The sequence below is a fragment of the Homo sapiens genome, chromosome 6 (genome assembly GCF_000001405.40).
Source record: "Homo sapiens chromosome 6, GRCh38.p14 Primary Assembly".
Classification (NCBI taxonomy): Eukaryota; Metazoa; Chordata; class Mammalia; order Primates; family Hominidae; genus Homo; species Homo sapiens.
In genome coordinates this window covers 67435473-67507561 of record NC_000006.12, presented here as the reverse complement: position 1 = coordinate 67507561, position 72089 = coordinate 67435473, and the positions used below count along the sequence as shown (strand labels likewise).

General features: G+C 33.8%; 2 pseudogenes, besides 1 other annotated feature; both read left to right on the top strand.

Annotated features, from left to right (window-relative positions):
• Nucleotides 38955-39124: an enhancer, noted in NCBI's record as "experimental_94210 CRE fragment used in MPRA reporter constructs". NCBI's record gives its function as "activates a minimal promoter by MPRAs in K562 erythroleukemia cells, with activity observed for the introgressed 6:68178416 variant allele {active_cell/tissue: K562}" and the evidence as "EXISTENCE:reporter gene assay evidence [ECO:0000049][PMID:34662402]".
• On the top strand, nt 40254-40331 carry RNA5SP208 (RNA, 5S ribosomal pseudogene 208; annotated as a pseudogene).
• LOC100420211 (SH3 domain binding protein 4 pseudogene) lies at nt 50302-51212 on the top strand (annotated as a pseudogene).

Below are 72089 nucleotides of genomic sequence, written 5' to 3'. Positions count from 1 at the left end.
TTGAATTGTAGCTCCCATAATTCCCATCTTTTAGGGGAAGGACCTGGTGGTGGGTAATCGAATCATGGGGGTGTATCTTTCCCATGCTGTTCCCATGATAGTGAATAAGCCTCACTAGATCTGATGGTTTTATAAAGGGGAGTTCCCCTACACAAGCTCTCTTGCCTGCCACCATGTAAGATGTGACTTTGCTTCTCTTTCACCTTCAGCCAGGATTGTGAGGCCTCCCCAGCCATGTGAAACTGTGAGTCAATTAAACCTCTTTTCTTTATAAATTACCAAGTTTCGGGTATGTCTTTGTGAGCAGCATGAGAAAAGATGGTAAATTGGTATGGGTGAAATGGGGTGCTGTGGTAAAGATACCCCAAAATGTGGAAGTAACTTTGGAACTGGGTAACAGGCAGAGGTTGGAACAGTTTGGAGGGGTCTGAAAAAGACGATGTGGGTAAGTGTGGGACTTTCTAGAGACTTGCTGAATGGCTTTAACCAAAATGCTGATAGTGATATGCACAATAAATTCCAGGTTGAGGTGGTCTCAGATGGAGATGAGGAACTTGTTGACAACTGGACCAAAGGTGACTCTTGCTATGTTTTAGCAGAGAGATTCATGGCATTTTGCAACTGCCCTAGAGATTTGTGAACTTTTAACTTAAGAGAGATGATTTAGGGCATCTGGAGGAAGAAATTCCAAAGGACAAAGTGTTCAAGAGGTGAATTGGGTACAGCTAAAAGCATTCAGTTTTATGATTTACAAAGATATGGTTAGGAATTGGAACTTATGTTTAAAGGGGAAGCAGAGCATAGAAGTTTGGAAAATTTGCCACCCAATGATGCAATAGAAAAAAAAATGCTCATTTTCTGAGAAGAAATTTAAGCCTGCTGCAGAAATATGCATAAGTAATGAGGAGCCAAACGTTAATCACCAAGACAATGGAGAAAATGCCCCAGGGCATGTACGAGATTTTCTTGGCAGCCCCTTCCATCATAAGCCAGGAGGCCTAGGAGGAAAAAATGGTTTCATGGGCCAGACCCATGGCCTGATGCTTTGTGCAGTCTTGGGACTTGGTGCTCTTTGTCCTAGCCATGGCTAAATGGGGCCAATGTAGAGCTCAGGCCATTGCTTCAAATGGTGCAAGCCCCAAGCCTTGGCAGCTTACACATGGTGTTGGGCCTGTGGGTGCACAGAAGTCAAGAATTGAGGTTTGAGAACCTCTGACTACATTTCTGCTACCTGGATGTCCAGGCAGTGGTGTGCTACAGGGGTCGGGCCCTCATGGAGAATCTCTGCTAGGGCAGTGCAGAAGGAAAATGTTGGGTTGGAGCCCCTACACAGAGTTATTATTGTGACACTGCCTAGTGGAGCTGTAAGAAGAAAGCCACCCTCCCCCAGAACCCAGAATGGTAGATCCACCAATGTCTTGGACCGGGCACCTGGAAAAGTGCAGACATTCAATGCCAACACATGAAAGCAGCCAAGAGGGGAGCTGTACCCAACAAAGCCACAGGGGAGGAGCTGCCCAAGAGCATGGGAGCCCACCTCTTGCATCAATGTGACCTGGATGTGAGACATGGAGTCAAAAGAGATCATTTTGGGACTTTAAGATTTAATGACTGCTCTATTGGATTTCAGACTTGCATGGTGCCTGTAACCCCTTGGTTTTGGCCATTTTCTCCCATTTGGAATGGGTGTACTTACCTGATGCCTATACCTCCATTGTATCTAGAAAGTAAGTAACTAATTTGCTTTTGATTTTACATGCTCTTAGATGGAAGGTACTTGCCTTGTTTCAGATGAGACTTTGGACTGTGGATGTTTGAGTTAATGCTGAAATGAGTTAAAAGTCTGGGGGATTGTTGGGAAGCCATGATTGGTTTTAAAATGTGATGACATGAGATTTGAGAGGGGCCAGAGGCAGAATGATATGGTTTGGCTGTGTTCCTACCCAAATCTCATCTTGAATTGTAGCTCCCATAATTCCCACTTGTCATGGGAGGTACTTGGTTGGAGGTAATTGAATCATTGGGGTTGGTTCTTTACCATGCTGTTCTCCTGATTGTGAGTAGGTCTCACAAGATCTGATGGTTTTATGAAGGGGAGTTCCGCTACGCAGTTATCTTGCCTGCCACCATGTAAGACACGACTTTGCTCATCATTTGCCTTCAGCTATGACTGTGAGGCCTCCCCAGCCATGTAGAACTGTGAGTCAACTAAACCTCTTTCCTTTATAAATTGCCCAGTCTCAGGTATGTCCTTATAGCAGTGTGAGAACAAACTACTACAACATTTGAGAGTACATAACAAATTTTATCCAGCTTTGAGTGGAGGGTTCCTCACTGCCCTGCTTCCTCTACTGGTTACATCAACACTTCAGGGTCTGTTATTCTGTATCAGTTCAAATTAAGGTTTAATTAAGATAATTAATTATCTAACATAATAAGTCAGAGGTAAGTAATACAGGGTTAGAGTCCTCAGGACCAAAGGTAGATTTTTTCAACAATCTGCCAAATGTAATCTCCATGGTTGCCTGATAGATCTTCCACAAATTACAGCCATACCTTTCAGATATTGTAGATTCAGTTTCAATTACCATAATAAAGCAAATATTGCGATAAAGCAAGTCACACAATTTTTTTGGTTTCCTGGTGCATATAAAAATATGGTAATACTATAATGTAGTCTATTAACTGTTCAATAGCATTTTTCTGAAAAAAGTACATACTTTTTCTAGAAAATGGTTTATTGCTAAAAAGTGTTAACATCTATCTGAGTCTTTCATCAATGTTCTTAACTATATATTCTGCTAATACCTTATTTGATCATGTTGAGATTATCTGTTGTCTTTCCTAAACCCTCTCCATGTCAAGACCAAGAAGTATTGATGGCTTTTTTGCACACTCACATACATACACACACTCTGATAATAATATTAAAGTTTATAGCAGATGCTGCCAGAGTTCTACCCACATCCTTTCAATTCCCTTTACACTACTTGATCAGCACTTGCTGCAGCTTCTACATGAGCACGTTCTGCTTCACCTTGCACTATTATGTTATGGAGATGGCTCTTTCTTTGAACCTCACTTAAACTAACCTCTGCTACTTTTTATTTCTTTTTTTTTTTTTTTTTTTTTGAGACAGTCTCATTCTGTCCCAGGCTAGTGTGCAGTGGTGTGATCTTGGCTCACTGCAACCTCCACCTGTCAAGTTCAAGCGATTCTCCTGCCTCAGCCTTTTGAGTAGCTGGGATTACAGGAACCTGCCACCACGCCCGGCTAATTTTTGTATTTTTAGTAGAGACGGCGTTTCTTTTATTTTAACTTTTATTTTTATTTGAACACTTAGAAACCATTGTAGGGTTATTGCTAGACCTAATTTAAATATTGTTGTGTCTCAGGGAATATGGAGACCTAAAGAGAGGCAGTCTTAAATACAGGGATGGCCAGGCAGTAGATCAGTCAGGACACAAATGATATTTATTCATTAAGATCACCAAGTTTATGGACACCCTTTGTGGGATCACAAAACAATTAAAATAGTTACGTCAAAGATCACTTATCACTGATCACCATAACAAATATAATATTGAAAAAGTTTTAATTATTATTAAAATTACCAAAATGTGACACAGAGATCCTAAGTGATCAAATGCTGTTGGAAAAAATGTTGCTGATAGACTTATTTGATGCAGTGTTGCCACAAACCTTCAATTTGTAAAAAACACAGTATCTGAACAGCACAGTTATGCAGAGAACAATCAAATGAGTTATGCCTGTACAAAAAAGAGGAGTTAGAAAGGTAAGAGAAAACGAACTACATTGAATAATATTTGGTAAAGAGTGATTTTGAGACATATGACTTTTAGTTAAAAATAATTGTTATAAAGGAAATTTGAGTTTTATTTGATTGTTTTAAGGTGGTCAGTCATTACTTTTTGTTTGATGTACTTAACAAAATGTCGTTCTTCAACCCTATCTAAATAATTTACAACCACCAAAAATACATAATTTTTAAAGGAACTTTAGCAAAAACTTATAGCTGGTAAAATTACAATAGATTACTACAGAAAGACAAGTTAGTTTTCTATTTTTAAAAATACTTTAAAATTTAATTTTATTACAAAAATGTTACACAATGACATTCTTGGGGGAATCCACCTTTGCTAGAAGCAGCCATCTAGCAGAAAATACTAAGGATCCAATTTTAGCTTGAAAATCTTAAGGTTCTTACTATTCATGCTTTTATTACTGTTAGAGAGATTTTACTAATCTTTCTGATTCTTTGATATTGTATCCAGTTTATTTTCTTCCAATAGCATAGAATACTATCTTGTGCCAGAAAGAGTCTAAATTTTGAAGCTTTCATTAAGCACAATTTTTTCCACTTGTAAATCATATTTATATTTTTTTTGAATCAAAGTGAAAATAAGGTAGAACATTAGAATGCATGAACAGAATTTAACTTATTCCACAAGGGATAAGGAGTTTGTATAAATCTATAAAACTTAACTTATATTTCATATGCAAAGATAGAAGTGGAAGAAACAGGCCTGAAAATATATAACCCTTTAAGTCTAAGATACTATTGTGTGTTTCATTCTTCCTGTAGGGATGACAATGAAGAAAATATAGTTGAAGGATTGCAAGTGGAGTTTAACACTATGTTGTTGTATACAAAATAAATGAACAGAGATTACTCTGTTCTTGAAATTCGAACATGAATAGAATAAAGGAATAATAAATGTGTATTTAGAGGGTTAATAAGATTTACACTTTCCCAGATCTGAACTATAAAATGTAGAATATAGCAGTATTTTTTCAATGCTGACCACTTTTATTAAATCGTCATAATTAATTGTTCTTTAAAGGTGTTTTGTCATACCTTTAATGTCAAGTCCACATATTAAAAATAACTTGAATATAGTAAAACACTATTCTGCCCACATATTAAAAGTCCACAAGCTGAAAGGACTTTTAGTTTTTTAACTATAATAATAAAGTTAAAAAGAGTCTATTTAGATCTTATTTAAAATAATTATATTTTTAAGCATGATTGTTTTCTATAGCATTTAGCTTTCATTTGAAGAAACTCAGGTTATCATGTTTCTAGTACATTATCAACTAATTTATTTCAAAAGGAAAAAATAAAATATTCTAAATAAGATCAAAATCACAAATCTTGACTCCTCTTGGAACCTTGATTTAAACTTATGAAACATTAATATGGTAGATTTTTTCCTCAGAAAAACAATTATAAAAGTAAATAATCATTTAATTTTAATATATAATGTTACAAACATTTTTTGAAATTGATAAAATACTTCTAATTCAGGGTAGAATGTAGTAGTACAGGGTAGGTTACTACTCTTCCTTCAAAAACTAGGAAGAGAAAATAAACCAAAAACAATATTGTTACAGACAGCAGGAAACTAGAAGTGATTGAGACTAGAAATAATTTCTGTAAAGAGTCCTTCTTAGTTGATCCATGATTACAGGCTATTCCCTCCGTTTAGTATTTGGCTGCGTCTGAGCATGGGCTGAAGATCAGGTATGGTTGATGCAGAGGCACTTAACTGGGGAAAAAGAAACCACCAGAGTTTGTGGGGCCAGACGGAGCTTGTGTTGCAGGTTGAAAGCGACAAGATTCTCCACACACAGCTGGTTTTTACTACAAGGCAGCACTGACATTTATGGAGCTTCAGGAGACTGTGGGCTGGACAGGAAATCAGAAGGGAATATATTGCAGTCTCAACAAGTAGAAGACGAAGTGCTACCAAAAGGAGTCCTGCCACAAGCACAAGGAACAATTTTCTCCTCAGGGAATTTGCCAGGTTTTGAAATCCGAAGTGTTTGCAGGATAAAGAATTAAGCTCAAAAGGACAGAATTTCTAAGCCCACAGTAGTAACGGCTGATTTAAATAAGACACCAATGGCAGTACAAATGAATTTACATATAACTGCTACTGCGATATAGAATAAATATTTGAAACTGCAATAAACAAGAATGAAAATCATGCCAACTCAACTTTGGTTTAAAAAGAGTTAAAATACTTTTATGCTTCTCTTTGCATTATAAAATGACCCATGAAAATCATTTAGTGATCCCTTGTTGAATCCAGGCAATATGTAAAATCAGAATAGGAATATTTTTTCCATTATTTTGTGACATCAGTTATGATACCAACTGTGAAATGATTGCAATTAAAATAATATGTTTATTTTTCTCCAAAATTTGGACATAGTAAAACACTATTCTGTATTCTGCCTTAGCTGGAGATTAAAGGCAAGGTAGAGAAAAAGGATTCATAAATGTGCCAAATCCTGAGTGAAATATTTTATATGTATCTGTTTCATTTGATCCTCAGAACCACCTGATCAACTGTATTTCTCTTTAGCTATTAAGGATCTACAACGACATTAGCAAGGTTGTTTTGTACTCTCAATAAAAGTAATAATCACTAACATTTACTGAGCCCTCATTATGTGCTAGGCAACCTGCTTAACGTTTTTCTTACATTACGTGATTTAAGCCTTAAAATAACTCAATGTTCTCGTGAAAAAAAATGAGAAAATATATGCAGAGAGGATAAGTAACTCTAGCTAATAGAAAGCTGGGATTCATAACTAGACTCATTTGACTCCAGAGTTTGCTATTAGCCTCTACATGCCATTGACTACAAGCAATCTTGCCAACATTAGTTGTAGCCATGTTTAGGTATGAAGACATAGGTAATAAGCTTACTTCAAGCATAACAAAGCCATAGTTATTTCTCTTTTAAACTAAGTATGTTAAGTTGCTGTGTGTATGTGTGTGTGTGTGTGTGTGTGTGCATGCGCACTTGGAGAGGAGAGTAAAACTTTGCAACATAAGACACCTTTATGTCCGAGTATTAGAATTTTGATGTGAGAGACTGAGAATGGGAAAATCCAACTGTCATAAATCCCACCTGTCATAAATTATCCAAAGAAATATATTGTCATTCTTTACAGGTTTTGTCAAAGACCAAGGACATTAAGATTTCTGTATCTCTATCTATATACACATATGAATGAATATATATGTTGCCGTTCTTCTATTTTACAGGAGACTTCTCAATGGAAGCAGTTGAATAAATCTGTATATATGTTTATGTATATATACATACACAAAATTTTGTATATGTGGATGTATTTTGTATATATGTATATGTGTATATAAATACATATACATAAAAATTATGTGTTAAAAATAGTGTATGTGTATGTAAATACACATGGAAACCACTTGTCTCCTTAATAATATGTGCCACACACACAGCCACACACACATCCCAAAATGTCCAATAAACATGAGAACCAAACTTATAAATTCTGCATTTTTATTTTAGGTTAAGAATAATTACAAGAGCAAAATAAAAAATAGATTATGCATAGTAATATCATTTTCAGGGAACCTGTGTTATTTTAAGACCATTGCATCAGAAACACTGAAGAGAAGAAACATTTATTAAAAACCTTCTTTTTAGTCTTAATATTGGAAATATTACCCTTATTATTTTTTCTTCATGCATAATGCACTGAAAATTGTAGGTTTGGCACTCATAGCTCATAGCATTAGACAAGTTATTTTACCCCTCTGTGACTATTTTCCTACTTATCTACAAAAAACATTCTATGAGTATTTCTCTGTCTATCTATAAAAGTTTACCAGTGCCAAAATGCTGTTGTGAGATACAGTAGAACAATCATTGCAGTAAAATGCACTTGGAATTGTGTCTGCCCATATTATTTTTCAGTGCAAAATTAGTGTTAGTTATAATAGATTCTTTATGTTCACAGATTGAGCATAGCTTCCGTTATCAACATCTTCAACAAATATTTTCTGGATTAGTGGTTATAAAATCTATGGCCATATTACTAATTTTTCTTTAATTCTGTTTTCAAGCTAGTTGCCTTTGAGCCAGAATTGTCGACAGAGAAAGCAATATCTCTTGAATTCTTTTAATAATGTTAAGATAAAATAAGTATTCAATCTGTATAAATATGAGCTGGCTAAAAAATTGTAGGGGCTTTAGATATACAAACATTATTTATACTTTTTGAAAATAATTAAGTGTTCCATTATGAAACTTCCAGTTTCATATATTTCAGAAATATTCTTTCTGTAGATAACATATGTGATTTATTAGTTTATGTAAATATATTATATTGGTTTAAATGAATTGTGTTAGCTCAGAAAAATAACTAAATGAAAGTAATCAGAATAAACAATTCCACCCTCTGCCACAGCCCTTTTGGAAATGAGTACGGAGAGGGAGAAATAATGCATTTGATTATTTTCTCCCACCTAGCTTTATGCCATGGCAGTGGTGAATGTGCAGCTGTATCAAGAAAGGAAAGAAAACACCACACTCTTATTTCTCCCATGAGCTCTTCAGGAGATTACAGACTTTTTCTATTGAAAGAGTAGTTATTTTAACCCCGTGAAATGTTTTCTCCATAAACTGTGCACCCTTCACACACTTTCCAGAAGTAAAAAGACATTAACATAAAAGATTCTCTGTAAGAAGAACATGAGATAAAAAATTTGGTGTGACCTTTTTTTTGCATTTTTTTTTCTATTATTTCCAATGGCCAGGAGCAAATTTCACCCTTGGTATAACCGTGAATGACAGAGAAAGAAAAATCAAGTATATGCCAGATGAATATAAGCTTCATTCCTTTATAGATATTGTGTATTTTTTAGAGAAAAGGGTAAAACTAAAAGAACAATTTTTAATTTTTTTCACTTGGAATTTCTTTAATAAAGATGAACCTGACTAATTATTGAGCTTTGTATTTGCGTATTTCAAAGAAATGAAAATATCACAATAGATGAATTCATTACAATTTAACCTCAAGCCTATTTTTATTTCACTAGAAACCAATATAATTGACATAGGCCAGTATCATTCTCGTAAAAACTATAAACTGTACATACTTACCATTATATTATGCACACAGATCAATTTACTTCATTCTAACTGAGCCCTCAAACAAACTTTTGTTTTCCCTGTGGTTATCAGATCTCTCACAAACCATTAAATATGATATATTGTTTAATAATTCTGTTTTGCAAGCACTATGTTTTAGGTACAAATCAGTGTAATATTTGTTAATCTTACTATAACTTATGCCAAATAAGTTAAATTTTATTTATTCTATCCCCTGGAACTTTAAGCATCTAAATTACTGAAGGTGAGCTTAATAATGCTCTTTAATCAAATATATATTGGAAAACATGCCTAACTTTGGCAGATGATGGATGATAGGCAGATGGATAGATAATAGATAGATAGATAAATAGGTAGATAGATAGATAGATAGATAAGGCAACTTTTTATTGTAATTTAAAGTCAATATTTAGAAGTACTGAAAATTATACAGACATTTTTGTTATGGGAGATTTTTAATATGTTTTGGAAAATGGTCTGTGGAGGGCACATTTTTAAAAATCCATTCACAGTAAATATATATCTAACAAGGAAGGATTTAGTTTTAATAATAATGCACAATAAAAGACATGGAATCAATCTAAATGCCCATCAATGACTGATGGGATAAAGAAAATGTGGTACATATACATGATGGAATACTATGCAGCCATAATAAAGAATGAGATCACGTCTTTTGCAGGAAAATGGATGCTGCTGGAGGCTATTATCCTCAGCAAAGTAACATAGGAAGAGCAAACCAAATACCACATGTTCTCACTTATAACTGGGAGCTAAATAACAATAACTCAAGCACATAAAGAGGGGAACAACAGACACTGGGGCCTACCTAAGTGTAAAGGGTGGGAGGAGTGATAGGATCAGAAAAATGTAACTACTGGGTACTGGGTTTTGTACTTGGGTGACAAAATAATCTGAAACACAAACCCTTGTAACACAAATTTACTTATATAACAAACCTTCCCATGTACCCCTAAACCTAAAAATAAATAAATAAATCATACTAAAACATACTTTAGGGTGAACATAAAAGAAAGGATTTATTAATCTCCTCAAAAGTATGTTCACACTTCAAGCAAAGGTTTTCATTTTGAGCACTGACTATTAGTCAATCTTTATCCTCATATTAAAACATAATAATAATGCACAATATAATAAAGAGTATGAGAGCTTTTCTGAATGTTAATTTGAATTTTAGAAAGTTAATGACTTAGCAAAATTATTGAAGATATCAATAGCTGTGATGTTGAAGTTATTCGTGTTCATATTCATTTCTGATTTTGGTTGTTGACATGATGTCAACCCCAAATTTGAGCTGTAAACGAAGAAAATCAGACATCAAATTATCTCATCTATAGAACATGAAGTTCTATCAATGCTCTGTAAGAAATTACCAATTGGACTGATATGACTCTAAGAAAAGCTGGTTATTCTTAGGAGCAGCTCTGTCATGAACTAACAGACATGAGTCCATCTTGGATCTCACTGTGACCTTCACTACCTTATCTCACAAAAATGCTTATGGACCCTTCTCACTCACAGCCATGGACTTCTGAGTTACTATGTGATGCAGCCATAACAGTTTTTCTATTACTTCTCCCATTACTTTTGAATTAAGATGTCTAGGCTCTATCAGCAGGTCAATTAAATCAGAAACTCTAGGTTAGAACTTGGCATTAGTATTATTTATAATACCTCAGGTAATTCCAAAGTGCAACCAGGATTAAGAATCAGGTGATCTATATGAATTCTAGATATATCTTATCCAGTCCCATAGATTCAAATACCATAAATATGCTTATAATTTACAACTTATAATATTCATCTCCCTTGAGTCACATGTCTAATTACCTACTTAAAATACTCACTTGAATGTCTTGTAGGAATCTCAGCATTACTTGTTCACAGTAGAACTCTTGATTTCCCCCACCCTGTCCCAAACCTGCTTTTACCCAGAGTTCTCAAGCTCAGAAATGAGTACCTTCTATGATAATTTGTTCAAGCCCCAAACCCTAGAGTCACCTTTAATTTATCTCTTCCATTCTTGTTCCATTTCTAATTCCATAGTATATTCTGTTGGCATATTTAAAATGCAAGCCAAATTTAATCAACGCTCACCACCTGTATTCTAATCTAATCAAGATTTTCCCATTCTGGTGCCAGAACACCTGTTGCAGTTATGCTGAGATATTGATCCTTTTAATGTATGTGAGCAGCTGATAAGACCCGGAGGAGTTACAGCACCAGAGCTTATCCTGTCTCTCTTAGAGAAGCTCTGTCCACACTTTCCCAGGACTACTGTGGTAGTTTTCTAACTAGTTCTCCTGGTTTTATTTTCAATCCTCTACAGTTATTTTCAAAACGGAAAATACAATATTTGAAAACAATAATACCAATTATAATACTCTCCTGTTCAGATCCTTTATTTGTCTCTCATCACCAGGGCCCCACCTATTTCTCTAACTTCATCTCTCTGCTTCTCTCCCCTAGTGACATCCAACTTCTTGCCGATCCTAAAAAGTGCCAAGCTTGTTTCTCCACGGAAGATCTTGGTACTCTAGATTATTGCATGGTTTATTACCTCATTTAATTTAGGTATCTGCCTTATGATACCACTCAGAGAGGGCCTTCCCAATCACGTCTCCCCTCATTATGTTTGTTCATGCCAGAGATTATTGCTATATGTTAAGTATGTGTTTTTCGCTTATGAAGTTTGTCTCTCCAAAAATTACAGAAGCTCAATAAATGCAAAGACAATGTTCACTGCTATATCTTGAGCATCTACAACAAGCACCAGTTATAAGTATGTTTTGAATAAATGAATGAATGTATCTGTATCTGATTATCAGGCCATACTACTTCTCCTTCTCCTTGTAAAACTCTCTAAATAACTTTTCTGACTTCCTGAGCATTTGGAGCTAGAGACGACTGTTAAATTGATTGTTGTTCCTAATGGCAACAGACATTATTCAAAAAAATACATAAAAAGTGCTTTTAAAATCAGAGCAAAGTTAAAGGGAACTTTCAGGATCACTAAATAACTTATTTCATTAAATAACTTTCAGGTTATTTAATCATTTGCAAATTAAAGCCAATTAGTGTCCTGAGAAATATTTTCAGCTGATTTCCTAAAGAGTCGATACCAAATTTATTTAAATAGAACCTTTACAGAGGTAGCCTAATAGTCAGCTTCTCCAGAGGCTCACATTTTCCTGAAAAAAAAGATGAATAATTTTAGCTATTCAATATGTAATTTTGTATTCCACAAACCCAAAATCTTTTGTGGTTAGTATTTTGATTTACTAGTACCTTGTAAACAGCTATATAGATTAAGTTACCATTATTTCTTTACATTTCTATTTGCTAACAATTATGACAATGGCATGATTTGGAAAATGTAATATCAGGCTATATTTAATCCAAAGCAATCTATGCCCAAATAGACATGTAGAAACAGCATGAAAAGAAGTTGAAAATAATTAACAAAATGGATTAATTGCATTTTAAATGGAACAGACATTTAGTATGGATACCTGGATGATGCTCTAATTATTATCTTTTCAAAAATTAAAAATCAAGTAAGCCTTGCAAGTAGTTAAACATTATTATTCTGGATTCATTTTAATTAATAGAAGAACAGTCAATAATACTTCTAGAGTCCTAACATAATGTTTTGAGATTATGTTGTAGCTGAATTACTTGGATAATTATTTACTGCCTTATTTGACTATCTACTTATTTAAAAAAAAAAAGAAAAAAATTGCTTGCTGATGGTGTTAACGGAACACATTCAATTGCAAGCTCATATTTTTAATACTTGAACTTATCAATGTGTTATTCAAACAGCCTACATAAATTAATATTATTTGTCCAATCATTTCTTCACCAAACACAGAATCATTTCTAGAACAAATTTAAAATCAGTGTTTCATTTTGCAAGATTTAGCTTACAGAATATTTTATTCTTAATTGTTTCATTCTTTTTAATTCATGTTATCTTCTTGATCACAGACTGTAACTTAAAAAAGAGTGAGGACTTTATCATTTTTATTTTTGTATATACTCTACCTTCTTTCAAGATATCTAAAATACGTTGAAAACACATGGTTTTTATATTGAATATTTTCTTTTAGTGCTTTTGTGATTTGCAGCCTTTGTATTAGAATATGCTGAATTCTCAGCCGGTAGATTTGTAAATAATTGTGTTATGAAGTATTAGAAGGATGTATTTAGAATTTCAGGTTGAGAAGACTGAGAAGGAGATAATTATCTGTATTCACGTAGCAAAAGAGGCATAGGAAACATATATATTTATGCATATTCATGAATGTACATATTTACATACATAAGTACACATGCATTCAGAGAAGACAAGTGTAGAATTTATAAATTAATGATGATGTTATTTGGCTATAGGAGGTGGTTGTACAATAAATCTTCATAAGGGTAAAAAAAATCAGAATATTATCACAACATGACCAGGCAGCTTTTGTTCTAAACAATGCTGGAAGTAAAGAAAAAGGTAACTGGATTTCTGACAAAATCAACTGTAATGTTTAGTCAAGTAAAATATGTAACATTTATGAAGAGATAAATGGCTCTTTTGATCATTATATGTCTGTGAATGTCAGGTGGAAGAAAGGTCACAAGTGTAAAACTGATAGTATTTACTACAAGAATGTATGTGACTAGGCACTAACTGGTTTTTGCTGACTCAGCACTGATTTTGAAATCAATAAGTTAATTTGTGTTAAAGTTATTACTCTTGCTGTTATATTTCTGTTATAAGAAAATTCCAGCTGTTAGGTATTTTGATCCAACATAGAAGACTCAGTTCTTGGTAAATATATTTAGTAAAGAGTGACAAATTATTTTATCTATAATGAATATTAACTATTGTAATCAAACAATAGTTTTACTACAGAAAGCAAGCAAGTGGAGCCAAATGATATCTAAATCCTCCTACTTTTTTTAGGCAAAAATATATCACATACTTTCTAGTGTAACTTTTAACATGCTTTCATATAAGATATTTCTCAAAAATTTAATCCAATCAGGAAACAAATTTGTGTTTACTCTTCTTATATTTTAACATCAAAAATTATTTAGTCAATATTTTATATTGTTATATCTTCAGAAATAACAATATAATACAGGTAGAGCTTTCCTAATCGAAAAACCTGAAATCCAAATGTAAAACATTTTTTAATCATCATGATTCTACAAGGAATATATTCTGAAACTTTTATACATTGCTGGTAGAAATGCAAAATGTTACAAATGTTTTCCTTAAGTTTTAACAGTTTGGGCAGTTTTCTAGAAAGAAAGTATAATACTCCTATGCAAGTATGTGACATTTTTGGGGCATGTTTTGAAGATATCTTTTATTAAGTTTGAGGAAGGTCTCTTCCATTCTTGGGTTACTAATAATCTGTATCTCAAACGGATGTTAAATTTTATCAAAGGCTTTTTTTCTGAATCATTTATTTTTATAATCTTTTTTTTCTTCTTTAGTCTGTTGGATGGCTATTTATGTGGATCGAATTCTGATTCTTGAATCAGCTTAGTATTCCAAGGAGAAACTCTACTTTGTCATACTATATTATTTTTTCCATGTATTATGGGATATGTTTGCAGGCATTTTGTTGAGAATTTTTGCCAATATGTTGTAAGCAATATTAGTCTATAGTTTTCACTTCTGTAATTTCTCTATTTGTTTTTCAGATAATGCTGGTCACCCTCTCAATATTCTTATTTTTTTAGACTTGATATTATTTCTTTTTTGAAGTTTGGTAGAATTCACAAGTGAAAACATTGGGATATGGAGGTTATTTGGTGCAAGGTTTTTAGCTAGAAATTCAATTTCTTTAGTAGATAGTATTATTCACATTTTCTATATCTTCTTCAGTGAACTTAGGCAGTTTGTTTTAACGCATTTATCCATTGCGTCTAAGTTGTCTTATTTATTGATATAGAGTTATTTTTGATATTCCTTTATTTTGCTCTTAATATCAATAGGGTTTGCAGGAGTGCTCCCTTTTTTATTCCTGGTATTATTCATGAATTTTCTCTTATATTCCTAATCAATCTTATTCAATATTTTTCTGTTTTATATTTTAAAGGAATGACTTTTGATTTTATGGATTCTTTCTTTCCACTATTTTGCTTTTACCTGCTTTTAATTTTATTGACTTCTGTTCTTTAGTTTGTTCCGGGTTTATGCTTTTCTATACCTTGTGTCTGAATGTGGAATCTTACTTTGAAAGTTTTCTTCCTTTCTAATACAAGCATTTAATATCATAATTTTATCAATAAACATTGTTCAAGCTACATCGTACATATTTAATATGTTGAGTTTCCATTTTTATTCATTTCAAAACATTTTCTTATTTTCTGTAAGTTTTTCCTTTTGACCCATGTGTTAAAGAAAAATGTGCTGTGTATTTTCAAAATATTTGGATAGATGTCTAGTTTAGTTATCTTTCCCTTAATGATTATTAACTTTATTCCAGTATGGTATAAGATCATACTTTTCAGAATTTCAACTATTGTATGCATTAGATTTTTTGTAATACCCCAAATGTGGTCAGTCTTGGAAAATTTTCCATGCAAATTAAAAAATAACAATAACTATGTTGTTATTGTTGTCTGCAGTGTTACTGTTTAGGTCAAGTTGGTTGGCACCATTGCTTACCTTTTCTGTTTCTTTTTTGTTAACTTTTATTTTGTTCAAGGGTTCATGCACAGCTTTGTTATATAGAAAAACTAATCCCACGGTTGTTTGATTTACAGATTATTCCATCACCCACTAAGTTATTTTTTCCTATCCTCTTCCTCCTCCTACCCTCTACCACCAAGTAGGCCACAGTGCCAGTTGTTCCCCTCTATATGTCCATGTGTTCTCACCATTTAGCTCCCACTTATAAGTGAGAACATGCAGCATTTGATTTTCTGTTTCTGTATTAGTTTGCTAAGGATAATGGCCTCCAGCTCTTTCCATATTCCTGTAAAAGTTGTGATCTCATTCTTTTTTATGGCTGCATAGTATTTCATGGTGCATATGACCCTATTTTCTTTATCTAGTCTGCCATTGATGGACATTTATTAATAGGTTGATTCCACATCTTTGCTATTGTGAACAGAGCTGCAATGAACATATGTGTGTACGTGTCATTATGGTAGAATGATTTATATTTCTTTGGATATACCCAGTATTGGGACTGCTAGGTCAAATGGTAGTTCTGTTTTTAGTTATTTGAGGAATTGCCACACTGCTTTCCAAGATGAACTAATTTGCACTCCCACCAACAGTGTATAAGTGCTCTCCTTTCTCTGAAACCAAGCCAGAATTCGTTATTTATTTATTTTTTTTACTTTTTAGTAATAGCCATTCTGATTGGCGTGACATCGTATCTCATTGTAGTTTTGATTCACATTTCTCTGATTATTAGTGATATTGAGTGTTTTTTCATATGCTTATTGGCTACCTATTCTATCCCTTTACTGGTTTTCTGTCTACTCGTTATATCTGTTACCAAGGAAAGAGTATGCATGTCTTCAACTATAATTTAGATTTGACTATTTTTCTTTAAATTCTGTGAGTTTTTGATTCGCATTTTTTTAAGTTCTCATTTTAGCTGTATTTATTCTTAGGCATGATGTTATGTCTTCATGAAAAATTGACTCTATAATCATCGAATATATCACTGTATTTCTCATAATATTCCACTTCCTAAGTTCTAATTTTTCTGATATTTCTGTAGAGAGTAACCGATTAGTGTTTTCTGGCCATATTTTTTCACAGTTTTTCTTTTAACCTGTATCTATCTTTATATTTAAAAATGAGTTTCATGTAGATAGACTATAACTCTTACTTTAATTTTAATGTGAAAACATGTCCTTTAGTTAGTGCTTAGCTCATTTACATTCAAGGCAAGTATCATTAAGATTGGATAACAGCCACTGGTACCATCCTAGTGGCAGTTTTCTAAATGTTTCATGCTTTTATTATTTTTTTCTGTATTGTCAGCTAAATGAAAATTAATTTTCATAATTAATTTATGGCTTTGTAAATCTTAATGCCTGGCTAAATATTAATACACTTTTTTCTATTTTTAACATATTTTCTCCAGCATTTGCAGCCAATTCTATTTTAGAGCCATTAAAATGAGAAATATAACTTAATGCTCACTTTCACATATTACATTTAAATGGGTTTCATTTATTTATGCAGATTCATGTTTCTTTTTTGTGTCAGTTTTACTACCTGAAGAAGTTTCTTAAATGTCTGCTATAGTGTCTTATTATTTTTTGTATGTTTACTCTAACAATATAACACAAATTAGTTGATTTAACACAATCCTTTATTACTAAATGTTCTGGAGGCCTACAATATGAAATCAGCAACACTAGCCTGATATCAAAATGTTGGCAGGGCTTTATTCCATCCAAATATGGCTCTAGAGAAGAATCTCTTTCTGCACTCTCATTTTCTGATGGTTACTGGCATTCTTTGGTTTGTGGCACCATGAATCCAATCTCTGCATTCACGGTCACATTCCTTTCTCCTCCCTCATATTTCTTTCTGTTTCTTTCCCTTTTATCCACATAATTCAGGAAAATCTTTCTAGTGTAGGATCCTTAAGTGAATCATATATGCAAAGTCTTTGCCGTATAAGATAACTTTCACAGGTTTCAGGGATTAGGACATAGACACCTTTGGTTAGGGGTGAGGGGATTATTCAGTCTACCACATAGCGCATTGATACTGGAAGGTTTTTGTCAGATACACCCTTATTGCTTTTACATTTTTGAAGGTATTTTTGCTGTTATTAAAATTGAAGGTTGACTTTTAAAAAAAGTCTTTCTGTCTTTTATTTATGAATTCATTATTTTCTGGCCTACATAAATCTGCTTCCATTCTTATCTCTGTTTGTTCTCTCTCCCTGCATTCAAGAGTTTTGTTCAATTTTTTTCTGTTTTCTTCATCATAAAATGGCATGTTTATGTGTGTATGCGTTTGTGTATGTTTGTGTGCAAAGAAGTATTTATCTTCTCTCTTGTTATCTAAGTTTATTGGATCTGTGGTTTGTGTCTGTCATTAATTTTGTAAAGTTCATAGCCATTATTTCTTCAAATATTTTGTCTGCCCCATTATCTCTCTCTTTCAACTTTTGGATTTCCTATTGCATTTACATTGAATCATGAGATTTCTCATAGCTTTTGGATGCTCTATTCTAGGATGTTTTTTGTAAAATTTTTTCTTCTTTGGGTTTCATTTGCGTGATTTCTTTTATCTTCAAGTCCACTGATCCTTTCTTGACTTTCAAGTTTATAAATGAACCCCTCAAAGACATTCTTGATCTCATACTATGAGTTTTTAGAAATTATTTATAGCATTTCGATTTGATTCTTTCCATCTCCCTACCTAAGTTACCCACTAGCTCATTGGCCACATTTTTCCACTAGAACATTTTTTTTTAAATTATACTTTAAGTTTTAGGGTACATGTGCACAACGTGCAGGTTTCTTACATATGTATACATGTGCCATGTCGTTATGCTGCACTCATTAACTCGTCATTTACATTAGGTGTATCTCCTAATACTATCCCTCCCCACTCCCCCACGCCACAACAGGCCCCAGTGTGTGATGTTCCCCTTCCTATGTCCAAGTGTTCTCATTGTTCAATTCCCACCTGTGAGTGAGAACATGCGGTGTTTGTTTTTTTGTCCTTGCGATAGTTTGCTGAGAATGATCGTTTCCAGCTTCATTCATGTCCCTACAAAGGACATGAACTCATCCTTTTTTATGGCTGCATAGTATTCCATGGTGTATATGTGCCACATTTTCTTAATCCAGTCTATCATTGATGGACATTTGGGTTGGTTCCAAGTCTTTGCTGTTGTGAATAGTGCTGCAATAAACATACGTGTGCATGTGTCTTTATAGCAGCATGATTTATAATCTTTTGGGTATATACCCAGTAATAGGATGGCTAGATCAAATGGTATTTCCAGTTCTAGACCCTTGAGGAATCACCACACTGTCTTCCACAATGGTTGAACTAGTTTACAGTCCCACCAACGGTGTAAAAGTGTTCCTATTTCTCCACATCCTCTCCAGCACCTGTCGTTTCCTGACTTTTTAATGATCGCCATTCTAACTGGTGTGAGATGGTATCTCATTGTGTTTTGATTTGCATTTCTCTGATGGCCAGTGATGATGAGCACTTTTTCATGTGTCTGTTGGCTGCATAAATGTCTTCTTTTGAGAAGTGTCTGTTCATGTCCTTTGCCCACTTTTTGATGGGGTTGTTTGTTTGTTTCTTGTAAATTTGTTTGAGTAATTTGTAGATTCTGGATATTAGCCCTTTGTCAGATGAGTAGATTGCAAAAATTTTCTCCCATTATGTAGGTTGCCTGTTCACTCTGATGGTAGTTTCTTTTGCTGTGCAGAAGCTCTTTAGTTTAATTAGATCCCATTTGTCAATTTTGTCTTTTGTTGCCATTGCTTTTGGTGTTTTAGACATGAAGTCCTTGCCCATGCCTATGTCCTGAATGGTATTGCCTAGGTTTTCTTCTAGGGTTTTTATGGTTTTAGGGCTAACATTTAAGTCTTTAATCCATCTTGAATTAATTTTTGTATAAGGTTTAAGGAAGGGATCCAGGATCCAGCTTCAGCTTTCTACATATGGCTAACCAGTTTTCCCAGCACCATTTATTAAATAGGGAATCCTTTCCCCTTTTCTTGCTTTTGTCAGGTTTGTCAAAGAGCAGATGGTTGTAGATGTGTGCTATTATTTCTGAGGGCTCTGTTCTGTTCCATTGGACTATATGTCTACTTTGGTACCAGTACCATGCTGTTTTGGTTACTGTAGCCTTGTAGTATACTTTGACGTCAGGTAGTGTGATGCCTGCAGCTTTGTTCTTCTGGTTTAGGGTTGACTTGGCAATGCGGGCTCTTTTTTGGTTGCATATGAACTTTAAAATAGGTTTTTTCAATTCTGTGAAGAAAGTCATTGGTAGCTTGATGGGGATAGCATTGAATCTATAAATTACCTTGGGAAGTATGGCCATTTTCACAATATTGATTCTTCCTATCCATGAGCATGGAATGTTCTTCCATTTGTTTGTGTCCTCTTTTATTTCGTTGAGCAGTGGTTTGTAGTTCTCCTTGAAGAGGTCCTTCACATCCCTTGTAAGTTGGATTCCTAGGTATTTTATTCTCTTTGAAGCAATTGTGAATGGGAATTCATTCATGATTTGGCTCCCTGTTTGTCTGTTATTGGTGTATAAGAATGCTTGTGATTTTTGTACATTGATTTTGTATCCTGAGACTTTGCTGAAGTTGCCTATCAGCTTAAGGAGATTTTGGGCTGAGACAATGGAGTTTTCTAGATATACAATCTTGTCGTCTGCAAATAGGGACAATTTGACTTCCTCTTTTCCTAATTGAATACCCTTTATTTCTTTCTCCTGCCTACTTGCCCTGGCCAGAACTTCCAACACTATGTTGAATAGGGGTGGTGAGAGAGGGCATCCCTGTCTTGTGCCAGTTTTCAAAGGGAATGCTTCCAGTTTTTTCCCATTCAGTATGATATTGGCTGTGGGTTTGTCATAAATAACTCTTATTATTTTGAGATACATCCCATGAGTACCTAATTTATTCAGAGTTTTTAACATGAAAAGCTGTTGAATTTTGTTAAAGGCCTTTTCTGCATCTATTGAGATAATCAAGTGATTTTTGTCTTTGGTTCTGTTTATGTGCTGGATTACATTTGTTGATTTGCATATGTTGAACCAGCCTTGCATCCCAGGGATGAAGCCCACTTGATCATGGTGGATAAGCTTTTTGATGTGCTGCTGGATTCGGTTTGCCAGTATTTTATTGAGGAGTTTTGCATCGATGTTCATGCACCCAATACAGGAGCACCCAGATTCATAAAGCAAGTCCTTAGAGACCTACAAAGAGACTTAGACTCCCACACAATAATAATGGGAGACTTTAACACCCCACTGTCAACATTAGACAGATCCATGAGACAGAAAGTTAACATGGATATCTAGGAATTGAACTCAGCTCTGCACCAAGCGGACCTGGTAGACATCTACAGAACTCTCCACCCCAAATCAACAGAATATACATTCCTCTCAGCACCACATCACACTTATTCCAAAATTGACCACATAGTTGGAAGTAAAGCACTCCTCAGCAAATGTAAAAGAATAGAAATTATAACAAACTGTCTCTCAGACCACAGTACAATCAAACTAGAACTCAGGATTAAGAAACTCACTCAAAACTGCTCAACTACATGGATACTGAACAACCTGCTCCTGAATGACTACTGTGTACATAAAAAAATGCAGGCAGAAATAAAAATGTTCTTTGAAACCAATGAGAACAAAGACACAACATACCAGAATCTCTGAGACACATTTAAAGCAGTGTGTAGAGGCAAATTTATAGCACTAAATGCCCACAAGAGAAAGCAGGAAAGATCTAAAATTGACACCTTAACAGCACAATTAAAAGAACTAGAGAAGCAAGAGCAAACACATTGAAAAGCTAGCACAAGGCAAGAAATAACTAAGATCAGAGCAGAACTGAAGGAGATAGAGACACAGAAAACCCTTCAAAAAATCAATGAATCCAAGGGCTGGTTTTTTGAAAAGATCAACAAAATTGATACACCACTAGCAAGACTAATAAAGAAGAAAATGGAGAAGAATCAAATAGATGCAATAAAAAAATGACAAAGGGGATTTCACCACCGATCCCACAGAAATACAAACTACCATCAGAGAATACAATAAACACCTCTACGCAAATAAACTATAAAATCTAGAAGAAGTGGATAAATTCCTCGACACATACACCCTCCCAAGGCTAAACCAGGAAGAAGTTGAGTCTCTGAATAGACCAATAACAGGCTCTGAAATTGAGGCAGTAATTAATAGCTTACCAACCAAAAAAATCCAGGAACAGACGGATTCACAGCCGAATTCTACCAGAGTTACAAGGAGGAGCTGGTACCATTCCTTCTGAAACTATTCCAATCAATAGAAAAAGAGGGAATCCTCCGTAACTCATTTTATGAGGCCAGCATCATCCTGATACCAAAGCCTGGCAGAGACACAACAAAAAAAGAGAATTTTAGACTAATATCCCTGATGAACACTAGAACATTTAATATATCAATCAGAGCAAAAGAGCTACATCTGATATTCCTAACACATGTATTATAGTAAAGTCTAATTCTTTTGATTACTTTGCATCTTCGGAATGTATTGATTGTATTGTTTTTTTTTAAAAAACCTTGTGCCATTTTGCCAAAAGCTATACATCTTGTGTACAAAAATGGAGATGGCGGTAAGTAGGTTTTATTGCTTAAAATAAACACACTTTTTATTCTTAAAAGGCCCTTAATATGAGAGTTTATATCAATATATCTAGAAATTAAACTGGGTTTTGGATATGTTTGTATGGTTTTTCTCAGTTCAAATAGGCTTCATATTCCTGTAGGATTACCTTATGTTTAGCATTTGGACTATTTTACCAGAGGTTTTTTGTCAATATATGTTTTGCCTTCAGTTTTAGATTTTCCATATTGTGATGTAGCTCAGATTTGTCTCGACATTCTTGTCCATTTTCTGTGCACATATTCCTTTTTATTTGATGTTAGCCTGGTAGAAAGAAGTAGAATATTCTTTGCTATTGTGATTAAGGCTCAGTGTTAGGTAGATGTAATATCTACCTAATACTGAATCTCATTCAGAATTATTCAACGTGGGCCTTCAGATTGGTGCATTTTCAATGAGCCTTCCCCCACATCTGCTGTATTCTGTGCCCAGCATGCATTCCTGCATAAAGCAGCCATTCTTTTCCCAGACATATATCATGAAGGATTCATTCTCAGCACTTTTGTCAGTCTCTTTCAGAAGCTTGTAATAACAACTGTGGAAATAAGACTGTGGATGGATATCAATTACTTTGTGTCTGTGGCCTCGACTGATTCACTAGCCCATTATAATTGGCCATTAGCAATTCATTAAAAATTTTAGGTGAATTCTTACTGATCTCCAGCAGTGTATGCCCCAATAAGAAAGTTTTGCTTGGAGGTTTTAGTCTTTTCTTACATTTCAGTTTAACTGGTCATCCTGTGACCACAGATTTCTTAAGGTTTTCAGAAAAGTTGTACATTTGCAGGTTATCTGTTGTATTATTGTTACAAGGATGAGAGTGATGTTCCTTCCAAATAGCTAAATACTAGGAGACATTGTATTTTTTTCTTATTAAAATGTTTATTTGCATTCCTTATATTTAGATATAGGGTACATTTTGAATAAATACTTGCGTAAGGTATGAGTTAAGGGTTATTATTATTGTTGTAATTATTATTATGTGCCTCTAGATAGTTGATTTTCATAGCATCTATTTTCGAAAGGGCTATGCTTTCCCTATTATATTAGTTAGCACTTTTATCGATATCATTTGACTGTACATGTGAGAGTCCGTTTTTAACTTTCTATTGTTTTCTATTGTTCTATATTTCTTTTGCTTTTGCCAGGAAGACATTATATTGATTAATAACACTTTTGAGTGATAATGATGTGAAGTAGTGTTAGGTTCTTTAATTGTTGTCTTTAAAAATGATTGGCTATTCTAGGGTATTTAAATTTTAATGTAAATGCAAAATCCGATTTTAAAATATATACAAAAAATCCTCCTGATATTTTTGATTGGAATTATATTCAATTTATAGATTATTCGGTGGTTACTGAATGTCTTAAAAGTAAAGTCTTCTGATCAATTGATTTAATATATTTATTGTATTCAAATATTCTCTTATTTCTTTCAGTGATTTCTTATAGTTTTTAGTGTACAATTTGCAGATTACACTTTCAATTTAACCTTATGCATTTAAATTTTTAATGTTATTATAAATCATATTTTTAAAATATCAATTCCAGATCTTTTGCTAGTATAAAATTCTTATGCTGTTTAATATTGTTTTTTATAATTTTTAAATCTTGACTTTGTATTCTACAACTTAGGTAAAATTTTTTATTACTGTTATGAGCTTTTCTTGTAGATTCATTAGGGGTTTCTATATGGATGATTATAACCTCTCCAAACAAAAATAGCTTAACATCTTAATTTCCAATCCATGTTTTGTTTAGTTTTTACACATTTTTTCTCTATACTCAGTCTTAGGGAAAAAGCATTATTATTTTAGACTTAAAAAATCCTTTATATAAATGTGACTTTTGTTTTATCAGGCTTTCTTTATTTAGTTGTTAATATGAAATCTTCTGTAACATTTCCCCTTATTTATTTCTCTTTTTATTTTAATCCTTTTTGTATGTTTTCTTTTCCCTCATTTTTCTTTCATTTTACATGCTAATCAGAAGTACATTCAGCTAATCTTAATTTGTTTTATATTTTTTAGTTCTCATATTTCATTTTTTAGTTTTTCTTTTTATCCTGAAATGTATGTCTTTGCACCTGTAATAACCAAATTTTCTTGTAAATTTTTAATTTATTTATGAAAATTGATTTACAATTTTTGTTTTGTTATAATATGTAATCACTAGTTCAACTGTGGCTATTATTCTGTTTACTATATTGAACATTATATTGAATTGTTCCTGGCAGATTGGTGGCTCACGCCTGTAATCCCAGTACTTTGGGAGGCCTAGGTGGGTGGGTCATTTGAGGTCAGGAGTTCGAGACCACCCTGGCCAACATGTTGAAACGCTGTCTCTACTAAAAATACAAAAATTAGCTGGGCATGGTGACATACGCCTGTAGTCCCACCTACTCAGGAGGCTGAGGCAGGAGAATCTCTTGAACCTGGGAGGTGGAGGATGCAGTGAGCTGAGATCACGCCACTGCACCCCAGCCTGGAAAAAAGAAGGAGGAGGAGGAGGAGGAGGAGGACAAAGAGGAGAAGAAGAAGACATGTGTCTATGTGTTTGAATACTGTTTTATTCTTTTTTGTTTGTCTGGATTTCTTTGATACTTTTAATGAGTGCAAACCCTTTCCTCTTTCTTGTTGATAGCCCTAATCTTATAGATTCCTCTTAGATTTGATCTGAGCTCTAATAGGGCCAACGCTTCAATTAGGTTTAATTAAGATAAAATTATTCAAACCTTCAAATACTGGAGCTACTGCCTTTTTACTAGTCTTATGAATAATTGAGTGGAAGTGGGTTCACATCAGATTTCTCTTTGTTTTCTAGTCCCTCTTTTGTTGACGCTTTTATAATATAATTTGAAGTTGAGGACAAGGATGAAATAATACTAGAGCCAAATATTGTGTATGTCTCTCTCTCTCTTTCTGTGTGTGTGTGTGTGTGTGTGTATTTTCCAGATTCCTTTTTGTTCCAGCAGCCCATATTATCATCGCTTGCTAGGATTATTTTTCTTTTCTCAAGCTTTCAAAATAATTTTATCTGATGTACACCTGTATTTCCATCTTCTCTGACCCAAACAAGGTCATGATCCTATAAAATAAAGCTATCTTAGCTTTCTGCTACCTAGAAAGTGCTTGTTTAGTCTCTGGAGTTCAGCTTGTCTAGGCTTTCTCAGATACTTTAGTTTTTCTCAGATGCACAGAAAACTGATACTTTTAATTTTCTCTAAAATTTTCTTTTAGATACCATGGGCATCCTAAATAGTAGGAACATACATATATGTTCACTGTTAATCCCTTAACGCCTAGTGAAATGACTGTATAGGTTTGCAACTATCGTTACTGAAAATATATATGTTTACAATGGGTGTGCATTTGGTTATATTAAACAAGAGAGATTTCCACTTAAGACAAGTGAAATAAACATTGTATATAAACAGCAATTAAACAATTAATCCCTGAGAGGGAAATTATGGACATTTAAATTAGATTTCTATATACAATAGCTGGTTTATATAATAGTTTCAAAAATAAGGTACAATTGTACTGTGGAAATTTAGAAGGTAACCTTGACTGTATTGTTTTAGAGGGTAGCTGTGAAAAGTACAGAAAAGAATATGTTTTACAAAGGTAAACTTTTAGAAGGTGTTTATGAAAGGAAGAGACTATCTAGAAATAATGACATTCTCTATATATGATACAGGTTTAAAAATACTACTAAGTGTGGCAATACAAAAGTGTGTATTCATTAAGTTTACTTGAGAAGAAATAGCAGAGGTCAAATAATATATAATATCACAACTATGAAGCAGAGATTCTTCTCACTTTAGAGGGTAAGAAGTCTTTTTTATTTTATTTTATTATTATTATACTTCAAGTTTTAGGGTACATGTGCACAACGTGCAGGTTTGTTACATACGTATACATGTGCCATGTTGGTGTGCTGCACCCATTAACTCGTCATTTAGCATTAGGTATATCTCCTAATGCTATCCCTCCCCCCTTCCCCCACCCCACAACTGTCCCTGGTGTGTGATGTTCCCCTTCCTGTGTCCATGTGTTCTCATTGTTCAATTCCCACCTATGAGTGAGAACATGCGGTGTTTGTTTTTTTGTCCTTGCTATAGTTTGCTGAGAATGATGGTTTCCAGTTTCATCCATGTCCCTACAAAGGACATGAACTCATCATTTTTTATGGCTGCATAGTATTCCATGGTGCATATGTGCCACATTTTCTTAATCCAGTCTATCATTGTTGGACATTTGGGTTGGTTCCAAGTCTTTGCTATTTTCGAGACGGAGTCTTGCTCTGTTGCCCAGGCTGGAGTGCAGTGGCGCGATCTTGGCTCACTGCAAGCTCCGCCTCCTGGGTTCACGCCATTCTCCTGCCTCAGCCTCCATAGTAGCTGGGACTGCAGGCGCCCACCACCATGCCTGGCTAATTTTTTTTTATTATTATTTTTAGTAGAAATGGGGTTTCACTGTGTTAGCCAGGATGGTCTCCATCTCCTGATCCCGTGATCTGCCCGCCTCGGCCTCCCAAAGTGCTGGGATTACAGGCGTGAGCCACCATGCCCGGCCGGTAAGCCATCTTTTAAAACTCGAAAAGAATGGATGAGATAAGGTTTATGTAGGCTATGAATAAAGTGATTATATGATTTTAGATCCAAAGCAGTACACTTTATGTAGTGAAAGTGGTGCTATTAATAATGTTGGGAAATTAGGTATATACTCCTGGGATTGTCCTGGACAAGTTCCAAAATATGTTTCACTAGCAATAACTGTCTACCTCCTCCTTGTGACAAATGAGACTCATTGTAAGTGACACTCTACCTCGTAGTTGCCATGGCTTATGCCACTGAATGAGCAGGTGACTGAATCTTCCTAGAGGGAGTCTATATTTCTGATAATGGCTTCCAGTTGTCTACCAGCTATGATTCATTCTGATGCCATAGACTTGCTTTGTTTCTCTTGGCAAATTGATCAGGAACGCTGAACCTCAGTTTTCTCATATAAAAATGTGAAATTATCAAGCGATCTGTGATATAAACTCTAGCCACCTGAAGAAATTGGTTTTATCCTATATAGGACATGACTTTTATCAAAACTATAAAAGCTTTCTCATCTGACAATTATCTATTGATTTTTAGCTTTCAGCCACTCCTGCTTTTAAAAAGAGAAAAAATAAAAAGTCAAGCTTCTATTAAAATGAACAATATCAGTAATTAATATTCCATAAATTATTTTTGGCCTTTCTTTGTTTTGTTTTCCTTGATTTTATATAAATTTTCTTGAACATATAAAATTGGTTAATGGATGAAACTTTTAAAAATGTGATATTTTTCCATTTATAATTTTTTAATTTTGTAGACATAAAGGCCATTAAGTATCCCATTTTCTTTATTGTTGTGATATGGTATGACCATTTTATAAAACGTTACACATTAATTTATTTGTAAAATATGACAATTTGAACAAATATAATATGGTTTATTATTTATGACTCTACATTTTCAAGTTATGTACATTGTATAACTTTACAATTTATATTTTCAAGTTAATGTAATTATTAAATATTGCATGTATAAGTTCAACTTTTCAATGTTACATCATTTAAAATAATGTTCAGCACCTATGGGATGTATACATAAATGAGACATATATACTCAATATATTGTCTCATTTAATTCTCATAGCAATGGTATAGGGTCAGAATTGTAAAATCCTTTTAGAGACGAAAAATGTGAGATGTAATGGCCTGAAATAAATTCCCAAAGCCACGTCACCAGAAATGTTAAAGCTAAAAATGAACTCAAGTCTACAAAATTTTACAGTATGAATTCTTAACTACTTTCTACAGTTTCTTTAAGAGTCATAACAATGTGGGAAAGTTAGTATTATACAACTCCTCATTTCACAGTTGAGAAACATGGCTGTAGCCTAGAGAGGTTAGATAGCTCATGGTCAAACTATTACTAATTACAGAATTTAAAGAGGAACATTGAGTATTAATTTTTTTGTGTGTAGCCTATGTGGTATTTCATTTATATAATGGTTCTTTAATTGTATTTATTCAAAGTAATTATATCATTAATCTGAGAAAAAAGCAATAGCAATAATTCAAGCCAAAGCCACATAGAAGCATTTTTAAAATCATAAGTTGTGTATGTTTATTGAAACACTCTTTATTCACTTTGTCTCTTCAAATATAAAGAAAAGTCATTTTCAAGGGATTAGTGTAGCCAGAATGTGTCATGTGCTTATTACTTTGGTTGTTTCAACAACTTAATCTTACAGAAAAATGAAGATGAAAATGTTACTGAAGATACTACTATTTGATCAACCAATACTAATAATACATATTGTAATATACATGGTAAGCTGTCACCAATTTAGTTTTTGGTCTGGGATATAATTATAATAAACTGTACTCTGTAGTCTCTGTTCTTTCCCTATATCGTTTTTTTTTACTCTCTTCTACTTTAATTTTATTTTTTTAATGTAACCCTATTGCCAACATCACTTCTGCGTTTTTTTCCTCAAATTTTTATTTCCCTTTATATCTCTATATTCAAATAATAGTTCTTGTCTCTTTATACCTTTTTACAAATTTTCATATACTACAATTGCAAATTTGTCTTTGCTCTCTTTTAAACATTCATTCTTATAGAATCTTCCTTCTTTTTTATTGCAATCGAAATCCTCTTAATCATTATATTGGTTAAGTTTCCTTTATAAACAATAACTAATTTTAGTAGAAAATAAGTTCTTTCCTGACATTACTTTTCTTATAATATAATTGGAAGTATTAAAATAGTAGGTTTTAGACAAAGCTTCTAAAATAACCCTCTTCCCCCTAAATTACATTTCCTCTGTTGAGATTGTGATAACTACTCATTGCATTAAAACATGAGGCACAAACTTGACCATATTGGCTAAGCAAAAAGATATGAATGTTACCATTGCTGATGCAGGAAACCACAGCATCACACAGCCAGCCATGGATGGCTTAATGAGTAGTTAATGCATTGTGTCTGCTGCTTTCTATACCAGGAAAATAGATACCCAGGCATTTAACTTTTTTTTTCTACTTAATTCAGTTCTGAGTGTAAGTCTTATATGAAGAAATTTGATTAGTAGTACCTAAACAATATTTAGAAATTCAGCTATAGGACAAGCTGGAATATGCAGTTTATACCTTTCTGGGAGCTACTGTGGAGAAAGAATACTAGTAAGAGTTTGGAAGGAAAGTTGAGTAAGCCAATCTATAGTATCCATCAAAGTTCTTCTTATTTCAGTGTTAGAATCATGTGTGATTGCTTACTTTACTTGCTATACTATTCGGCCACATAAGGCATTGAATTCTACACATTTTTCTCTTATCATTTTTAATATGTCTACCAATTTCTTCCATTTCTACTATTTATTCTCTTTAAGTCATTTTGAAATTAGTCTCGTACTGTTACAAAAGCATCCTTACAGGCTTTTCAAAATCCAGGATTTTCTCCATACAGTAATTTTATTTAAATGCCCTTTAATAAGTAATTTTCAAAGAAATTCAACTTTCAGAGTGGTATCTGGAATCCTATTTACATTGAAAGGCTATTTCTCACTGCTCTGGACATGTAATTCAGAATGTACTTCAAGATGTTCCATGGTAAAGAGCTGCATGTCGTTGCAAATTTTCTGTGCCTATTCCCTTAGCTTAAAAATCCCTTGCTTCCTTTTGACAAATGTATAATTTTTTTCAGGGCTCAATTCATGTGCTATTTCATTCATTAAATATCCCTTATCCTAACTAAAAATAACAATTGTATTGTGAACATCCAATAATACTTAACCTCTGCTTTTCATACAGTATTTACTTGACTGCACTTCATATTTTCAATATTTACATATTATATTTATGTATTATATTATACTTAACTTATTTCCAGTTCCTCAAAGATCACGTACAAATCAAGTTATAAAAATGTGTATTGCATCTAACATAAATATATTTCTTGAATGAATGCATAAATGAACAATATGTAGATGACATTCTATAAATAAGGAAATAGGTGTCATGCAAAGAGATCATGGACACACCTAGTGGCAAGTCAACCCATTAGGCTATCACACTTTCACATACATATACAAACAGAAGAATATGATGCTTCTGAATTAGAGACACACACTATTTATTACAGTAAAACAGAAACTGGGGAAACATCTTGCACTGAGTCCTTGTATCACAAGTAGCATAATATTTCACAAGTGTTGTTTTGACCCAGTTTTGATAACATGGCTAAAACCTCCCAATTCGACTTCACAGGCAGTATGCTAAGTCCCCATCCCAACTACTTCCTTTATCAGCCCTATCCCAAACTGCCAAGTAAGTACCCCTAGATATTTAACAAACATGGATAGCCCTTTGTTCCTAGGGCCCTAAAACTACATCATTATACATTGTTTGTTTTAGATTTAATCAACTACACCTATGGTAAAACCTAAAAGATTGGATCATGAGGCCTTGAAATCTACATTTTCAATTCCCTGTTCATAGCATCCTCAAAGTGTAGATGAGCTGACTCTAGAGAAATAAATACATAACACTGATAATCTTGCAATATTTCCTTATGAACTCAAAAACCTGAACCATAAACATGTAAAGACCCTTATGCACATTAAATTCACTGACCTCTGTATGAGGACAGCTATGCCATTCTGCATGTTCCTTTTATACAATCTATTGTAAGATGCTTTTATTGAGATATACATATAGAAATAATCTAACTCTACCAAATAAAAATTTTTGGAAATTTATATGTTCATCACCCTGTATTATTTATGCAAATGTTATTCCACATAGGGTAAACACTTGTCTTGTTCTCATCTCTGCCAGAAACCGCATGTGATAGGTTTTCATGGATAGTTTTCTAATACATATATTTAAATCTTATAATTGTAAGGATTTTAAATGGGTTTTACTCAAGCGTGCTCTCCCTTTCCTTCCATAATCAATGGGTTGGGGTATATGTCTAACATAAGGTGGTCCACTCTGGAGCCAAAGGCTTTGATTGTCACAATAATGCTGTATGCAGTTCTCATATCCATCATCTCAGGCTTTTATAACAACATACCATAGGCTGGTTAGTTTAAAGAATAGAAATTCAGTTTCACAGTTCAGGAGGCTGGGAAGTTCAAGAGCAGGGTGACAGCAGATTCAGTTCCCAGAAAGGGCCCTCTTCCTGGTTTGCAGATAGCCACGTGCAGAGAGCACATGTCACTGTGCTCTCACATGGAGATAGCAGAGAACACATGTCACTGTGTTCTCACATGGAAAGAGTGAGCATGAGTGAATTTTGGTCCTTCTTTCACCTCTTACAGGGATGTTAATTCCATCATGACCTTATTTAACTCATATTACCTTCCAAAGACCCCACCTCCAAATAGCATCATGTTGTGGGCTAGGGCTTTAACAAGAATTTGTGGGATACAATATTCATAGCACTCTCTGCCCCAGTGCTGGCTGTTACTGGCTGTAAAAATGACTCCACTTTTGCTTATATTAGAAATTGCAGGAATACAGGATAGGATAGTTTGTATGAATCTCCATATCTACACAAATAGTAATAAAATTATGCTTTAGATCTATTGTTTTTCTGTTGTCAGAATGGCTATTGTCAGTTTCTCTGATTCACTGGTTTTCTCTGGTTTAGTCACTGTGGATTCCACTCTTCTCTTCCCAAGTCACCAACGCTCTGCCCAGCTGATTCCTTTGTTCATTCCTTTCCCCTCTCATATAGTTTCCTTGAATCTCTATTGCATTTTGTCAGGTCTTAGATTTTATAATTTTATCAATTCATTTTCTGCTTTACTTTTATTTTGAAAATCTGATTTGACACTTTGTCTTAAATTCTAAGTATTAGAGAATTCATATCTTTATTTATAATATTTTGAGTATTATACACGGTACTAGAATAAATAAGAGGAATGCACAATCTCTTTCTCCAAGGGGTTTACAGACTATGTTTAAAGTCTAATAGTAAATGAGCAATTTTAAAATCAGTGAAGAGCTGCTCTATCAATTAATCATTTATAGTCTGTGAGAACCTGCCCAAATCCATCTGGATTGAATGCATTAGGTGAAGAATCAAGGGAGATTTTCTAGAGAATACCTAATCCGGAGAAAAGCTAAATTATAGGATAGCTGAAACTATGATGGAGAAAATCTGAAACTTGAAAAAGTCCAGACTACATAGGTGAGGAATGGACGTGCAAGTAGGAAATGAAATCAGGAAAATCTCAGAAAAGAGTGAAAATGTGATAGATTCAGAATACAAAGTAGCTGGTCTCTGAGTGTTGGGGTATGAAACTAAAACGTAGGTGGGAATTGGACATAAAGGGTACTTACATGTTATTCTAATGTGTTTTTATTTATAGTCAAGGTTTAAGTACTAAGTTTTTGAATAAATGTGTGTAGGGAAATGACACTTTGTGGAGTTTAGTCAGGCATATTCATTTTAAGATGCCTTGGAATATCAAAGGAGACAAGTGCAAAAGGTAATTGAATGTATGGCTCTGGAGCCGAAGTCTAGACTAATGATGTATGTTTAGTATTCACTAGTGTATTGCTCTATTGAAACTATGGATATCCATAAACTTGTATTCTAAAGTGCTTAAGAAGATTTTTAAAAAGATTGGCAGCATAAATTTTGGGAAAATCAATATCATGCCCCATTGCTCCATAGCATAAAATCCAAAATTTTGTCCAACAGCTTATTCACACTTTTGCGTAATTGCTGGCTTTCTTATTTGATACTACAAAGAGACTGTACCATTTTTTAAACATTTTTTTAAAAATTTATTTTCCAAAATGAATTTTTTAAGAACAATAACTCAATATGATGTCTTTCATTGTAAAATTGTACTTTTTCTCCTGCCAAAAATTTGCTTCTTTATGTGGTCATATTTGACTCCTGATTATTACCCAAATTTTACATTTCTCAGGCCTTACAGTTATGACACTGGAAGAACATATTCATTGTTCCAATCGTTGGGTGAGTTTTGCTGGTTCTCCAGTTCTCCAGACTAAGCAGGAAGCAGAGAATAAGCAGGTAAAAAGATAAAAAAAGGACCCAGCGGTAGCACACAGACCAGGACTTCTTGAACTAAAGGACTAGCAAGCAGTACAGGTACTTCAGAAAGGTTAAATAAGGGAAATGTTGATTGACAAGAGACCATGGATTAGGGTATTAGGAGGTCACTAATTCAAGTGATTCCAGTGGAATGTTAATGGACAAAGTTAGATTGTGTAGATTGTCAAGTGAATGGGATAAGGTAATGAAGATGTTTAATATAAACCAATCTTAAAATAAGCTTATCTGTTGTGAAAAGATGGAGAAAGTTGGCACAGGTGGAAAGATTTTAAAGAGTAATAATTCATAATTTTCCTTGCTTGTTTTTGAATTAAGTGAATCTTGTTTACTTATCTCACTATTTTTTGAATATAGGGAAATACTTAAATATGATAGCTGTATCCAATTGTTATAAGTGGCTCAGAGAGTTTATTTATATTTAAAGATATCGGCGCTTATTTTTGAAGAATTTGCACTTCCATAAGATGTGTTGAAAGTCTATGATTTATGGAATAAGGGCACATTTAGACAACAGTTAAACTTTATCTTTTACTTTTTGTCAATTGTACTTTTTCAGGCTGATGTTTGTCTCTTAATGTGCCCACAATCCTGGAGTTTTCCAACATACATTATTAATATTAATTGTAGTTCCTTTAAAGTAATTACGGTTCTGTGAATAAGAATTGTTGAAATTCCTTTGAGGAAAGATTTCTCAGACGCGTTATATAATTATATATACCACTTTGAAATGCATGCATAATATATGTGTATAAGCAGTTTGTCTGAATGCTAATATGCATCTGCATGTAATATATACTTCTGAATCAATATATAAAATGTCCAATTTACCAGCTTTGCAAAACATTTACAAACAGAAAAGATATTTTCTCATACTTCTAGAATCAGTTTTTTTCTCATACTTCTAAAATCTGTTTTTTCTCATGTTTCTAAAATCACCATAACCTAATTATATTGCGAAGAACATTCTTTTTAAATATAAATATTTACATTCTTTTTAAGAATGTTCTTTATAACATTATTCGATTACGGTGATTTTAGAAGTATGACTTCTGACAAAGAATTGTAGCAATTGACTATTATGCACAGTAAATTTTTCATTATTGGACATTGTTCTGTTTTTACTGAATGTGTTGAAAAGTGACAAATTCAAATGATGTTGTGTCTTTGAAAAAAAATCCACTGATTAGTACTCATGTTCAAATTCCAAGTGCTTATCATTATTGCATTACTTGATGAACACAAATTTGAAATGCAAAGTGATAATTCGTTTGAAATGATGAAATGAGACAGGCACATGTATTCATATTTACTAATATGGCTTTGCATATTATGCAATAAACTGCATAATAAATTGTGCTATTTTGGCATTTTCGTCAGGAGTATTTTGAAGGTTTTAATGTGGTTACTAATAATATTTTAGAAAACAGTACAATTAATTTTGTGGTTTTTGGTAAATCTGCTTATCTTTATAGTGAGGATCAACTATGATTAAGTTTGAAAATTGCCATTCCCCTTCCAGTTATGGTTGCAAACAATTTAGTATTCTCGCATAGTCAATAAACATTGACAGAGACTTGGGAATAATCAGAGGAAATAGCATATGCTCCCTGCTGTAGAAGAATTTGGCCTATTATAAGAGACAGATCTGTGAGCAAGTAATTGCTGCTCTACATGGCTATGAACAAAGCACTGTGGGACCCCAAAGAAAAGAAAATTCGGCCTGGGCATAAGGGCCATAACGTGGGAAGAGTTGGTGAAACAAAGATTTATTTGAAGGTAATATTTACATTGGATTAGTAATGATGAATTGTAGGAATTTGCTTAAAAAGGCTAGGCTAATAAACAGGTACAGGTAAATATTGATGCTTATTAAATTCAAAAAAACTTTAAAGGAGATATAATAAGTATTGTTTTTTATCCTGCCTTTTAAAACTCATACAAACAAATCTGAATATAGATGCCTAGGCTGCACAAACTATGGGTGTGGTTCTGACAGTAAACTGAAATTTATACTAGGGGTTTATAAATATTTTGTTGATGGATCTCTCCACCTGTTGGATATTATCTTCATTAACCACCATGATGGAAGCCAAGGCAAGTGGTGAAACCAAATTCTCTGTGAATTTGAAGCCAATTTTCTCAGTCACTATATATGTGCTTGTGTGTGAGTATGTGTAATACCAGCATATATACCAACATTTACATATGTATTGTATAATTATTATTCAATATATGTGGTATATATGCTGGTATATATGCTATTAATTAACCACCAAATGCTAACAGAGATAGTTTTAATCTATGGGTACAATGGTGGAATAGAAAATAACCTAGTTGCCATGATTTCAAAGACATAGACATGCACACCAGTAATTTTGTCAAGGTAATCAAAATGTCAAAATCAGAAAAATTATATTCCTTATAGAGAACTATTTTTGTAAACTCATGTTAAAATTATGCTCCAGGTGTTGAAAATATGTAATATATTCAATTCCTTTAACTATTCACTGAGTGATTTTTAACTACTTAAGAAAAAAAGTTGAGTAACTGCCAGGTTGGTTTATCAAGATACTACCTCATTAGGGAAAAGGTTATTTCTCTCTTCAGGAATTTATCAAGTAACTTTGAAATAAATACTTTATTGTTTACAAATATAAAAAAGATAAATTCAAATTTTACTAACATGTTTATGCAAAAATGAGGCACATGAATGGATAGTTGTTTTATTTTGAAAGTTAAGTCTGATTGGAAAGTTTTGATACTGCAACAAAAAGCAAGCTTAAGTGAATGCTGATTATAATAAAATAAAATATTATGTCTTCAACAGCTCCATTCTGTGAAACATAAACATATGAATCAAAGCAGAACAATTTCAACTTACATTTTAAAGAGTATTAATACTATAGCCATGTCTTTACATTATTAAAATGAGTTTTTATTTATTATTATTATTATTTTATTATACTTTCAGTTCTAGGGTACATGTGCACAACGTGAAGGTTTGTTGCATATGTATACATGTGCATGTTGGTGTGCTGCACCCATTAACTCGTCATTTACATTAGGTATATCTCCCAATGCTATCCCTCCAACCTCCCCCCACCCCATGACAGTCCCTGGTGTGTGATGTTCCCCTTCCTGTGTCCAAGTGTTCTCATAGTTCAATTCCCACCTATGAGTGAGAACATGTGGTGTTTGGTTTTCTGTTCTTGCGATAGTTTGCTCAGAATTATGGTTTCCAGCTTCATCCATGTCCTGCAAAGGACATGAACTCATCGTTTTTTATGGCTGCATAGTATTCCATGGTATATATGTGCCACATTTTCTTAATCCAGTCTATCATTGATGGACATTTGGATTGGTTCCAAGTCTTTGCTATTGTGAATAGTGCCGCAATAAACATATGTGTGCATGTGTCTTTATAGCAGCATGATTTAGAATCCTTTGGGTATATAACCAGTAATGGGATGGCTGGTTCAAATGGTATTTCTAATTCTAGACCCTTGAGGAATCACCACACTGTCTTCCACAATGGTTGAACTAGTTTACAGTCCCACCAACAGTGTAAAAGTGTTCCTATTTCTCCACATCCTCTCCAGCACCTGTGATTTCCTGACTTTTTAATGATGGCCATTCTAACTGGTGTGAGATGGTATCTCATTGTGCTTTTGATTTGCATTTCTCTGATGGCCAGTGATGAGCACTTTTTCATGTGTCTGTTGGCTGCATAAATGTCTTCTTTTGAGAAGTGTCTGTTCACGTACTTTGCCCACTTTTTGATGGGGTTGTTTGTTTTTTTCTTGTAAATTCGTTTGAGTTCATTGTAGATTCTGGATATTAGCCCTTTGTCAGATGAGTAGATTGCAAAAATTTTCTCCCATTCTGTAGGTTGCCTGTTCACTCTGATGGTAGTTTCTTCTGCTGTGCAGAAGCTTTTTAGTTTAATTAGATCCCATTTGTCAATTTTGTCTTTTGTTGCCATTGCTTTTGGTGTTTTGGACATGAAGTCCTTGCCCATGCCTATGTCCTGAATGGTATTGCCTAGGTTTTCTTCTAGGGTTTTTATGGTTTTAGGTCTAACATTTAAGTCTTTAATCCATCTTGAATTAATTTTTGTGTAAGGTTTAAGAAGGGATCCAGGATCCAGTTTCAGCTTTCTACATATGGGTAGCCAGTTTTCCCAGCACCATTTATTAAATAGGGAATCCTTTCCCCTTTTCTTGTTTTTGTCAGGTTTGTCAAAGATGAGATGGTTTTAGATGTGTGGTATTATTTCTGAGGGCTCTGTTCTGTTCCATTGTTCTATATCTCTGTTTTAGTAAGAGTACCATGCTGTTTTGGTTACTATAGCCTTGTAGTATAGTTTGAAGTCAGGTAGCATGATGCCTCCAGCTTTGTTCTTTTGGCTTAGGATTGACTTGACAATGTGGGCTCTTTTTTGGTTCCATATGAACTTTAAAGTAGTTTTTTCCAATTCTGTGAAGAAAGTCATTGGTAGCTTGATGGGGATGGCATTGAATCTATAAATTACCTTGGGCAGTATGGCCATTTTCACGATATTGATTCTTCCTATCCACGAGCATAGAATGTTCTTCCATTTGTTTGTATCCTCTTTTATTTCATTGAGCAGTGGTTTGTAGTTCTCCTTGAAGAGGTCCTTCACATCCCTTGTAAGTTGGATTCCTACGTATTTTAACCTCTTTGAAGCTATTGTGAATGGGAGTTCACTCATGATTTGGTTCTCTGTTTGTCTGTTATTGGTGTATAAGAATGCTTGTGATTTTTGCACATGGATTTCATATCCTGAGACTTTGCTGAATTTGCTTACCAGCTTAAGGAGATTTTGGGTTGAGACGATGGGGTTTTCTAAATATACAATCATGTCATCTGCAAACAGGGACAATTTGACTTCCTCTTTCAGTGAATCAGTTTGTATTTTTAAGTGAATCAGTGCTTTTAAGATGAGCACTGCATGCATATAAAATATATAATTATTTTATATTTACTTATCAAATAGCTTGTTTCAAATCAACCCTAAAAAATAAAATTGTATTTATTTTCCAAAATAAATTTATTTTCATGAACATTAAAATGTTTTCTGATGCAAATTATACAGGAGAATATAGGAATACCATGCACAGTTAGACTAATTATCTAGCTAGTTTGGGATATGGAATATGACCTGTTTAAAATCCATGTCATGGCTTTTTTATGACAACCTCAGCTATTAGTGATATTTTATTAAGTATATCATTTTATTATCAAAATGTAGGGCCCTAACTCCCATTATTTTATATAAAATCTATAGAATATTTATAGCAATCAATAGAGGTGTAAACATAGATATTGTAATATGTAAATTTATGCAATATATTTTAATTTGAAATTATATAACTTGCACAACTCTAGTTGTATAAGTTAGATATCAAATTAAAACAATCAAATTTGATAATAAAAAGAGTCTCCATTAATAATTTTGCCCAATAAATTCATGCAATTTGAAAAAGATAGTCTTACAATTTCCCAGCAGTACTTAATTGGAAAACATGATATGGCACATTTCTAGGCTAAAATCTTTTATATTGATTTTTTTTGAGACATGGTCTAATTCTGTCACCCAGACTGCATCACAGCAGAAGTGATCCCCCCACCTCAACCTCCTGAGTATCTCGGACTACAGGTGCATGCCACCTGTAGAGACACGGTCTCACAATGTTGCCCAGGCTGTCTTGAACTTCTGATTTTAAGTAATCCTTCCACCTTGGCCTCTCAATGTTCACTGATTACTGGCATGAGCCACTGTGTCCAGCCTAAGTCTTAATGTGCATATACACACTATAAAATTTGGTAGTCTAAAATTAGTCATTCTTAGTTTAATTAAAGACACAGAATTTTGGCAGGGCGCGGTGGCTCACACCTGTAATCCCAGCACTCTTGGAGGCCGAGGCAGGCAGATCACTTGATATTAAAGCAGTTTGAGATCAGCCTGATCAACATGGTGAAACCCCGTCTCTACCAAAATTACAAAAATTAGCTGTGCGTAATGGCATGCACCTGTGGTACCAGCTACTTAGTACACTGACGCAGGTGAATCTCTTGAACCCAGGAGGCAGAGGTTGCAGTGAACCCAGATAGCGCCACTGCGCTCCAGCCAGGGCAACAGAGACAGAGACTCCATCTCAAAAATAAATAAATAAATAAATAAGTAAATAAAATAAATGAAAAATAATAAGCATAATATATGGAACAAAACTTTGCTAAAAACAAGCATAGTTGTATTAAAAGCTCAGGGATATGTTTTTAAATGAGTCACGTGTACAACATTTATTATTTATACTTGCAGGAATCTAACAAGTTTGTGTGTGTGCGTGTATTTGTGCATGTACACCTATGTTAGGATTTGAAGGAAAGAGGGTAAAATAAGTTACCCAAAGTCGAAGTGACTTCTGCTTGTGGCAATTTCCTGTGGTTTCTGGGAGCAGGCAGTTGAGTGTGCTATTGTCAGCAAAGGACACTGAGCAATAAATAAAGGACACTGGCTTTGTAAAACTGAGGGGATTCCAGGGGAACAAACAGGAAGGCAGCTCCGACTTTCACTAATCTTGTCACGTAAGGTCACCTTGGACGTATGATTAGAAAGCTAAATGATTGACTTGAATTATTTTCAATTCGGTTAATACATTACTAAGAAGTGTTTTAAATTGATTATAGAAGAGTAATCAACGCTAAGGGCATACTACCCTGAATGTGCCCGATCTCCTCCGATCTTGTGGGCTAATCAGGGTCGGGCCTGGTTAGTGCTTGGATGGGAGAACTGTGATCAAAACATCATACAGATTCCCCTGAGATGCATTAAGAAATCTTTCAGTCAAAAAAAAAAAACAAGAAAATCTTTCGGTAGAAACCTTCACTATTTATTATTTTTACTAATGTCTACTTTTTTTTTTTTTTTTTTTTTTTTTTTTTGAGACAGTTTCGCTCTTGTTGCCCAGGCTGGTGTGCAATGGCGCAATCTCCCCTCACCGCAACCTCCGCCTCCCGGGTTTAAGCGATTCTCCTGCCTCAGCCGAGTAGCTGGGATTACGGGCATGCGCCACCACACTCAGCTAATTTTGTATTTTTAGTAGAGATGGGGTTTCTCCATGTTGATCAGACTGGTCTCAAACTCCCAACCTCAAGTGTTCCTCCTGCCTCGGCCTCCCAAAGTGCTGGGATTACAGGCGTGAGCCACCGTGCCCGGCCCACTATTATTTTATTTCTTAAACTTTCTAAAATGTTCTTCCCTTAGATCATGAAAATCAATTAAGTATAAAACCAGGGTTTACAATGGATGTTATTCAACATGGAAGGATATGGGGAAAATTCCATGGTGTATTAATTATAAAATTAATATTATAAATTATATAATCTCTCTTTCCTTCAATTACAGTGGAAATGTGACCCTGTCCTACCAAAGACAAATCCTTCTACTTGTGTCTTGGAACCCATTTGATCTTGCTTTCTCAAGAAATGCTTTTCTACAGCTCTGCCCTCCTTCATCTCTAATGTTGACTTCTCCTTTCCTCTGGCTCATTTTTATTAGCATATAAGTGTACTTTGCATGAATCTTCTTGAAAAGAATACCTTCATTACATTTACTTTTGAATCTTCAGTTCATCTTTCAAATCTACTACTCAAATTGCTTTTGTCAGGATCACCAATCTTGCACAGCGTTGTACTTGGCTGTGTATTATCCTTAACTGCCACTATTTACATTCTCATTTGACTTTTCTTCTTTCTCTGACAAACCTTAGAATATTGGAATTTCTGAAAGCAGACCTAGCTTTGCATAGATGTATATGTGCGTGTGTATAAATATATATATATATATATTTGCTGATAAATGTTACATTTGCATCTTTAGTGTTGTTCACTTTTATAATCTTGGGTTTCTTATATCCATTATCCAACATAAAAAAGATTATTGTTTGCATGTCAAAAATAATGTTAAATATAATATATTCAAATTTGCATTTTCTATTTTCCCATTCCAAAATCTTTCTTGTCTATTCTTGCTCTCAGTGGGTCTCAGCTCATTCTGAGGCCAAATAACTATGAATCATTCTTGATTCAACCTTTTTTTCTCAATAACCCCACCCCATTTACATTGAATACATCAATGAATACTGTGGCAAATTTTAAATTCTCCCACTCTGGTGTGTCTCCAGATTTTTTAAAGCAACCTCCACTCTCACTGGTGGCACTACAATAACATTGTTAACACTCAATTTTGATTCAAAATTTACCCTCACTATCCACTTAGTAGCCAAAATGCTATTTTACAAGCCAGATCACATAATTTTTTAGTTTTAAAACAAATAAACACATCAAACCAAAATTATTACCTATGGCTTTCATGGCTAAACATATCTGTGTGCAATCCACATTTTGAAACTCTCCCTTTAAATTTTTCAGTGGTTCAATATATTCCAACACAAGAGACCACTCCTTCTCCCTGCTTATTTGTCTTTATATCATTTGCTTGCCATACTCACTATGGCCTGCGTTAGGAACACTCTTCCACTGGTTTGTCCCGTGACTCGTTCCTTCTCGTCAACTATGTCTCATCTCAAAGCGGATATCTGAAAGACCTGCCCCACCCATATTATTTAAAAGCCTGCTCACATCTTTCTATTTTAGTTAGTCTCTGGCACATACTTATCTCTTATTTCCTTCTTAGCACCTGTACTAATATTGCTCATTTGGATTTGTAAGCACAGATCTGTATAGTCCTTCCTCTCACCAAAGTTTATTCCATGAGAGTGAGAATTTTGTATTATGCTTCCTGTTGTATACTTAGCTTGTTGAACACTTTCTCACACAGGAGAGATACTCTGAAAATGTCAAGTTATAAAATGAATAAGATATTGATTTAATCTGCTTAAATTTATAAATGCCTAGTAAACACTAAAATAATGTATAAAATATTTAATAATTATTTCATTAGCTATGAGTATTGTTTTAACTAAAACTAAATTTTTATTTACAAATGAATGGATAAGTTATTACTTAGCTATACAATAGAAACTTACTTATTAATAAAAGCAATGAATTATTGACATGCAACAACACGGATGAGTATTAAATCACTATGATGAGCAAAATATCTAGACAAAATATGTATGTACTGTGTAATATCCTTTATATAGATGTATACATAATAGAGTTCTCTCTACAACAGAAAGCCAGTCAATGGTTGCGCATGTACAGAATCTAAAGACATGAGGAATATTAATATGTTTGGTGTGATAAAAATGTATTTTTATTGGAATTTTGGTTCCATGAATGTATGCATATGTGAAAATCCATCAAATTGTTCACTTTAAATATGTACAGCTAATTGTGCAGAAATTATTCTTCAATGAATTTGCAAAAAATACATCCAAATGAGAAATAATTTGGATTGGTGTTTCTTGGTGTTTCATTAGGAAATTCTTAAATTGAAAGTAAGCTTGAAGAGGAATGTAGCTATTTATTACTAGTGATAATGCATGTACCAAACACCATGGTGATAGGTTTTTACATTCCAATATGCAGACTTTTGTGTTAGGTACCCACATTCTGATGATGAGTGTCCTGCTGCAAAATTGAACAATGTCAAGTGAATCAAACTTCAGTGCAGTGATAATAATTGTTTTTCAGCAGAGAGGAAAGTATATTGACTATTTAAAATATAGTTTTTCTGCCTTCTCAGTAACTGGCATTAATTTTTCTTTGACAGCTGGATTCCAGCTGTCATCCATTTCAAAGAGAAATTATTTAGATATAAAATGTTTAGGTAAATTATTATTTTCCAAAATACAATGATTTAAACATTCTCATAAATCTGTAAGAGCAAAAGAGTTAGTACTTTCTCAAAACATAATGTTTTTTTCATAAATGTGTTCGCTTAATGCGTATTGATCTTACACAATTCTTCATATAGGTGTAATTATTTTCAATTAAATTTATTTTAATATTTTTCAGCATAACATGGGAGTCAAAACACATTAAATTGGAATCTTTAAAAGAATTTGGAATAAAATGATCAAAATAAAATAAATAACAATATAATGAAAATAATATTATATAAGTAATAATGTTAAAAACATATAATATTCATTTATAAATTACCTCATAGGTATACAGCCATTCAACTATTATTCAAGTAATACTAAGTGGTTATTCTGTGCCGAAAACTGTGCTGCACAATAGGACCACAAAGATGAATCTGACAGAAACTCTGCCTTTTATAATGGCACCCATTTAAAATTATTAATTATAATAATAAACATAAAACTATCTGCAGAGAAATAATACAGCATAATGATTAAAATACAGGGATTTTGGAGGAAGAAAAACCTGAATTTCTACCTTAGCCTTACTACTTCATGTAAGGTACTAGACATCTCAATTCCCTACCTTAAAAATGTGACTAGTAATACCTTCCCTGTAGATAAGGACTTGTGAGAAAATAAATGTTTGTCAATTATTACTCAGTCACTGGCAAAAAGAAAAACATAAATATATTTATATCCCTTGTATTCTCTAAGCTCTTGAAGAGGAGAAATTGTTTAATATACAATTCATTTTTAACCAAAAAATCAATATACTTGTGCAACCACCAACCAGATCAAAATGTAAATTTCCAACATTCCAGAAAACTCTTTTGAGCATTATTCATGTAATACTTTCCGAAGACAATCACTACAATTTTCTGCTTGAGTAATTCATGTAAATGCCATTATATAGTATGCAATCTTTGTTTCTTTTTTTTTTAATACATTAAGTTCTGGGATACATGGGCAGAATGTGCAGGTTTGTTACATAGGTATACATGTGCCATGGTGGTTTGCTGCGCCCGTCAACCCATCATTTACATTAGGTATTTCTCTTAATGCTATCCCTCCCTTTGACCCTTACCCCCTGACAGGCCCTAGTGTGTGATGCTTCCCTCCCTGTGCCCATATGTTCTTATTGTTCAACTCCCACTTATGAGTGACAACATGCGGTATTTGGTTTTCTGTTCCTGTGTTAGTTTGCTGAGAATGATGGCTTCCAGCTTCATACATGTCCCTGCAAAGGACATGACCTCATCCTTTTTTATGGCTGCATAGTATTCCATGGCATATATGGGCCACATTTTCTTTATCCAGTCTAACATTGATAGGCATTTAGTTTGGTTTCAAGTCTTTGCTATTGTGAATAGTGCTGCACTAAACATATGTGTGCATGTGTCTTTATGGTAGAATGATTTACAGTCCTTTGAGTATATACCCAGTAATGGGATTGCTGGGTCAAATGGTATTTCTAGTTCTAGATCCTTGAAGAATCACCACACTGTCTTCCACAGTGGTTGAACTAATTTACCCTCCCACCGACGGTGTAAAAGCGTTCCTATTTCTCCACATCCTCTCCAGTATCTGTTGTTTCCTGACCATGCTAACTGGTGTGAAATGGTATTTCATTGTGGTTTTGATTTGCATTTCTCTAATGACCAGTGATGATGAGCTTTTTTTCATGTTTTTTGGCCACATAAATGTCTTCTTTTGAAAAGTACCTGTGCATATCCTTAGCCCACTTTTTGATGGGGTTGTTTGTGTTTTCCTTGTACATTTGTATAAGTTCCTTATAGATTCTGGATATTAGCCCTTTGTCAGATGGATAGATTGCAAAAATTTTCTCCCATTCGGTAGGTTGCCTGTTAACTTTGATGATAGTTTCTTTGCTATGCAGAAGCTCTTTAGTTTAATTAGATCCCATTTGTCCATTTTGGCTTTCATTGCCATTGTTTTTAGTGTTTTAGTCATGAAGTCTTTGCCCATGCATATGTCCTGAATGGTATTGCGTAGGTTTTCTTCTAGGGTTTTTATGGTTTCAGGTCTTACATTTAAATCTTTAATCTATCTTGAGTTAATTTTTGTAGAAAGTGCAAGGAAGAGGTCCAGTTTCAGTTTTCTGCATATGGCTAGCCACTTTCCCCAATACCATTTATTAAATAGGGAATCCTTTCCCCATTGTTTGTTTTTGTCAGGTTTGTCAAGGGTCAGATTGTGGTAGATGTGTGACATTATTTCTGAGGCCTCTTTTCTGTTCCATTGGTCTATATATCTCTTTTGGTACCAGTATCATGCTGTTTTGGTTACTGTAGCCTAGTAGTATAGTTTGAAGTCAGTTAGCGTGATGCCTCCAGCTTTGTTCTTTTTGCTTAGCATTGTCTTGGCTACATAGGCTCTTTTTTGGTTTCATATGAAAATTAAGGTAGTTTTTTCTAATTATGTGAGAAAAGCCAATGGTAGCTTGATGGAAATAGCATTGAATCTACAAATTACTTTGGGCAATATGGCCATTTTCACGATATTGATTTTTCCTCTCCATGATCATGGAATGTTTTATTTTTACATCATCTGTGTGAGAGCCATCATATTTCCACATGAGGCAATATTTCATTTCTCATCAGTGGTATGAAATATCTGATTGTTTAGATATCTATTCTCATATATATATATAAATCTTAATTATTTTCAATTTGAGATTGTTATAGGTGATAGGTAAAGTTTATTTTTTGTTGTTAAGTTTGCATCAATGTTTGTAAAAAACAGTATGGTTTAGTGTTAAATCATGATATCTTATGGGTTATCAAGGCATACGATCAAGTTTGCCCCTCATTATAACAATGTTGATTATTTAACACAATCTTTCTAAATTTTCCCCACTATGACACACATGGAAAATGGCAGTATTTCTATGGCACAGGGGGTAAATGGAAGTGGTGCTTGCAGCCAGAGTTATGTAGCCTGGTAGCTCCAGCCATGGGGAGGGTGGAGTGGATTGCTAAAAGCACATCAGTAACCAGCTTGCAGGAATTTGTGACAGAACCATGTTATTTGTTCATTCTACAACTGTCATAAATCATGCACTACAATATTTAATGGATAAATACTGTTCTTCTGGAACTAAATTGGGAAGATGGGTCACCATTTATAATTAAATGTAAGCAGTAAGTACGCAACCACACTGTTTAATGCCATAATTCCCAAAGTGTGGCTCCTGGACCAGCAGCATATATGCCTCCAATGTAAATATCAGGGCTGCTGGTTGCAGGACTCATTGATCTGCAGTTTAACAAGCTCTTCAAGTGATATCGACGTCTGCAAAAATTACGAGAACCACTGCCTTAGCAGAAGCACACTCAATGTCTTGATTTTAACACAACTGCAGACTGGAACACAGGCAGCTGTGCAGCCTTAGGGCCCTGTGCCTGTACAGGAAGACTCTGGCCTATGTAGGGATGCCTGGTCATTCCAGAAGATAGACCTATGTGCCAAAGCTACTGGTGTTTGAGGGCCATGGCCACCAATAAACAGGTCTCTATCTCCAGGCAGATAGTGCTGAGTTCCTGCTGCTCTATTCTTTTTCTTGTCTTTTAGAGCCATAGGCACTCATTTCTGTTAAGAGTATATTCAATTTTAGTATTGGTAGGTCATGAGTTTATATATGTTTAGCTTTAGTAGATATTAGCAAACAATTTTATAAAACAGGTGCACCAATTTATACACCTGCTAGCAGATACTGGCATGTATGGGGCCCTCAATAGAGGAACTTATTTTAACTGACTTAAGTGTTCACTGAAGAAATGATAAGCAGAAACTTCTAAATACAGACAACAGAGAAAATGCATTCTAGAAAATAATCAGGATATGTATCACAAACCATTATGCAACAGATGGGTATTGTCACTGATACTAAATAAGTGAGCATGTCTTGAGCTGAGGTCAAGTGAGTAGATGTGAGATGCAATCTTTGAAAAGTGTGAGATAACCATTTTATAAATCAAGATTCTGAATTTTAAAATTAAAAACAATAAAACATTACAAGTCATCTTTTGTGTATGTTTACATTGTTCTATACTAACTCTTTCTAATCTGTACAAAAAGACATACTAAGTTCGTGGAATATCCATAGTTGTTTCATGAAAAGGGTCTACATTACCAAAGCATTTGGTATATTTTGGCATTCTGGGTCCCAAAAAGTTGTAATGGTTCTCTTACTGTATTACTTCTCAGAGTCTTGATGTCCTACATTAGGAATCTCCATTAGGCAAAGGAAGACAGCTTTTCCAAATCTTACAAGATGGGGAAATTTTTCTCTTATTAAGTGTCTTGTAAAGCAATGAGTTTTAAGTCTGCATTTATCTGTGGTACCTGAAAACCTGAAGTTAAATAGAGAAAGAAAGCAATGCTTAGTCACCTAATCCTCGCCTCTACCTGCACCAACCTGTTTTCTTTAATAGTTGCACAACTATGATTCAGGTACATATTATCTTTAAACTACACAAATGAAGAAAAGACTAAAACAAATTTTGGTAAAATTTGTAACTAATATAATTTAATGGAAGAAAATATTTTCCTAGTATTTTCTCATAATGTGTAAGGAAAGAATGCTTGCCAGAATGACTATGAGGCAAGATTAATGGTAGTGATGGGCCTTAGGTAATAGATATATTTGGCAGATACAAATATTATTATGTGTAGAACAAAGAGTTCAAATTAAGGAATAATATACAGAATATTATACAAGTATGAGTCTGTGGTGTTTGAAATAATAGATGTAAAAAAGGAAATATTAAATGCTGAAAAAGAGTATTATAACTAGGTCAGTATGGAGTAGAATTATGAGACTTTTCTGAATTGAGTAGAAATATGATTGGGGCTGTATAATGTGAGAATTCACATTGATGATTGTATTAGGCAGTTCTTGCATTGCTATAAATAAATACCTGATACTGAGTGATTTATAAAGAAAAGAGGTTTACTTGGCTTATGGTTCTGCAGACTTAAGGGAAGCATGGTGCTAGCATCTGCTTGGCTTCTGGGGAGGCCTCAGAGAGCTTACAATCATTGCAGAAGGCAAAGGGGGAGCAGGCACATCACATGGACACAACAGGAGTGAGAGAGGGAGAGAGAGAGGTGGAGTGAGGTGTCACACAATGTTTCAGGAAGTCAGGGACCCCAAACGGAGGGATCGGCTGGAGCCACAGCAGAGGAACATAAAGTGTGAAGATTTCATTTTAATATGAACATTTATCAGTTCCCAAATAATACTTTTTTAAATTTTGCCTGTCTTAATCTCTTAATCCTGTCTTAATCTCTTAATCCTGTTATCTTCGTAAACTGAAGATGTAGGTCACCTCAGGACCACTGTGATAATTGTGTTAACTGTACAGATTGATTGTAAAACATGTGTGTTTGAACAATATGAAATCTGTGCACCTTGAAAAAGAACAGAATAACAGCGATTTTTAAGGAACAAGGGAAGACAACCATAAGTTCTGACTGCCTGTGGGGTTGGGCAGAAAGAGCCATATTTTTCTTCTTGCAGAGAGCCTTTAAACGGATGTGCAAGTAGGAGAGATACCGCTAAATTCTTTTCCTAGCAAGCAATATTAATATTACCCTGGGAAAGGAATGCATCCCTGGGGGAGGTCTATAAACAGCTGCTCTGGGAGTGTCAGTCTCATGCAGTTGAGATAAGGACTGAGATATGCCCTGGTCTACTGCAGTACCCTCAGGCTTACTAGGGTCGGGAAAAAACTCTGCCATCGAAAATTTGTAGTCATACTGGTTCTCTGCTCTCAAACCCTGTTTTCTGTTGTTTAAGACATTTATCAAGACAATATGTGCACAGCTGAACATAGACCCTTATCAGTAGTTCTGCTTTGCCTTTTTCCTGTTCCCTCAGAATCATGTGATCATTGTTCTGCTTTTTGCCCTTTGAAGCATGCGATCTTTGTACCTACTCCCTGTTTTACACCTCCTCCCCTTTTGAAACCCTTAATAAAAAACTTGCTGGTTTGAGCCTCAGGTGGGCATCATGGTCCTACCGATATGTGATGTCACCCCCGGTGGCCCAGCTGTAAAATTCCTCTCTTTGTACTCTTTCTGTTTATTTCTCAGCCGGCTGACACTTATGGAAAATAGAAAGAACCTACGTTGAAATAATGGGGGCATATTCCCCTGATAACACACATTTAAACAACTAAATTTTGCAAGAACTCACTCACTATCAAGAAGATAGCACTAAACCATGAGGGATCCACTCCCATGACCCAAACACCAGGCCCTATCTCCAGCATCAAGGATTATAATTCAACATGAGATTTGAGCAGGGACAAGCTATATCAATGATCTACTGTTTGTCATTGGAAAAACAGAAGTTTAGAAGCAGTTGCAACATTCTTTCAGGGTGCTCTGTAGGTATCATCTAGGATAGTGATGATGAGAAGATAAATCACAGGACATGTGGGATAGCTGTTCTTAAGGAAAAATCTATAGTCCTTAGACTAAAAAATATAAAAAGAAGCTGAAGTATTTGAAACTGTGTTTGAATATTAATAAAACTTCAGTGAATAAGATTATTTTGAAAAAAATTATAATTTTGGTTGTTATTGAAAAATTATAAATTTGGTTGTTATTTAAAACATGGTTTGCATTCAGGTAAAATTTTCCAGTAACAAATTGTGATTACAGCACTGAGACTTTGTAGATCATTAAGGATTAGTATTTTGATCTGTGATCCATCCATATAAGTAACAGTAAAAACCACTAGAATGAATGAGATAATTGAAAGTAGCTTTGTAGATAAAGAAAGGAATTTTTCTAAGAGTAAAATTTATTTAGCAAATGAGTGAATAAAGAAATCAGAGAAGACAATACAAAAAGAAAAGTAATAGAGGTATATGAAAAATTGAAAGGTCAATAACCATGAACAAGACAGAGTTGTGAGAGGATTCTAGGTAAAGCAAAGCAAGGTAAACTGCCAAATATCCCCATCTCATATCATAACCAATGAGCTCTCTGAATTCACACTGAGGTTTAAATGTAAAATAACCAAGGGGCTTTTGACTTAATTTTGCATATAGACCCCTCAGCCATCACCCAAAAGTGTTATCAAGCCATCTAGGCAAATAAATAGTCTTAACAAAAATAAAGTTGAAAAAATAAAATTGTTCCCATTTATTCCAACAACTAAGGGCCCAACGATTTGGGGTCACCAAGTGTCTAGCCACAAGATTGGCAAGCTGCTTGGGACTATGGTGAGGCAGAGTAAAATCCAACTGCTGTAGTACAAGTAGGACAACATGTTAGCTCTGCTCAGTGAGAAGACAATTACATTGAAAGGACAGCCGTAGATTAGGGAGTGATACATAGGTCATTACAAGAGGAAATTGAGGCTTGTATACAGCAAACATGGACTTATCATGAGGAAAATCAAGATGAGCTTATTTTCAGGTACTGAACTGACCTCCTTTACGCTGCTGTAAAAGATTCTGGGACTGTGCAAGTTCCTCACTGCAGCTATGCCTTCAAGAGGACCTTGCCCATGAAGAATATCAGCAGCTGGTGGTCTTTGCAGATGGCCATGTATCTACCTCTCACCTTTTTGTTGTTGTTGTTGTTGTTGTTGTTGGGTAGGATTGGATAGGAAACCTAACTGGGTGACTTCTCTTCTCAAAGAATTGAAAGAGGACTGTGATAATACCAAGAAAAAACATAGAAAAGCCTTTTAGAAGAAACTATTGATGGCCTTATTGAAATGGACTTCCAAAGACTGGTGGTCAGACTTCCCCAGGAATTTTTGCTCCAGGCCAGAATAGTTGAGGTGGTTTAGTGCTAAAGAAGTGGGAAGAAAAAAAAAAAAAAACCAACAACTTTGGAGTACGCTTAGCTGGACTCAATACCAAGGAACCGATTTTCTGTCCTTCGTCTTCCACACAATTTTCTATCCTTTTCCTCCATCACTGGGGAGGCCTGAATGGATTTTCTACTGTGGGGCTTTGTAAATAATATGAATATCTCTCTACTTGGTAGGTATAAATTTAAATTTAAAATCACTTTTTTTAAAAGATATGCTGGGTGGGGAGCATAGGGGAAAATTGTTTTCTAATTTTTTATGTGAACCACAGAAACAAAACAAACAAAAACACTTAATGAAGAAAGATGCTGTCGAGGTTTTAATGCAGTGTAAGGACCTTTTAAATTTATGTTACATACTTAAATATATATTTCAGGTATATTGGAAGCATTTCCAATTCCCAGCCATGCTTTGCATTTCCATAATTAACACAGAAAGGCAGTTGTCTGAGTGCTGGGCCTTGCAATGGATTGAATGTTTGTGCCTCACAGAATTCATACATTTAAATCTTAAATTTCAATGTGATGATAGTATTAGGATGCGGGGCCTTTGGTAGGTAATTAAGTAATCAAGGTGGAGCCCTCATGAATGGGACTAGCACCCTTATAAAAGGAATCACATAAAGTGCTCTTACTTTTTCTGCTATTGAAATATACAACAAGCAGTGAACAGTCTGCAACCTGGAAAGAGAACATACCCTAGAACACACCCTAGAACACAACTGTGATTGCATCCTGATTTCAGACTGCAAGCCTGCAGATCTGTAAGAAATCAACATTTATTTTTTATTAGTCACTCAATCTATGGTATGTTGTTACCACAGCTAAAACAGACTACAACAGGTCTTTTTCAACCCATACTTGTAAAAATAATTTAAATCAAATATAAAAGTGTCTTTTTTCAGTAAATGAGTATTTCATACAAGCTTTTTTTTTTTTTCTCAGAATGCTCTAGTCCCTACTCTCCCTTCTAATTTTAATGATCCTCAATACCAGTTGCTCATGTTATAGAAAATGATCTTCCACAGTGATTCTTTTGTGAGCTTTCTTGGACAGAGTTAAATTCTGTATTAGTAACTAAGTGTCACTGAGATGTTTGTGCCAATAGATTATAAACTATCTGGGAGTTGATGTCTTTACGAGGTCTTGCCCACTGTAAACTTGGGCTCCTGTCTATGTGTGATTAGTCCATTCAGAACAATACCATGTTGGGGGAAAGAAGCTTTCTATATTTTTAAGACATTATTAAATATTTATCTCTAGAAGGGATGTGAGTTATTTCTACAGAGCTTATCACCTCTTCTTGACTTTGTTGCCAAATCAACACCTTAATGATCACTGACTTTTCTAATGCCCATTGTAAATGCTATGGTTTCATCTGAAATGTGACCCCACTCCTTGCTAGTATGCTCACATCTCCTTGGGAATAAATAGCATAGGTCAAACCCATTTTTTACAATATAAATATTATCTAAATGGAATTAATATGTTCCAAAGCTGAAAGTGTTTCTCACCTAAAATCAGAGGCATAGAGTAATGCTGAATTAAGAAAAATAAACTATAGGATGGAGATAAGCTTGAATATGAGCACACATATTTGCATTATAGATGTGGCATCTCAGAAGAGAACAAGAGGCATAACTGATGAACTATCTGCCAGATTAATAGACTGTGATGATCCCCAGTGATATGCAAGGGCACACACTGTGTTTGTCTTTCGTAGTGTTGGACAATTTGGGATCCTTAAATCTCATTTTCTAGATGAGCGTATGGTGCTGAAACGTTATACATATACTGATTCAGATACTGAACACCAATAGATTTTTAAAAATACTAGAAGATTTATGTAAGAAGAACTGGAACACACAATTCTCCAACCATCCTACAAAATAACAAATTAAATTTTGCTTCTCTTCACTGTGCCACAATTCTTCTCAAGGATCATTTCTCACTTTTTCCTCCAATAAGAAACAAAACCAGTTACACCATAAATCAAGGATATTTTTCATCAGAGGATTTATATAGTTCTGTATGCAATATCTTAGAGCACAAATTAATTTCTTAAATGTTGCAATAGATTTTATTTGAATATTTTAACTTATTTAAGTTTACACAGCTAAACTAATTTTTTAATTAAAAAAAAGAAAGAGATTTTTGCAGTGAAACGCAGATGACCTCAAAGATTTTTGTTCTATTTCATATTATAGTGTTGACTCTAGAAAGAGGGAATTATGAAAGAATATAACTATTTCTAGACAATAGAATAAAATAGAAATGGTGTATGACACTGCTGTGAAGAGATTAAATATCTTGTGTACATTCCCCACTGCTGTTTACCTTTTTTAGTTACCAAGGAGGTAATACGTTGAATAGGGCAGCGTCCTAAAATGGAATGAGTCTCGATACCTTAGTAACAGCTTGAAGAAAAATTTCCCAGAAAAAAACACTCAACCAGCATCTCCATTAGATTTTTCCACAAGTAATGAAGAACTATGAATTGAAGTTGCATTTAAGCCCCAAGTGCTGTAAATTTTACTATAAAAGAAGTTGAGGAATTGCAGGAAGATATAATCAAAGAGAGATGTTCCTTTTATAATATTGTTTCTGAGCATTAACAAATTTCAATATCTACATTAGATTTTTCCATAAGTAATGAAGAAACTTGTATTTAGTAACTCTGATTTTGAAAGTACATTAATGTATCAAGTATTGTAATTTTTACTAATGAAAGAAAGAAGTCAAAGATTTGCTGACAGAAATAACCAAAGAGAGAAGAGAAATGTTAGTTTCATCATATCACTTATGAACATATGAAAAGTGCTGCAAAGAATTTGAGGAAGATGTATGCTGTTAAAAATCTATGATATTCAAAATTAAGAATACAGTGGGATTCCATTATAAATGGGACAGCTTTTAAATTCAACTGGTCATAATTGAGGACTCAACAAGATCCATGCAGAAGTGTGTGCGTGTGTGTGTATGTGTGTGTGTGCACATGTGTGCAAGAAAGAGGGGGTGAGAAAGGAAGGAGTGAGGAAGAGGGAAAATGCATTAAGGGACTATTAATAGAGAAGATACTCTTTGCATAGTTAATAGCTGAATTTAGGAGCATTTGTGGAACAAATAAGCCTTGAGAGAGATAAAAGATACCAGAGACAGACAAAGATTTGAAAGAAAATTAAGGAAGTCATAAAAAAAGCATGAATAAAGAATTGAGAATAAAATCCAATAGTTAGGATATTGGGATTAAGGATATGACAATATCTTCTTAACTATTTTGGGGATTGGGGATGTTGTGTTCCTGTGAGAAGTTTATTTAAATTAACTGGCTTCAATTTCTTTCTCTGTCAAATAAAAAATGAGAAAATAGAAAATCTGTTTCCTCAGATTTCTATTTTATTAGATATCCTTTCTAATATTCCATAGCTTAAAAGTTGTGAAACTTCTAAATATATGCACATAATTTTAAATAAGGAATTGCATTTGCCAAGGTAAAAACAGTTCTTGAAATCCTGTATTACTTTTTCTCACTAAGTTAAATAAGGCTCCACATATTATAATGTATAAATCTCCAGTTAGAAAATAAGCATTACCTCAGCCTTTGTCATGTAGTTTCTGGAGTGATTGCATTTCACTACCTCTGAAGACAGAAAGCAGACAAGCCAAGCTCAAGATACTTCATTTTGAAAATGTGAAAATAAATGTTTTATCTTCCACCATTTTTTCTATAAAAAGAATAAAATATTATCATACTTCCTTGATGAAAGCACAAGGGATGGGACTAAAGAAGACATATGATCAAATGATTGACACTGTAACTTTCCTGATTTAGAAAGATTGAGATATGCATCATTGTAATTCATATTTAGAAATGTCAGAGAGGATGCTATTTCTATCCCTGAGACAGTGAGAAAGTAATGACATAAGCAGAAACATTTCCACTCCTAAAATGTTGAATTAATTGCTAACTTTCCAAAATCATTTCAGCTCTGAATGCATTCAGGCTCTAAACTCCAACTGAAAAAAAACTACTATAGGGTTCCCAAGAAACAGGCTCTGAGACAATGATTCTACTAAAAGTAGTTATTTGGAAGGTGAAGGATAAACCCACAGGGGTATGGGAAAGTAAGTTAAAGAAAGAAACTAACATAAATGCTTTATCAATCCAATAATGCTGAAGGCTATCGAAGGTTAACACTACAAGGAAAAACCTGCCAGAGTTATGTCACCTACAGGTGACAGGCAGGAATATTTAAACAATAGCTCTTGTCAAATATCAGTTGGAGGCTGAATTTGAGCATTAATTCCCAAGCATTCTATTCTGCTACATGAGTGAGAAAGTGGCTTCAGTGCAGAGAAAGTTGTCAGGCAGAGAAATAAATAAACTGGCCTTTGGGAATGAGACTGGTGTTCACAGATATCATAAGGCCAAGGGAATTTGTGTACATCTTGATAATTCCTTCTAAAACTATGATGTATTTTGAAAAGGTAACATTATAATAGTGCTGTTGTAGGACAGAATTTATTTAAATCTTGCAAATATGTTAGGAGATGTTAAGGAGTGATGTGAAGAATAATGTCCAGTAATTCTCAGTTTTGAAGATCCCACACTATTCTAGAAAGAATTAGCCCATAACTATCATGGAACAGAAAAGGATTTGGATCATCCATCTACCCAAGTAGATTTTAAAGGAGTTCTACCATATAAGACTGTTTATTCATAGAGTATGGCATCAAATTCTTAAGAACTATCTGTTGAAAAGATGGCTCAGTTGATGCCTGAGATCATGTTTGTAACATAACAGAAATACAAAAATCAGAAAGGTGTTGGAGATGAGGTGGAGAACAAATAATGCGTGCCATTATGTACTCCTTGACTCTGTGGTGTGATTCGCTTATCTTTAAGGAAACTTTCATAGAGTACTCACTAGGATGACACACTAAAACATTCTGGAGGGATTATCATTATGCTGTATTACCACTTCATAACCATTCATTTTATAACAATAATTTTTTTCTAAAAATAAAGAAAAATGAAATGTTAATGCTCCACTATTGAGCCCAGATAATAGGTTTTACTTGTGTATAAGCACGTTAATAGGAGAAAAGACTGTGCCTTTACTTTTTAAACATAAAGGAAGCATATTTAGTCACAACTAAGTCTAGAGCAAAAAATGATAATTCTGGATTTCTCCATGATTCTGCAGAGATTTCAATTGATGTATTGCACATGCACATCAATGATCTCCAGTCCTCTCTCCTGGGAACTCCATTAACAGCTCCCAGTGAGGCCTAGGAACTTTGCTTGCCTTTGCCACATGCTGTTCTATCAGCATATGCCAGAATAATTGCTGTTAGAGTTCGAGAAGCATTTTTTTTACAGTGGGGCTAAGTTTCTTAGCCGCATTGGTTGAAAAGAACAATAACAGGTGTGTTTTCATGCTACACTGCACATCTACTGCCACATAGTTATTCAGGCTGCAGGATACCACTGAGAAAGACGGGGAAGTAATCTATGCAAATGTGCTATATAGTTTTGGTTCTGAAGTAACAGGTGCTTCAAAATTAAGACATAGATATCTCAGAAGGAGCCAAGAGATGGTGAACTGTCTAGGGACTGATATAAAATGGATACATTCCAATGGACTTGAATAACGTATGGAGAAATAAGAGCACCATAGGATCACCGGCAGGCTATTGAATTAGATACTGCCGGTAGACATTTCAATAAATATGTGAAAGACTGAGATGAAGAGATGGAGAATTAAAATTTTCAACTGGCAAAAAGCATTAAAAAGCTAAAAATCTTAATTTTTAAAAACTGGCCTATGATATTTTTGCACAGGATATTTTCCATATACTAGAGATTTGTTGGATTTGGCACATGTACGGAATTGAGAACCATGGTGGTAATTACCTCAATGAGAAAAGTTACTAAAACACAGGGATAATTTACATCATCAAGGATCTAGATATAAGTACGGTTTATCTGTAGTGGGAGAAGAGATGGCTTAATGTTTACACTTTTATCTGTTTCCAAAAATTATTTGAGAAGTTTTCTCAGTTGAATGCAGGTGTGTTCTCAACTGAGTATTTTTAAAATACATTTACTCAAAAATTAATTATTGAGCACCAGCAATGTGCCAGGCTCTAGGAATAAAAGAAAGACATCATCCTTGCTTCTTTGGAGCTGATGTCAGTAGAATATAAGGTAAGACAAACATTAAAATAGTTATTTTTAATTTACTATGTCTAGTTGTGACTAATGATCCAAAACACAAGCATAGAGTGAGCGAAGGCTTCAGTGGAAGGCTTAATCTAATCTGTGTGTTTCTATTAATAGAAGTCTTCCACAAAAATACGACATTAAAGCTGGAACCTGAGGCATAACTGTTAGCAAGGTGAAGAGGAGGGCAATGTTTAGAAACTATAGCATGTGCAAACTCCTTGAGAAGGAAAAGTTATTGGTGCATTCTGGGAACCTAAAGAAGAAGGTAAAACTACATTACAGTCAACCCAAGAGTCTAAATATGGTGACAGAGGCAGAAGAGATAGGTAAACAGCTTGTAATGCAGCCTTCTAAAGTATGTTAAAGATTCTGGATATTTCCCTAACGATAACGTAAACATTGAATGATTTTGACCTAGGATAGTGGTTCTCAGTGAGGACGATTTTGCCCCCAGAAAAGATTTGGCAAAAACTAGAAACATTGAATACCTTATACGCGGAAAGATACTATTGGCATTCCCTGGCTAGAGGGCAGAGATGCTGCTAAATATGCTGCATTGCACAAGACAGAGCTTCCAAAACACAGAATTATCTGGATTAAAATGTCAATAGCGCCAAGGCTGAAACACTGTGACTTTCTAGAGACCTACAGAATTAGATTTAAAATCAGTGTTTGTTTGGAAGAGGTTGAATCTAAGGGAGCAAAATAAGATGTGAGACGAAGAGTTAGGAAGTTATTGCAGTGATTTAAGAAAGAGGTAGCTTCTATTGAGATTGTAAAACAATTGCAATATTTTAAAAATTAGAAAAATGGGGTTATCTGAGAAGAGACATTAAACACTGTTTGCTGTTTATGCACTTTATCATGGATTTGTTCACTCACCTTTTTGTTAAGAGGGATGAACTTGGCCCACAGCTCCTTCATACACTACTGGATGTACTACTTCCGTTCCCCCAATTATTGGGTCTGCTGTATATACAGCTCAATAATGAAAGCTACCAACTTTTCCTGGAGGGATAGCAATAGTGAGACTAATGTGAGTTTAAGTTCATCTTTGTGGATTCCAGATGATCTTCACAAATTCTAGTTCAGTTTTCTATTTTTCAGCTAACAATCATCTTTTATGCCTGCAGACCTACAATCATATCTAAACCAATAGCTTTGTATAAACTAATTACCCCCCAAAATTGTGCAGCCACAAATCACTCACAAAATTATTTCATTTCACACTTAGCAATTGTACATTTGCAATCAAATCATGGATGATACATTTGTAGCCTTCAATTAAGTTAATTGTATAAGGACAAGATTCTTACATGATTATTTTATATCATTACTAGTAGTTACACATGTCTAATCAAATTTTGACTTATATGGTTGATAGTCCTCAATTTGAATTTTAAAAGGATGGACAGAAAGTGGTTCTTATAGCCAACTAAGGAGTGAAAGTCCGGTTTTTAGTTAGGATTCAAGAATGGTAAACAAATGTAGTAGTGGTAAATTGGAAACACTAATATTTTCACAAACACTTATGTCTAGCTTTGAATAAATTTAATTTTAGATTGTATAAGGTAGTCTGCCCCTTTCCTAGTTGGCTTCTAATATTGAAAGTAATAAACTTCTCTTGCTGGAAGACAATGTCATACAGATCCTCTAATAATCTTAATTGGCAAATTTGAGTTAATTCATGTCAACTTTTATTGCCAAAACTTTTTTTTTTAATTTTCATTTTCTTCAAGAATGTCTTAGCTACTCTTGAGAATTTCTCTTTAATGCAAAATATAGAATAAACTTTTTATGGTCTATCTTTTATGATTATTAATAGAATCCAATTAAATGTGTATAGTTCAATTTATAGATAATGTAAGCTTATATTGTGGATACTGCCATCTTCATGAGATTATATATATTTACATACTTGAATCTTTCTGTTTTAAAAAATATATTTTACATATTTTAATAAATATTTTCTACATATTATATAGAATATCACTGTTTACATAGATTTTACCACTGTGAAGTGGTTTTTATTACATTTTACAGCTAGTTATATTATTTATTTATTTATTTATTCATTTATTTTTTGGTGGGGACAGAGTCTTGCTCTGTTGCCTAGGCTGGAGTGCAGATCTGGGCTCACTGCAACCTCTGCATCCCAGGTTCAAGCAATTCTCCTGCCTCAGCCTCCCCAGTAGCTGGGATTACAGGCAGGCACCACCAAGGCACCACCACACTGGGCTAATTTTTGTTTTTTTAGTAGAGACAGGGTTTCTCCATGTTGGCCAGGCTGGTCTCCATATTTTCTAGATATTTAGGATTGCTGATATCTGTGGCAAGTTCTTATCTTCAGCTGAATGACAGAGATGAAAATTATTCTAAAAAGGTGAACAAGAGGTTTATTTCTTCTTAAAGCCCAAGAGTATCTAAGGTTCCTTAGATATCTCAGGATTTTCTCAATCCTTACACAATAAATGACTGTGAAAAAAAATGATTCTCAAACATAGGGATGGAATACTTTTTCCTGGAAGTTTTGGGCTTAGTGTGACAGAAAACAAACAATTACAGGTTTCATTTATGAAAATATAGCATCCAAACGTGTATAATAATATTTATGTTTACACTTTACTCTTCAGAGCTAAAATACTCACATCTGAGAACTATGTTTTAAATGAATATTAATTGTAAGATGTAACAAGAAACAGATTTTAAAGATAGACACCATGCCACATTTAATTTATAGCTAGAATTATCAATAACAAATACCATCATTTTTACTGATAAAAATAAACAAAAGCAAGGATCTTAATGATTTCACATCTATAATTAAAATATAAAATAAAAATAATTAAAACTATTTCACCTGAAGACATGAAGGATAATATGTGGATAATTTTAGCCTCTGTATTTTAAAAAAATGTGGTTTTCTAAAACCTTCAGTTGTTCAACACATTACTTAGTTGGTAGAATGCACATACTAGAATGTATTTTCCTAAACTTCCCTTTAACATCTTCCAGTGATTAAACACAAAATGTTCTTATACAGATGATGATGATGTTATTCTATTATCAGTTCTTGCTAACTACTGGCATTAGAGAGAAACTTCCAACTTGAGTTGTGGTTCAATAAACTATTTTATAACATACTTAACCAAATTTAGTAGAGAGTCAAGTGTGGTTATCACTATTCTAAACAGCCTCTAAATCCAAATAAAATATTTTATATCTTTCCACTGTTACAAAAATATGGAAAAGATCTATGCTTCATTTAGCTGTACCTATATAAAAACTATCCCAAAACATAATGACTTTAAAAAAACGAATATTCACTTAGCTCATGATTCTTGCTGAGCCAGTTTTGTCTGGTCTGTGTTGGGCTCCTTAATGTCCTGCAGTTAGCTGGATAGTCAGCTCAAGGTTGATAGGTCTAGAGTGGTCTCACTCACATATATAACAGTGGCCAGGTTTGCGAGACAAGGACAACTGTGCCATGTGTCTCTTCATCATGCAAGTACCTGGGCTTATTCACATGGTAGTAGCTGAATTCCAAAAGAGAGATGGGAAATATATAACACATCTTAAGGCCTATTTCAGACTGGTTCCCTATCATGTCTGCTTCATTTTATAGTTAAAAGAAAAATCACAAATCCAGCCTATACATAAGTGGGTCAACTCCATCTCATGATGAAAAAACTGCAACATCAAATTAAAAGAATATGGTAGAAAAAAATGAGAGTAAAGATTTGTGGCTCTTTGTAATGTATCTATCAAGAAGTGAGAATGAACAAAGGGTGCTTGTAAACTTAGCATACTGAATACAGTGCTTCTCTTGTCTTTGTCGTAAAGAAACTGGCCTTCCTGTTATTTCATACATCTATAATTTATGCTGGCTTCTATATTCACTAGTATGCTAACATAACTTCTATGTCACAAGAAATAATAAATTAGTTGAAATAGGACAATATTAATGTAACTCTGCCTCTTGTTGAATTTAGTGCTTGAGAATAAATTGGTAAAGAGTTGTGAGCCTTCGCCAATCAAAAGCTTATATAAGAAGAAATTTAAATAAACTTGAAAATAAATTGTCTACGTGATTCTATCTATAATGTGACAAGATTTGGAAGGTTTTTATTTTTAATCTTATGGAAGTTGAAAAATCACAGGATGATAACCATTGCTATTCTATTGCTATGGGTTTGCTGATAATATTGTGAGACTAGGGTGAATTATTACTAATATGAAAAGCGAAGAAAGAAATGTAAGCTCTGAATCTATTTATTAAAATTCCTGAGGATAGACAATTTATTTAAGGCATAGATTAGACATTTGTGTGGATGTTACTCATTTTCTCCATCTTGGCATATGTTTCTAAAATACACGTCTGGCAGAAATATACATGGCTTTACCTGTTCTTATCATCTTATACATATTGCCAGGGAGTACAAAGCTAATATTGATGATCATTTAGAGTAAATATTTTGGAAAATATTTTGGATATTTTCAATCTTCTCAGCCTAAACACTTCATTTTAATGTAACTTATTTTATATTTATTTTATCAAACTTTTTTGCTTTAAATATAGCTTATTCAAATCATACCTGAAGATTGTGAATGAACTATAAAAATTACAAATTTTTCTATCATCATTTTCATATTCATCTATTTGAAACTAATTAATATAGAAAATTTTCTGTGACATAATATGAGGCACATATGTTTTCAATGAGAAATCATCCTAGAATTATATTTTAAAAATAAATTGCTTTGGGGTAGGTCTTAACCTCAATTACTTCAGTTAGGTGTTTCATGGAAAACAGTATGCCTAATTATTATTTGTTGAATTGTTTTGTATTCATAACATTTTTATGAATGTGATAAAAATTCATAGACAAAGTGAACTCAAAACTTTTGTCCCTGAAAGTTGTTTGAAACACAGCTATTCAGATTTCTTTATTGACTAATCAATATTTCAAGGTTCTAACTGTTAACCTCTACAATTATAGATTCTTTCAGATCTTTGTTTTTAGTGCATTACGATTTGAGTTACTAGAGTCTACCTTTTGTAAACTAGTCATTGTTGATAAATAGATGCTAACCAACCCACTAAAAATCATATTTTCTGATCTCAAGATTTGCTAATATTCAAACCTCTCTCATTCTCTTTTCATATTACTTCTGAGCATGCCAAGACACTTGTATTAATGTAACAATGTCCCTGAGAGTACTCCTGAAACTAAAGTTGAAAGGTTTATTTTGGAAAAAAGGAGCAAAATTCTAAAAAAGCTGTTTATAACTTTGTAAACAATTAGGACTTGTGATTTTTCTTTATAAGTAAACTACACTGTCTCTACTAATAGCTGGAAACAAGTGGTAACACCATAGGAAGAAGCAGTGGAGGCTATTTTTGTAGGGAAGAAACCTTACTTCATAATTTTATGCATGAAGGAAATTGAACGTCACGAAATTTAAATAACTATTCTAAATAAAAGAACTAGGAAGTGGAAAAGTCAGCAATTCTGTACTCTCTAATCCCCAAACTACATACAACATTTATCCTAATTGATTCTGGAAGGAGTTACCAAGTGATATGGTTTGGCTCTGTGTCCCCATCCAAATCTCATCTGGAATAGCAATCCCCACGTGTAGAGGGAGGGACCTGATGGGAAATGATTGTATTATGGGGTTTGTTTCCCTCATGCTATTAATATTCTCCTGAGGGAGTTCTCAGGAGTTCTGATGATTTAAAAGTGTGGCACTTCCCCTTTGCTCTCTCACTCTTTCTCTCCTGCTGCCTTGTGAAGAAGGTGCTTGTTTCTCTTCCTTCTAAAAAATGTATATATATGCTAGATGACGAGTTAGTGGGTGCAGCGCACCAGCATGGCACATGTATACATATGTAACTAACCGGCACAATGTGCACATGTACCCTAAAACTTAAAGTATAATAAAAAAAAGTATATAAGTGTGTGTGTATACATATATATAATATATATTATATAAATCTATACATATATAATGAATATATATGTAGTCTCTTTAACAAACTTGTCCAACCTATGGCCCACAGGTCACATGTGGCCTAGGATGGCTTTAAATGCAGCTCAAAACAAACTCAAATTTTCTTAAAACGTCATTAGCTTTTTTTGTGATTCTTTTTTAACTCATCAGCTATTGTTAGTGCTAGTGTATTTTATGTGTGATCTAATACAATTCTTCTTCTTCCAAATTGGCTCAGGGAAGCCAAAAAATTGGACACTCCTGCTTTATGACATATAATATACTTATCTAAAATGGCATGTCAGCCGACATTGAAAACAATAGGAATCGCTAGTTCTCAGAAGCCTCCCTCAACATAGGTAAATTTGTTAGACCCCTCTGTTATCACATAATAAGAAGCAGAGTTTGAATCAAGTTGTTAAGATTGCCTCACTGCCCAATTATGTCTCTCGTGCAATAAATGAAATAGATTGGCCTCACAATTTATTGACACAGCTTCATATATTTCATATTTTGATTTTTAATTTGGAAAACTATGTATCAGCTCCATTTTATTTTACAGTTTACTATATATTGATAGTCTTAAATATTACTTTATTCAGTATTTTCAATATATTGATGCTTTTGAATAAATATGGATTATTCTATAATCTTGAAATTTAAATTTAGAGTAAAAATTATTTTCAATGACCTAATACAATATTCATTTCAAACTTTATTTGCCTATATATTCACTGACATTAGAGATTAGAACACTGTCTCTCTGTCTTTCTCTCTCTATATATATATGTATATATATACACACACACAAACACACATGCATACATGTAGCCATTTTTATAAGTGCAATACGTAATCTCGAAAGTGTATATACCATGAATTTTTTTTAGAAATCAAGAATAATTTATGAGATCTGATATTCTAAGTTTTGTAGAATGCTGCTACAAATCTATTACATTTTATGTCTACCAAAGAGTAGAAAATTAAAAATATTTAAATCAATTTTGTTTTTTGCTTTTTATGAAATTTATATAATTGAAATGAGAAATAAGAAAATGCAGTCAGAGTCCCACATGTAACAGAATCTAGGGAGCAGCTTTCTGTATTCTTTGGTATTATTCTTTAGTAATCTAAATGGTTTTGGGATTCCTTCTCATTGCCCTGGATTAAAGGTTCTCAAAGTGCGTCTCTCGATCATTTCAGGGAGTACACAAGGTAAAAATATTTCAATAATACTAAGACATCATTTTTATGTTTTCTCTGTTGATATTATCTAAAATGACGCAAAACCAATGGTAGTAGATACAATCATGGTATCTTACCAAAATCTAAGCAGAGTATCAAATTTTATTCACAGTCCATATTTACTTCACCACCAAACTGAAAAAAAAAGTTTTGCTAAAAGACATTCTTGAGAAAGCAGTAAAAATATTACGTATTTAGTCTTGGTTCTTGAGTACAAGTCATTTTCCTGTTCTATGTGACAACGGGGAAGTTCACATAGAGCACCCTGCTGTCTAAAAATTATAATGGTTGCGTTGTTTGTTCTAGCTGAGAACTAAAATAGACAATATTTTTTATAGAACACCATTTTTCACTTGAACTAATGTCAGATGGATAATTGATATTGAGACTTGTACATTTGATAAAAATTTTCTCAAAAATGATTAAAGAGAGTCACTTCAATGAAAAAACTGGTAGTATTTTGTAGGATGTCATTCTGTTTGGATTTGTTTGATGCATTCTCATAATTACATTGAAGCTATGAATTTTTCTGGAGAATACCATAGAAGTGTGGCTGTTTTCATTACAGTATGGCAGGTGACACATGATACAAACAGGATGTTATTGGGGATGATAAATTTAATTACAGGTTTCTCCATTATAAGTTATTATATTTTGCTTTCAATACTCTATGCTTTAGAAGGGAATCACTAAGTGGGGCCCAAACTCCATTGGAGGATAAGCAATTTCCATTTCTTAGAGGGAGGTATATCATATGTGCATATATATATATATATATATATATATATATATATATATATATATATACACACACACACACATATATATATAAATTTTCATTAGTAACTTTGTCTTCCTTCAATGAATTTCACTTTCATCAACTATAAATATGGTGTTCTGATGGTGATTTTCTATTCCACGGATTTGGTTATTTCTACATTTATTATATTTTGGTAAAGTAAATTTATTCCTTCTCATTTATTTATTTAATAATTTATGTTAAAGTTCATAGATTTATGAATTTTATTTCAGTCTTCAGTTTGTGATCCAACACTTATGTTATTTATTCTATTCCACTCATAGTCATTGGAAGTTCTTTCAGGTTTGTTCCTATGTCTGTTTGACACACCTCTATCCTTTTATTGTTTTAGCGGTTCTTTAACATTTTTGTACTACAAGATATTTCAGGCTTATTTTGTATTTCTTTGCACTGGTCCTAGAACAGGCATTACTACAATGAGTTTTAGTTTCTTCCATTGGAGAATGGTATTAGAAACCAGTAGCTGAGTACTAGATGTGCTCAAAGCTACTTGAATGTTACTATTTTTAGTACTCTTAGTAATCACTGATAGTGTCTTCTGTCAACTCAGATCTGTTAAGCTCCTCTACTAAAATCAATTTTAATTATCATCCTTTTGAACTCTAGAATTTCTAATTTTTAATATAATTTCTATCTCTTTACTGATCATTTGTATTTGGTGAGATACAGTTGTCAGACTTTGTCTTAGTTCCTTTAAACATGGTTTTCTTAATTCTTTAAGCAGTTATAAAGGCTGATTTATTCTTTGTCTTCTAAGTTAAATATCTAGGATCTCACAGACAGTTTCTACTTATATCTTTTTGGGGGGGGGGTATGGACCAACTTCCAATTAGTTTTCATGTCTCTCATCTTTTTTGGATTAAAACTAGACATTTTATGTAATTTATTGTAAAAATTCTGGAATCAGATCTCCCAACAGTTGTTGTTGATATTTGTTGCTGTTGTTATTGGTGTTTGTTTACTTTTCTAGATTAATTCTCTCTAGTCTATATTCTCTGCAGTGTACAGTTACTAATGTGTCCCTCAATTTTGTTTCTTTGTTTTGTCTTATTTATTATCATCATTTATTTGACTTCCTACAGATTGACCTTGGATCAGCAGTTAGCTATCTTAGTTGTCAGCCAATAACTTCCTTAAATCTCTTTAGCCAGTAAGCTTCTCTTTTGGAGAGACAGAGAGAGAATGAGAGAGAAAGAGAGATTGTGTGTAATTCTTCCTTAGGCTTCTCTTACTGCTTGTGCAGTACTTCAAAGTCGGCCAGAAGTGAACAAGTGAAGGCCTTCCTATCCTTTCCTGAACATGTGTGCAGCTTTCTAGATGACTGGAAATATCTCAGAGCCTTTCAAATCCCCCGTATACTTTTTGTTGCCCAGATATTACTCTGAATTTTTGGCTGTGTTCTTGTTTGTCCCAACTAGTATCATAGCCTTAGGAATTCTTACGTTAAACAACTGCAGCTGCTTGTTTTCAATGCCTGGGGATAGGGTTTTTCCTACTGAAGTGAGTTATGAGTTAGTTCAAATAACCATAATACTTGGTGGCTCAGGCCTATAATCCCAGCACTTTGGGAAACCGAGGCAGGGGGATCACTTCGAGCCAGGGGTTTGAGAACAAAATACAAAAATTAGCTGGGGATGGTGGCGGGCACCTGCAGTCCCAGCTACTAGGGTGGCTAAGGCACGAGAATCATTTGAACCTGGGAGGCGGAGGTTGCCCTGAGCCAAGATCGCACCACTGTGCTCCAGCCTGGAAAGCAGAGTGAGACTCTGTCTCAAAATAAAACACAAATAACCATAATATCCTGGGAATGAGGCTTTTCCTCAGAGGTTCATGTTAGATTAAATACTGGCAACACTCTAGTGATGAGACTTTCATAGAGCTCCAAACATGTTTGCCCTCTCTTATAGCTGTGAGGCTGCTGGTTTTGAGGCTATTATACCATGTAGGTGGGAATAGGGTTTGAGAGAAGTCCTAAAATAAAATGCCAATGACCCACTCTTCTTATTGAAGTTGAGTAGTTTTTCTTGAACGAATATGTTTTTTGTTTGTTATAAACCTTTTGTTAATTTTCAGTTTGATGTTTGTGAAATTTATTTTGAATAAATATTGTGCTCTTGGATGAAATAATTGAGTTTTAGCTTCATATATATTTTCACTAAAATCATATTTCTTTACTTTTTTCCAAAATTGAAATACAATTTCTAGATGTAATCTGAAAGTAATCCCAGTGGCAACTTGACACACCTGGATGATAACATAGAAATAATTTTTGGTACAGAAATATTGATACTTTAAAGTGGTACAAAAATTAGGATTATGTGATACTGGCACAAAAACATGTTTTCATGAATATTTCTAATCTACATTGGAATATATTTTCATGTTAAAATAATCAGTATAATTTTTCATAATTCTAACACATGTTTTGTCCTTAATGTTTCATAAAAACATCATGAGATTAACATATTTTAATTTACTCTTGTATATTATGCAACTTTTTCATACACTTTATTATTTGTTCATTGCACCTTGCTGTAAAGATTTATTCGAATCTGAAAACTTCTTCATTCATTACTTTCTTTGCTGAATAAATATAGTTACATTTCAAATAACATAATCTATACTGGGAAAACGATTGAACAAGGTGAACAGGATCTTTAATGTCATGGAATTTTCTTAATGGATGGTAAAGATAGATTAAACAGACAAGTATTCAGACTAGAACACAGGAGCAATCAGAATTACCAATACAAATAGAACACAGGAAATATAACCTTGTTTGCTGTAAGAACAGAGGCAACATCTGTAAACATTATCATATTTTCACTATTCAGTTGATAGCAATGATGGTGCTTGATATATCATAAGAGATAACATTGGCAAGGGGAAGAATTTGTCATTTTCGGTTCCTCATCTTTCACTGGTCACTTAGAGGTCTAACCTCAAAAGACTCCTTTAGAGACAATAATAATTTTGATGAAAATTAAAATAGATACCATGTTGAGTATAGCAATTAAAATATCAAGTAGTAAACTGCAGTATGGATAAAGACACAACCTTGGAAAAAATAAATAGACATGTTTTTCTTTTATACCTATAAAACAACTTATTTTTAGAGTAAAATGTTAAGTTGGAACTGGGTCCATGATGCTTTGTGATTATGTAATTAACCTATAAATTAGATGTATCTACATTTCTCTGTAGCACAAAATGTGAAGTTAGTTTTTACATTTAATTGGTGAACACAGAGACCTCACTTTTTTTATTATTGTATATCTTAGAATTCCAAGATCACTACTTGCTCATATAGTATATTTAAATAACTTTATTTTATTCTTCAGGTAATTAAATATTATTGGTCATTTTCTTTCATGATACTGTAGCTGTCTGTAATCATTTTGGATTCAGAATCATTCAGGATTCTGAAACCAGATTTGTTCAGCCAGTTACTAGCCATGTAACATTGTAGTGGCACAGTTTTATGGCTCAAATTTGGTAAAAACTGAAATGAAAATGTCGAAAGTGGGCATCTTTGTCTTGTTCTAGATCTTAGAGGAAAATATTTCAACTTTTTTTTTATTCAGTATGATGTTAGCTGTGGATTTGTTATGTATGGGCTTTATCGTGCCAAGCTTTGTTCCTGCTCTATCCAACTTTTTGAGGGTTTTGATCATAAAAGGACTTCAAATTTTATCGAAAGCTTTTTCAGTATCTATTGAAAAATCATAGTTTTTGTCCTCGATCTTATTAATGTGGGTGTCACGTTTATTGATTTTCATATGTTGAACCATCTTTACATTTCTGGGATGAGCCCTACTTGATCATGATTAACCATCTTGTTAATGGTTGTTAAATTTGAATAGTTAGTGTTTTGTTGAGGATTTTTTTCAACTACATTTATTGGAGATCTTGGCCTGTAGTTTCCTTTTTTCTTTTTCTTTTTTTCTATATCTTTATCTGGTTTGGGTATTTGGGTAATGCTGGATTTGTAGAATGATATTCAAAGTATTCTTTCTCCTTCAATTTTTAAAAATAATTTGAATACAACTACTTTTTTTAATATTTGGTAGAACTCAGCAGTGAAGTCATCAGGTTCAGGGCTTTACTTTGATGGGACACTTTTTATTACTGATTTAATCTCCTTATTTGTTATTGGTCTGAATAGGTTTTATATGTCTTCATGATTCAATCTTGGTAGGTGTTCAAGAATGTATTTATTTTTTCTAGGTTTTCCAATTTGTTGGCCTAGTGTTTTTTATAGTAGTCTCTTATGATTCTTTGTATTTCTATGTATCAGTCAAAATGTCACATTTTTCATCTCATTTTATTTCTTTGAGTTTTCTCTCTTGCTTTTCTTATTCAAAAAACATCTTTTCATTGTGAAATGATTTTTGACAAATGAGAACACTCTTTGGGGAAAGAACAGTTTCCTAAATAAATGGTCCTGGGAAAACTAAATATCTACATGTAGAAGAATGAAACCAGATCCCCATTTCTCACTATGTACACAAAATCAACTCTGAATGGATAAAACATTGAAATGTAAGACCTGAATCTATGAAACTACAAGAGGAAAACAGGCAAAATACTTCATGAAATTGGACTGAGCAAAGATGTTTTAAGTAAGATCTCAAAAACACAGGCAACAAAAGCAAGAATAAACAAATGGGGTTACATCAAATCAAAATGCTTCTTCACAGGAAAAGAAACAATCAATAACATGAAGAGATAGTATGAGTGAAAGTATTTGCAAACTATGCATCTAACAAATTGTTAATATCTAGACTATACAAGAAGCCAGCTAGGGAGAAAGACTATTAAAGCAACAAACAAAAAAACAAACAACAACAAAAATAAAATCAGGCAAAATGTGTATATAATGTTTCTGAAAAGAAGACTTACAAATGGCCAACATATATGTGAAAATATGCTCCATATCACTTATCATCTGAGAAAAGCAAATCAAAACTACAACGGGAAATCACCTTATCCCAGTTAAAATGGCTATTAACAAAAAGTCAAAAAATAGCAAATGCTGGATAGGAGGCAGACAAACGGGAGCTCATACACTCTTGATAGGAACGAAAAACAGTATGGAGGTTCCTCAAACATTTGAAGAAACAGCTAACATATTTAGCAATCCCAGTACTAGATATGTGTCCAAAATAAATGAAATCAGGATGTTGAAGATGCATCTGCACACCCATGCTTATTGCAGCACTGTTCACACTAGTTGAGATATGGATTCAATCAGCCATACAACAAAATGAAATCCTGTCATTTGTGGCAACATGGATGTACTTGGAGGACATTATGTTAAATGGTTAAGTGAAATAAGCCAGGCCAAGAAAGACAACAGCCTTGCATCATCTCACTCATATGTAGAACTTAAAAAAGCTGAATCCACAGAGGAATAGGATAAAACAGTGGCTATTCCAGAGGCTGGAGAGTATAGGAGCATAGCAAGAAGCAGGGACCAGGAAAGGTCGGTCAACCAACAGATACAAAGTTATAATTAGGAAGAAACCTTTTGATGTTCTAACAAAAGGTGGAATTACTACAGCAAATAATAATGTAGTATCTATTTCAAGAAATCTAAAAGATTTATTTGTGCTGTCAGCACAAAGAAATTATGAATGTTTAAAGTGATGGACATGGTAATTACCCCAGTTTGATAATTTTCCTATGTACACACGAATTTAAACCTCCCATTTTACCCCATCAATAAGTACAAATATTATATATCAATTAAAATTAAAAAAATTAAAAAATAGAATAAAGAAGTGCCAAATTTGTAAAATAACTAATAAGAATTTAACAAATTAACATATGTAAAGCATTTATAGTGCCTGGTACATGGTAAATACTCAATACATATTAGCTGATACTATTCCCAAGTAGTAGAAAGAAGAGGGCCCTTCTCAAAATTGGACATCTAAATATCATTACGTCTAGTTGTTTGTGTTTTCATAAAAAGTTCTAAAGTGGCATTTCGAATATGGAAGCGTATACTTTTGTAAAATGTACTTCTCATGCACAGGCAACTAAAGAAGCTAAAGAGAGATACAATTAATCAAAACTAGAGAAATGTAAACTATATTGCTAATTTGCTTTTAGGATAAATTACTGGCAGAGTCCAAAACTCAGTGAAATATTCTCATTTTCATTTTTTCTGAGTATAAATTTTCCCTATATCTGAGTCATGGCTTTTAATGCAGCTTCTTTCCTTTCAATGCATTCTAGCTTCAATCAAAGATAACTCAAGAAGTTGACTCTTGGGTTTGAAAGCTCCTTACACATTTCTTTGTTAAAAGCAATTCCTTTATTCCTACCTGTTTCCTTCTGGGCAACAGGACCTGGCATTACTTTAATCCTAGTTAATGCTGATTTAAACCTTGCTTCAATTTCTTATAATGTCCTGGGGAAATAATATATCTTGTATGAGAGACCCCATACTTCTCTTTAAATCCCTATTTTTAAAATATTGAAAAGAACAATAGTTCATAAATTTTATTTATATAATTTTATCTTTTTATTTGCAATACAATACACTTTTACAC